Here is a 72,089-nt window from a genome sequence, read left to right as displayed (position 1 = left end):
TCATTTATTGCTATCGCATACATTGCTTCGCCGTTGCGGCGAAACTGTCACTTTTTTTTTTTTTTCCAAAACTCTCTACAATGCCTTCAGTGATGGCGGGCATGCATGCGGCTGTGCAGGGGGAAGAAGTGTGTTGTCATCAGGGTGTCGGAACGAAATGTTTTTCGTTTCGGTTTTAGTTTCGTTCCACCGCAAAAAGTTCCGTTCCGTTTCTGTTCCGGAACGAAAAAATAATGTTCCGTAACGGTTCGTAACGTTTTTTTTAATGGAAAAATTTGAAGCTGGAGTAATCATAAAAAAAAACATTTGATTTGTGATGTAGTTACTTGCCACCCTCAAAGAAAGCGGGACAAGGGTAAAACGCGTTCTTCAGAGGAGCGGAAGTAACTGTACATATGAATTCCTACCGACTAGCACAAACCAGTATACCCTTCAAAGTCATAGTATTTATTTTTTCCAAATTCAATCACAATTTTAGTGGGCTCAGTGCTTTGTGTCAAGGGAGTGAGCACGATGCAGCACGTTTAGCCACTTTGCTGAAGGCATAAATCCAGGATGTCCTAGCTGTGGGGCGGATAATTGCACACTCGCTCATATGCTCTGGCAGCGCCCGGCGTTACTTAGCGCAGAGTTCAGCACAGAAGAGGACTGGGAGAGGGCTCTTAATAGCCGCGAGCTCTCAGTCCAGCTGTCGGCAGTCCAGGAAGCCTGCGAACGGGCGGAGGGCCACGGTCTTCCAGTACCGGCGTGGGCGCGGCCAGCAACTGCGGCGGACCCCCCTTCGGGGGTTGTCTGATCGGGGTTCTCCAGGACCAAATAAAGTTCATTTCATCATCATCTCAGAAGCAGCACGTCGCTGAGTGCACTCTGTGATGTGCGAGACCGCTGTTTTGATAAAAAGATTGCCAGGCCTGCGCGGAATGTGCAGCAGAGTCACAGCGAAAGTTGGAAGAGCGGACTTTGTAGAGCCCGTTGTAGAGTCTCTTGGGGCAGCTGATACAAGTACACATGCAGGGTACCCACTACGCCATAAATCATCGTAATTTTTCTGAAGTACCGAAGTTCCCACTATGTCATTTTTCGTGATTCTTCGGAGAATCGTGGTAGCCGCTACACATCTGTAAGGGATTATGTGCGCTTTGTGCTGTGGCTGATGACGATGAACTATGGCTGAGCACTTTGCAGTGGGTGGGAAGCATTAAACCACACACTCTTTGCGGAATTAGCATTGTGTGATGGCTGGTTGTCGTTTTACTCTTCTGCCACGCTGTATTACCTATGTTAACACGATTCCTTGCCCGACATGACGCCTGTATAGAGTATTTTTGCGAAGGAGTTACAAGCACCAGCGTGGCACTGCGGTGGAAGACTCGAATGCCACGCAGGGGGCGCGGGTTAAAATCCCATCCGATCCTAGAAATTTGTTTCTCATTTTATTTTTTCTTACTTCACGCGATAGTGGTCACGGACACGGGCAGCGGCGGGCAACTATGGTGCCAAAATCAGCTGTTCTGATCTCATAAGAGCCTTCGCTGTAACACACTTCAGCGCCGACAATGCCCTCTCCACTTTGGCCTGTGTGACAGGCCCGCAAAAGTCCACTTGCGCTAATATCAACATCTCTGGTTGCCAGTGTTTTCGTTTTTCGCACAATTTCAACATATCTTTGCTTTGGAATTGCTGCCTGAGGTGCGCGTTAATACTGTACCCTGAGATATGCTCACATTGCATGAGCTCAGTTGTTCCGGACTGCGAAGTTTTCTCGTGAACCGAAAAACGATTGAAAAAATTTCGGTTTCACTCCGGAACGAAATAATAGATGAAGTTTCGGTTACGTTTTCGTTCCGGTCAAAAATATCGTTTTTTTTTCGTTTTTCGTTTTCGGTTTTCGTTCCGTTCCGACACCCTGGTTGTCATAATAAACCACACATTTCTCAAAATGCTTTATCACTTCATGAATGCGCAAATCAATGATTTCGTCTCGTCGACTGATATACATTGTCGTACGGAATGTTGTAAGGGGCACATTTTGGAGTATTAGGCTCTGGATCACGCAGCACGTCGACAACAGAATGACTTCGGACATGTCGTTTTTTCCTAAAATCAAAATTAAACTAAAAGGAAAAACCAGCAAGCATTCCATGTAGCGGATTGGCACGCTATGCATACTCAGTATTCTCTTTTAGGTAAAGAACTGCCCAGAGGTCGAATTCCTCAACGTACGCAATAAAACCCCGTGCGGATAAAGTCCGGCAAGGAAAAAAATGCGGGATTCGTTTTGAGCGGTCGCTGTGCACGGAAGGAAGCGAGAAAATATGCCCCTCGACCTCCGGGCGGCTGCGGCCTGCCTGCTCATCAACAAGAGCGAGGAAATCAGACAATCAGACGCGTCGAAATACACGCGAGATAGGAAAAAGCGTCGCAACGCATGCGCGCGTGAAGGAAGAAAAGCAAAAAGAAACGAAAAAGGAAACGCGAGAAGGGAGTCGTTTAAGTTCCAAATTGCCAGCGGAGACTACCATAGGCTGGCCTCAGCAGCGCGCGGGATGCAGAAGCGAAGCCATCATGGGATTACCATGGCCTTGTGGACACCGCTTCTGAACTTCCCAGCTGTGTCGGCCGTTTTGTGCCTGCTCTCGCCGCTGGACATGAGATGCGTGGTTTGACGACAGTGGAACATGCCGCACTGCGAACGCGATGCTGCGACAGTGATCCGGCGGCTGAAGCGAGCCTGCCGCTGCGTATATTACCAAGCTGATGATGGGCACTCTGCGTTCGCGGCACCATCAGGAACACGCATGGTAAGTAGTACTTATGCTTCCTCTGTTTGCGCGTGCTAATCTTCGCTCGGGGAGCTTTAGGTGTCGTTTTGAACACTACCCCGCGTGAAAAGTACAATGAAAACCGAAAGAAATCATTAAGCTCACATCGCGGCAATGCGCGATGCGTGTTTAGAAACACCTGTAAATATTGCACATGCTTCGCACGGCCAGCCACTCAATGCGCGAGTGCGCCTTGAAATGTATGTTTGTACGACATTATATCCTTGCGTGCGATAAAGCATGAATGAAGCAGAGTGATTTCAGGGAGTGTGTACTTAAGCAAAAAGAAAAAGCCGCTACTATCACGCTGTCATGTGATGATATGTCAATCGATGCCAAATTTGTTTTCTTCTTATTCTCGTTCCATGCTTGTTTTTCTTGTTTTGGTCCTCCGTCTGGATGCCTATTTGTGCGCTGTAACATATGAAATCATCGTCACATAATTATGACCATATGATGAAACATAACTATGGCCATATGATGTGGCAGACATCCGCTAAGTGACAGTGTGTTTTGTGAAGCACATGCATTTTATGGTATTGTCACTTCATTAGTAACAAATCAGCGCTAGAACTTGCCAAGGTTACATGTGCATATTTATAGCTTGTAGGAGATGTGTTAATTGTGCAAGGCTATTCGCTGTATTGACAAAAGTCAGCTGAATCTATTGAACCACGTTTTAGAATCACCTTGTTTCTTCTCTCTCATTATTTTCTTTCACATTATGTTGCGATAGTGTTTATAATCTGCACACAGTATATTTTTATTGTTCACACAATTTCTGACAACGTAACAGCGCTGGTATTGTGCCCAGGTGTTTCTTCTGTCCTCATTAGAAGTACTATGTTAATTTTTTTTTTCATGAAACGATAGCAACCAGTCCAATCTGCAGTCCTAAACAGAACAGCTGTGGTTGGTCAAGAAGCTATTGCCCAACGTGTTTAATGCCAAGTGCACCTCACTAACATTCGCGCCCGTTTACGTTATAATTATAGCTTGACTGACATCGAAAACTGCATGAATGGTGGTACAAGCGCAATACTTCTGGTGTTCTTTCGCATTTATGTACCTTCGTGTATCATACCCAGCAATTGCGGACATCGCTTTTAGTTCGCCGTTTTTCACACCACCTGGCCTACGGACCTTAGATTCAAAATTCGCGCGATAACGCCGACAGCGTAGCGGACACATAGAGAGACGACAATGTCGGCGTTCACCACCACGAGCGAGCCGGCAGTGATCGACTGATAACAGCAATGCTTTCTACCAGCGGGTGGCGGCTCAACTGTGACTCAGCAGCTTTGTTGCAAATTGGCACGGTCCTACTTCCAGGTGACGGATTCTGGAAAGGACGTCCTGCCCTTGCTCTCATCTCCGGCCCCTGCTATATTTTTCGTCCGATCGTACTGCTGTTGGCCTCCCCTGGTTCCTCTTAATGTTGGCGAGAACGCCTTTTGTCGCTGCAGGTTTTTGAACTCCAGAAGCTAATCTTCATAAACAATACCACCCTAATTTAGGATGATGGTCACATGTTTAGGAATATGCATACCCAGGCTTGAATTTTCTCATTTTTGTTCGCGTGAGTTTACAAACCCATGATAGTGCATAGTTGGGTGAACGCGCCAAGCCGTGTATTACAGTCCCTGACGGTTAATGTTCAGTTACCTTCGTTGAAGTATCTTAAATAGGGCAGCCTGTTTTCGGCCGTATTCATTTTGTTTCTCTAGCTCATAATAAAATATGTCCGAAATAACGTCTTCCTAAGCGCAGTACACATTTTACAGCACATGCTATCTTTTATTCTCAGTATGTCTGAAAACGAAACGAAATTTAATAAACTGACGCAATCCATGTTAATGGATTGCGTCAATTGGTTATCTGGTAGTCTGCTAGGATATCTGCTAGTCTATCTTCTACTCTTCTGGGATATCTGACAGTGGATACCTGCTAATCCGCAGATTTGTACGAAGCCGTGGATTATAACCAAGCTGTTGCGGCCTGCTTAAACAGGAAGAAAAAAAAACATGGATGATCCCTATGTTATAGGAATCGGTATAACACGAAAGTGAAACGTGTCTTTATAGACGTAGTTGAGCGTTTGCTGCGCATTCTTTCGCCGCAAGGGCGAAGGAATGAATGCTACAGCAACAAATTGTAATGTCACGCGAAGAACGGCAAGCAGCTCGAAACTTGCAACGCGCTGCTCAAGCAGAAAGGACGCACGGAACGAATATACACAGGATGAGAGCGAACTAACTGTCACATTTTTAACTTATTTCTGCGTGATCACCGCACTGCTTTCGCAAAAGCAGCCGCTGCAGTGGGCCAAGTGACCTTCGTGCTCTCAACGCGAGACGTACAAACCAGCGCAATCGCGAGATAAGCGCCCGCACAAGCGACCGCGCCCTGTAGACGCTGTCGCTCGTCGCAGCGGCGACGACCTTTCGAGAGCTCTCTTCTACGCTCTTCGAGACCGCCGCGCCATCTCGCCAGTGATAACGAAAACTCTGTAACACAGATCTCTGAGTACAGCCACCCGCAAATGGTGCATATAAATAGCTCGCCGTTAGCGCTGCGAAGAGCGTGCCGTTCGTGGCCGAATCGTTTCGCGCTGCGGAACGAGCGATCGTGAGTTCGATTCCCGGTGACGGAGCCTTTTCTTCTGGTTTTTTTTCTTTGCCCACAGTTAATCTTTATATTTTACAACGTCATATCCGTGACGGAAATACGTCAGCGGAGCCGTGGTGGACTCCGGCATAAAACACTTTCGTGTTAAAAAGCTCAAACAAAACGTGTTTCTTGACTAGATAAAGTGTTAAGTGTTCTCACCAAAACGGCTGAAAACTTTTATTACATTTTGAAATTTTTCTGTTGCCTATGTAAACAAGTGAACTGCAACGGTCTCAAAACGCATTTGATGTTTCTCTCTGTGAGGAATGTTCGTTTACCTTGACCAAAATGAGTGTCTAAAAGTGCCCAAAATGCCTTACAGGTGTTTAGTGGGTACCATGGTTCTCCGCAGATTGACAAGAACTTTCACAGTGGCTGCTTCCATAATTCACAAAAATTATGATGATTAATAGCGTAGTGGGTTCCTTGCAAGTACACTTCTATTGGTTGGCAAGGAAGCCCATAAGGCTCCCATTATCTATTTCCTCAGGGTCTCAATAATATAAATGCCCTCTCTCTTTCACATGTTAACGCATGTAATAAAGCGCGGCGGGATACTTAAACAACGACCGGTCCTCACACAATGCGCTATACTTAATTAGTGGGTCGTTCAATGCTTCCAACCCATTACAAAGGGATCAGCCATAATTCTTCATCGTCATCAACCATCGCATAAAGAAAGTGCATATAATGCCTTACGGATGGTACCTCGCTTCTCTGCATAATGATGAACAATGACATGGTGGGTTCTTCCCAACTTCATAAAAATTATGATTTGGGGCGTAGTGTGTACGTTTCAAGAGTAATTGTATTATTAACTCCAACAGAGTGTATAAGGGGCTTTAGAAATGCCGCTCTTCCAGCATTCGGTATGACTGTGCTGCGCTTTCCGCGAAGGCCTGGCCTTTTAGGGGCGAAGCTCCTTATAGCGGCACCCGTTCGTCCCCGTCGTAGTAGTGTGTAACCAGTCTTGAAAAAATCACAGCATATCCACGGAGTGAATTATGATGAGTGGGCGAAGCTGCGGAGGTTCATCGGTAAACCGTGAATCTTCCGTGAATTCTGCCCAGTACATCATCACCGACGTTAGATCGGGCGCGTTTATACTAAAGGTTCGATGAGAATTATGACGACTTGCAGCTCGCTTTAATTTTACATGTACGCTGTGAATTTTCATTGTTTAATCACGCACAGGGGAAATCGCACAAACGCACTACCTTGGAGGTCAAAATCCAGTGCCTATATATACGGGGTGGTCAGTGAACGGTTGTGCAGCGCGAGCGGTCGGTTTTTTCAATCAAGACGCTGCCGCGACGCTGCCTCGCGACGCTGCCTGCGTCGGCGCCGCTGCGCCGCGAGGCAAGATAGGGGGGGGGGGGGGACCGTAGGAGAACCATGAGGCGATGCGAAGCCGGAGCACTTGCACGATCGCGTTCTGTTGGCGTTCGTTGGGCATGCTACCGACCTCGCGTCGTGGAACGCGAAGAGGGACGCTACGCGCGTCGTATCTTTCATCTAGCCTGGCCGTTAATTCTCACAGGGCGAGCGGGGAACGCGTTCGACAGGCGGGCGAGAGGGTGGTAGCGTAGGAGAGGAGAGAGAAGGGGAGGGGACGCGCATGCGCTCGAGCTCATCGCGGCGTTGCGCAGGAGAATTTCGGCATGTCTAGCCCGCGTTTCAGAGGAAGAATGGAAAGGGGGAGTGGAGAGGAGGTGTGTGGAGAGGGTATGCGCATGCCCAGTAAGGGTGGTCACGCCGCACACCACCACCACCACCACCGGACAGATACTGCTGTTTACTGCCGGCTGCCGGGAGATACGCCGGACAACGGAGACGTGACAAGTTAAGAGGAGCTACGCCCCTAAAACGGAGGGGGCGTGCACACATGAAGACTCCCTAAAGACAATGCGCTGCGACAGTACGTGATATGTATCGCCCTCTCCTCTCCTACGCTTCCCCCTCTTTCTCCTCTCCTATGGCTCCCCCCCCCCTATCTTGCACGCGGCGCAGCGGCGCCGACGCAGGCAGCGTCGCGAGGCAGCGTCTTGATTAAAAAAACCGACCGCTCGCGCTGCTCAACCGTTCACTGACCACCCCGTATATATAAGCACTGGATTTTGACCTCCAAGGTAGTGCGTGTGTGCGATTTCTTCTGTGCGTGATTAAACAATGAAAATTCACAGCGTACATGTAAAATTAAAGTGAGCTGCAAGTCGTCATAACTCTAATCGAACCTTTAGTATAAACGCGCCCGATCTCACGTCGGTGATGATGTACTGGGCAGAATTTACAGAAGATTCACGATTTACCGTTCAACCTCCGCAGCTTCGCCCACTCATCATCATTCACTCCGTGGATATGCTGTGATTTTTTTGTACAGCGATTGCTGTTATGAGATCACAAGGGCCGTTTTTGGCCCCGTAGTTGTCCGGCGCCGCTGCCGCCGCTGACGCCGCCGGCGTCCGTAAGCGCTATCGGGCGAAATAAGCAAAAAACGAAACACGACGGAACGGGGATCGAAACTTGGCCCTCTGCGTTGGAGCCCAGTATTCTTCCTCAGGGTCATGCCGGTGCTTGGAACTGCGTTGCAAAAAGACCCTATACAGGCTTCATATCGGGAACGAACCATATTGACATATGTAATGTAGCGGGGTAGAAGAGTAAAATAACAACCAGGCGTCACACAGTTTGAGAACACCTGCTTTTAAGAAATGGCAGTGATAATCGCTTAGTGATCGCTGTCGTAATATACACATTACCCGTGGGATAGTTCCTCCCCTTTAAAACACCACTTACATTACATAGAAAAACAAAAAAAACATTGTAGCCATTCCTATTGTTTGTTGAAAGGGAACACCAGCGAAGCTGGGGAATCATTCGGACGGCGAGGCGTCGTGCGTCCGCTTGGCTCCACTTGCTCAGTCGTCGTCAGTGATATTGAGTGGACGACGATGTTCACTCTCGCGCCTCTGGACGCACCGCCATTCCTCGTACCGTCACTTGTCCTCTTTAAAAGGTATGACAGTTGTCCTGTCCATGGCGAGTTGAAAGAGCAACCGAACGCGTTGCTAGCCCAATCTCTTACGCCAGGACACAACGGAGAAACACGACTGGTTGACAAGACGAAGTGGAGAAAGACAATGACTACTGATTAAAGACGGCTGCGCCGATCGCAACCCACGTACTAGAACGGACGCGTTCACGTGGTTGCCAGTGTCAGCTAGGTCATGTAATAAAGAACTAAAACCTACGGTCCTGCGAAAAGCGCGTTGTAATGCACACTTTTTACAATCCTTAGTTTGAAAACGCCGCCAACACGGCGTTTCATACGATGTCATGAGATTGCGTAACAGATCTGTGTTAATTAGGGTGCCTGAATTAGGGTTCCTCGGAGTCAGTGCCGCCTTCCCCAGGAGCAGGTTGGCGACCCTTTTTGATGACACACACACACGCATGAAACTGCAGGAGTAATCGGCTTTATTTGAAGCAACCAAGTCATTGAAATATATTCAAGCTTTCTGCCATAGCGCGAACCTGCGGTGTCCGCCACAACATGGCAGTTCATTGGGGCCTGTTGCCACCCAGAACCTTGTATACATGAGTACAGTTCGATCCTCGTACCACACAACATTTCTGCGAAACAAAAATACACAAGCCGAACGTCGCTTTCACTGACGAACGAGTTAATTAACGAAGGATTTCACAGACGCTCTTGATTTTCGGTCCGTGATTCCCCAAACAAGCGGGACCAGAACTTCGTTTTTGTAGATGCTTCCTGAAACACTGCACGAAAGAAAATGCGGAAGCAGAAGACTGCAGTGTCATCAAACGTTGACATCAGGGGTCGCAAAGTTCTGCTAAGAGCCGAGGTGTTCTTTTCTTTACATTCACGATTTGAGTTAGAGAAGAAAAACAAAATATTTACTCAGAGATATATGTAGTAAAACCTCGTTAATGCGACCCCCATTTATTTGGAAAATCGAATAATTCAGACGTGTTCTCTGGTCCCGGCAAGGATATGTATTGTTTATACGCATCAAACTCTCGTTAATTACGTCATATTTGCCCGTAAACCAGTTTATTCGGAAGAACCCCGAAACGGCATTTGCGAATCGCGGTCCACCAGAAAGGCGTGGTCGCTATGCACAATCTCGCCACAATCACGTTGTATGCGATGAAGGCTTCAGTGGCTGCAGCAAACATCGAAAAGAAAATAATCACAGCATATCCACGGGGTGAATGATGATGAGTGGGGCGAAGCTCCGGAGGAAATCATCGGTAAACCGTGAAACTCTTCCGTGAAATTCGCCCCGTACATCATATAAAGAGTGTGAAACACCGTGTATATATTAAACAATAAACTTTTATTTCACTGATGGTTTACGTGGTCCCTTCATTATCACCGCTTTGTGATCGGTAAGATGCAGGGAAATTGTCCGCTCCCGAGCGAAAGAGAAAGCGCGCCATGAGCGAGCGCCTTTTACGATCGCAGGCATCCAATGATATGCGCCATTCGCATTATACAAGCGTCATCTGTCATCTTTAAACAGCAACTTTAAGAAATACGTGAAACGCCATCTAGTGAGCAATGCATTAAACTAGAGCTGGCTACATACATACATACTACTACTACTACTACTACTACTACTACTACTACTACTACTACTACTACTACTACTACTACTACTGCTACTACTACTACAGAGGAGGGAACGACCCACACCCTAAGGAGCTTCGCCCCTAAAAAAGTTTTCGATTTTTACTCCGCGCACGCGAAGTAGCGCTATCAATGATCGCGTCGATATTGACTGGGGTCAAAGCTGCGACAAGCCGCAGTTTTGTTATCGTCGCTTTCCTTCAGAACTGCGTAGACACCATCCATGATAGTGCATTAGGGAGGCAGGTTAGCTCAGCAGCCGATGTGGTACTCCGCAGTTTCTTCATTGAGAAAACAAAACAAGATATCAGGGGACACTTAGCGATAAGCGGATCGAGCTCTCCCCGCCACCTTCTCGCCCAATAGCCTTCGAGATTTTCCTGTCAAATCACAGGGACATTGATTACGAGAACGTAAGAGGAGTTCACGTGGAGCCATTAGCGCACAAAAAATCACAGCATATCCACGGAGTGAATGATGATGAGTGGGCGAAGCTGCGGAGGTTCATCGGTAAACCGTGAATCTTCCGTGAATTCTGCCCAGTACATCATCACCGACGTGAGATCGGGCGCGTTTATACTAAAGGTTCGATGAGTTATGACGACTTGCAGCTCACTTTAATTTTACATGTACGCTGTGAATTTTCATTGTTTAGAAAACCATTGCTTTAGAAAACACCTTGCGTCTTTCGTTAAGCAGCTGGCGTCTTTTTCGTTTTGCTTTAGAAACATCTGGCGTTCTTTCGTTTTGTTTTTACAAAACATCTGGCGTCTTTCGTTGGTTTATTTCATCAATCAACGGCGTTTTGAACGAAATTTTTATTGTTCAATCACGCACAGGAGAAATCTCACCAGGCACTACCTTGGAGGTAAACATTGGCTGCTAATGGGAATGAGAGACAGAAGAAGTCGGCTTTTAGCTAACACTTACACTTCTACAGAGACAGAAGAATTCGGCTTTTAGTTAACGCGCACGCTGCGAATTTTTTATTATTCAACAACGCACAGGAGAAATCTCCCACCGGCACCACCTTGGAGGTCAAAGGGTAAGACTTGTTACTCACTACTACGAGCACGACGAGGGACGAACGGGTGCCGCCTTAAGGAGCTTCGCCCCTAAAAACTAAAATAGGTGTGCAACATAAATGTATAGCTTATTCGTTTTTTTTAATTGCTTCCTCCACGTGTAAAGACATTTTCTTACGCGATAAGTTGAAAATTCGCGAAAAAATATTCCGCCAGCCCCGCCACGGTGGTCTAGTGGTTATGGCGCTCGACTGCTGACCGGAAGGTCGCGGGATCGAATTCCGGCAGCGACGGCTGCATTTTCGATGGAGGGGAAATTAGGCCCGTGTACTTAGATTTAGGCGCTCGTTAAAGAACCCCAGGTGGTCGAAATTTCCGAAGCCCTCCACTACGGCGTCTCCCATAATCATATCGTGGTTTTGGGACGTTAAACCCCAGATATTATTATTGTTAAAAATATTCCGCCACCAAGTGACACCGGCGATACGACGTCATCGCGAGACCATCTATGGCGCTTATCCAAGAGGACCGTTTTCGTGCGTGTTTCGGCGGCATCTTTTGCTTATTCACTCCGAGAAGTCGTAGTATTGACCAATATATTGTGTGACAGTGGCGCATTTCAGCACGGCAATACAGTGTCGTCTGCTCAAGATGACGACACCACGGTGAGAACCCCTACTTTTGTGTCCCTCGCTGTGCTGCATAGTAAGGTTGTTAACCGTGTTATTGCGTAGTTAGGCTTAGTGGGCGTTGGATATAACTGCGCCGTAGCTAGGAATCGAGCGCTTCGACGTAAGCTTATAAATGTTTCGTGGCGGATTTCACATTCCCTAGATGCGCATTTCGTTTGGTAATCGCGTTACTAGAGGACGATAGCTCGGCGTAAACAAATGAATTAGCGTGTTGAAAACTGAACGAGCGTTTGAAGCGTTGAAGTGATAACGCGCGTCGCTCGCGCTTTTAAAACGCCTGGCGCAAGATAACAAGATTTCGTTTGTTGTTTATAAGAGGCTCACATCATGTTGTGCTGCAAGTTTGTCATGAAGTGACTTGTTACAAAAACTACTATTTACGAGTTGTGCTTTATATGATAACGGAAAAAAATGCTTCCTTAACATGTCTGTTTGCATTTGTTGTTTTGTTGTGGGCCTTCATTATGTGTGCGTAAATCACTTGTTGTGTAGGTTTTGCGAACGTATATTGAAATTCCGTTTTCTCATCGTAATATCACATTCTGCTTTTCAGATGAAAATTTTCATGGCTGCTCACGCTCAACAGGAGCGACAACTCAGCAAGTCACAAGTCTGATGCCTACAGTCGTGAGCGCTTTTTGGTTTATTCATAATTTTAAAGAATAAATATGAAAACATGATTCTGATTTCTGCAGTTTATTTTGAGCCATACGACACTATGCACATTACAGTCACACATTTTAGTTGGCTATACTCATACAAGCATGTAAATAAGGAATACCTCAACTGCTTAATTCGAAATGACAGACCATTTTTTCACGCATTCTACAGTACTGCTAGAAAAAGTGTGTTGTTTTGACGAGTGCCATTAAAATAATACTAATATTGAGCTAATCTTCTTTTGTGCAACCCCTGGGCACAACTGTGAGTATTATTGGACTTGCTTAAAATGAATACTGCGCTATTTTCAACAGTAATGGCGCAAAAGCAGAGAATGGGTCAATTCAGTAACTAAAAATTGTTGTGGAGTCGCTTGACGCTTCGGTGTGTCATTTAACCCCCGTAGGCGTGTTACCGGCAAGAATCGTTGGACTCCATCATAAGTGGTAGTGTGATCCTTTGAATAAGAGTCCTTCCCCTTATCCTAGAGGGTCATGGTACTCTCCTAGAACGCGCTGACTCTGATGCGCCAAGAGGGTCACCGTTACTCTTTAAAGACAGTCGTACACGTGGCAAGTCTGAACTCTCTGAAAAGAATCACCTATACTCTTTTTTTAGAGTGTAGTGTGACTGCATCGCCCGTGGCGACGCGCCGCGTGCGCAGTTTTGATAGTGTGTTCAGGTCGTCATGGTGACTTGTCGCATACTTTAAGGACGAAGGAAGAGGTCTGATATTGCGTCTGATCTGACATGCGGCTTTCGTCGATTGAGCACACATCAAGTGAGCGAGCAGTCGCCACAGGCACCGCCCCAATGCGGCGCCTCAGCACGCACACTCGGAAGACTTCGTGTCCTCCCAATGAATCAGAAAGCAAACAACTTTGCGCAGTCGTGCTTTGCTCTATAAGTAAAATAATGAATAAAACTGTGCCTTCACGAGCGACATGCACACCGCAAGAGACCGCCGACAGTCACAACTCCGAGAGGTAGGCCTAGCAAGGCGGACGCTGGCCGTCGCCTACGCCGTTCGTGATCACATACCAGCTCGTCATAGAGCGCTTGTATTTGCCAATACGATTAAGCTTTGTACTCCCAAGCAGGGCTGGGCAGTATCGCGATACAAGAGTATCGCGATAGTACTTCAGAGATATTTTTGAGTATCTGTATTTCTGTATCGAGATACATTTGAAAAATGTATTTGTATCTCAGTAGTGAAATACATTTACGATGTATCGTTTGTATCGCGATACTATGCAGGACACAGGCATCTCGTTACATTTTTTTTGTCGGAAATGAGTTGAGGCGTGTTTCCAAGGAGGGAATGAGGTTTATTTTTGTTTGTTTTTGTGCCAAGACAAGCAAAGGCGCACCGCCGGTCGCCGACAGAAAGGGCGGCGATGGTTTCCCCTCAAGCGCAGAATGGCACATGTGGTAAAGCGCGCGATGCCACAGACGGCAGAATCGCGGAGGCAGTGTTGTCGGCCTCTGCCGACGAAAGTCGCTGTGTCTCAAGGCCAGTGCAGCACGCCGATTTTTTTTTCGGGTGGCAAGCCATTACTTCGTGACCCTCCGCGCGGATACGGCCTTGGAACAGAGGCTTTGCAATGCTTCGCGTGCGTTGAGCTCTCAAAGCGGCGGCACTTCCAAAAGCACTTCTCGTAGTTGCGGCGGAAGTGACTAGAAGATGGCTATCTTGTCGCGCTTTCAGCCACCTCGCCGCGTGTCAGGGTGCGTTCCTAATTGATTACAAGCGTGAAACGGTCTTTTGTACCAGGCTCCCCCACCGCCGGAGCCGACTTCGCCTCTTGCGGCTTGTTGAAATGGGTGCTGGTAGCATCGGTGGCGGTGACGCATTATTGAAGAGTGACCCTTTCGGCCCAGGCGACGCGTGGTCGCTGTAGTTTCTGATGGGGCGCTCTGAGCAGCTGTCGCTGTTTCCACGTCTGTTTATAGAGCTGGCAGGAGCGATTGGGAGGGCTTAAACCCTCTCACCCCCGAAGAAAGTGATTTTAGGAAGTCAATGTCTGAATTGCGCTGTATTTACATATTGGGCTCCATTGCGCATAGGTAATTATGGCCGGCCTACATGGGCAGCGGAATCCTCAGCCGCCTGGCCCGGTCGGCACCGGGTCAGACGGCTGAGGATTACGAAGATGCTGGCCAACTTCGGCTTCTGAACGGTCAGAACAACCCCACGTCAGGGCCCAAGTGTTTCGGTATCTAGATGACCCGAGAAGAGAAATCGCCACGCTGCAGGGCTATCCGGCTATGAAGGCGGTATTTATTTACTGTAACACGGATTTGTGATCGTCTGCAGCGGTAGATAGACTTTTTCTCTTTCGCGAGTCTTGTGCTGAGGGTGAACCGACGCTGTCTAGAAGACAGCCTATTTGAGATGCTCACACAGGAACCTTCTCAGCAAAGCAGATCTTATGTGCAAAATAAATATATACTTTTTCTCATTTCGCTGGTGTTCATTAGTGATTCGAGTGATTTGCTTAAACTATGCTATTTCTAGCATAGATCATTTGTTGTCACCAAGTATGTCGATTTCGGTGTCCAATGCTTGTTACTGTTGCTGTGAAATAGTGTACTTTTTATTGCAATTGATACGTGTGATTATGTCATTATTACTAATTATGTACATTGTAACCCCCCCGGTAATGTCTTAATGGCGCTGAAGGTACTGAAATAAATAAATGAACTCAAAGTTTCAATGCGCCGGAGCTTTATTTACAACATTATGCTGCACTTACAAATGTGTTTGCGGAGTATGAGCATCCTTGACATAAAAAAGTATTCCAGTATCTGTATTGCTGTATCTGTATTCCGGAATACTTTTTTCGTCTTATTGCGAAAGTATCTCTGAAATATCCCGTTACAGTAAAGGAAAATGTATCTCAGTATCTGTATTTTAGGCTTCCAGTCCATGTATTTCGATATCTGTATTCCGGAATACTTTTCCGAGTATCTCTGCCCAGCCCTGCTCCCAAGTCGCGCGTTTATATAAGGAATTGATTTCCTCGACGCCCTCGATGTAAATAGCAAAGCTGGAAGCGAAGCGAGCCGGCTCGCCGCGACCACCGCTTTCAATGCATTGCCTGCAAAACGGCCTTGCATCATTGCTCACGATCTCGCTAGCGGTTTGGTAACGAGCGCTGTCACGCTCTAATGACACACTTCAAACATCGCTTTATGGAATCAGGAGAATTGTTCTTCAAGGGCTTGATTTTCTTTGTCAGACAAAATATCAAAGATAACTAGTCGCAATATCAAAGAGAAGTGCCAGTTCTCTTTAATATTGCGTCAACGTCTGTTGCCTGCTAGTTCTAAATATCTTATTCAATCATGAATTATTTCGCGTCACAAGCAAGTTGTAATCAATGTTTGTCATGCCACCGCGAGCGGAGATGTCGCAAAATGCTTCAAGGCTCGACTCTCCTTGGTCAAGGATTGGAGCTGCGACAGGGCCGCACCAGCGGCGTGACGTCAAACGTCTTCCGTGCTCCATTGGCTGCGGCCTTGGGACGGTGCGATGCTGAGACGAATGTATCGGTCAGGTTTGATGCAGGCCGGACTTGAGATCCGGCGGACCAATACGACGAAATATCACTATTCCGGCTGCTGCACCGCCACGTTGGACGTCGATCGGATGCAAGATCCGACTGTCTGACTTGACAGTCACACCGGGAAACCCGCCGTACACAACGACCGGAATTCGCGCACCGCTGAAATTCCGCATTGTTCACACTATTCTCCAAAGAGCCGCCAAAACAAGGGCGGCTCAATGTCAGCGTTCGTCCGTGCGAACGAACGCTGTCACCGAAGCGCCCTGCGTTCTGTTCGCGTTTCGTTATGGCGAAGCACATAAAGAGAAGCAGAATAGTCAAACTGCTGGGCCTGCTGGAAAGCCGCTTTCTTACGATGTCTGAAGAGTAGAAACATGCATTCGCCGAAGAAGAAGTGGCGCAAGCAGTGGTGGTTGGTTCGTTCTGATTTGCAAAACCCGAGAAGCTTGGCCGCACCGAGCTAATGATACCCGTTTTGCGAGATGGTGACATGGTGTATTGCGAAGAGTAATAATGGTACTCGTGACATCACTCATTGTGTTTTACTTGGCACCACATGATGATAGCGAAATACTTATCTGTCGCTACGGGCTTCGACGACTACAATATCACATGCGTGCCGCCATTGTTTTAATGTTCGACTCGCGCTCCGATTGGTTCACGGTGAGGGAATCCGGAAGCAGCTGCCGCAAAAATCGGTCCGGGACTGATCGGCGCGGATAGGGCTTTTCCGGCGGATCTCGTTGCTGCTGAAGCAGATTCCGCGTGCTCTCGCTGCCGAATGTCTCAGTGCGAACGCGCCATAAGCGCGTTCGCACTGAGACACTCTTTACTCTCGTCCAAACGAGAGCTCTGTAAACTACACAAGGAGGGATGACAAATGAAGAAATACGTCAGCGTGCGTCCTGAAACGCGATCGCTCTTTCCCGCTGCGATTCCTGTAGGCGTATATGGCTCACTGTGTAGAGTGCGGCGCCTACACACGGTGGCGCCCCGTGGCAAGAAGCGTATCTGATCTGAACGCCTGTCTTCGGTTATTCCAGCTATTGTCCAATAGGAGCAACACGCTGTATGACGCAGTACAACAGCCGCAGGCGGCTCAGACGCGAGTAAAGAGGTGCCTCTGTATCTTTAAAAGGCGCTTGAGAAAATGACAATTCGCTCCTCTTGTAAAGTCTTCTCGCCAAGCACGACGGCAAGATTTGGCTGATGTGTTTGGCTGGTTGATGTGCTCCACGTGTTTTTTTTTGTTTTTTTTAACAAGCACGGATCTCTTTAAAGAGCGGTTGGTGGTTATCCCACTCCGAGTAGACGACATATGTGCAGCTCCGCGCTATAAGACCGGGGTGCAAATAAATATGCGCTGAGCGGTGGCGTCCCTACGGCTAATGGACGACAAAAAACTGCTGGATGTTGCGAATTCACTGGGGATGCAGGACATGAAAATGATAAGTGATCACTCCACTATGCATGGATGGTATACACGACTGGCATGTAATTGTCACAATAACAAGGGAACGCATCAAATATGGACAGGTGGTCCTTCTAACAAGAGGAAAGGGCATAAAAATAGCAGATGCTCATACCACTCCAAGTGGTGGTAATTGGAGGGTGGTACCTGATCAACCCGCTACAGAGCGGAGACCATCCGGATTGTCTACAGTCATCGAAGCATTTTGAAACGCCTCGAAAGCGGCTTTGCTCAAGACTTGTGCGGCCCAGCATTCCCGCTGGCTCCAGCTGCGGATAGGCTTTCACAATTTGTTCACCGAATCAATGCTCTTGCGAGTGTAAACAAAGCCGGTGGTTATAATAGACAAAGACCCGCAGCAGGTACAAAGCGAAGTGTTACAACCCTACGTCCAATCCACAGTTGCTTTAGTGGTGTCCATGCGATATCCTTGTTAACGAAATAATATTCACAATATGCGATAACCGCGTCATAACTGCCATCTCTGTATAAAGATTTGATTACGCCAGAAGCGTAGCGCAATATATTTCAACGACATTCCATGCGTGGTAAATTTCACAGCTAAGCTTACTTCATTATTAAGGAACAGTGATCTTTGTATTGTGAGTAAGTCGTATTCACCTTTTAACAAGAAAAGCTCGCGTATTGCCGATCACTATAATTTCGCGAAAAATGAATATTTCGATCCAAACGTATGTGATTCCCATCTGTTGGTCGTGCTCAATGTCGCATGTGTGCCGATGTCAATGAACAGTGCTTCTATCAAGACATATACCATCTGCCAATCACCAAGTCTGATTGGTGATTGTTTATTTAACAATTGCTTTCGTCACCTACAATTCGGTTCATAAGTAGGGCAGTAACAACGTCTTCCGGTAGGAGATCTTGCTCCACTCCAGTCCGTACATTTGCATGGTTCTGGGCATCCTGTACCGTCTGGGCATGGCTGAAAGAGACGTTAGACGATACATCACCAGCTATTATTTAAACAGAAATGCTAACAACTCTCTACAAATCTACAGCAAACTTTTTCAAAGCCGAAAACTACATGATGGCAGAACAGTTGCGCTCACTTGAGGTGGTTCCAGCTAGTTCATTTCAACAAGTTGCTGACGACACTTTTCAATAGTTGTAGCGGTTTCTGAAGCTGTTGGTGGCGAAGGCTACCAGTGGAAGGCGTGCCACTGCGGCCCGTTTAAAGGTACGCAAGCCGGATCACCAGACATTGTTTCGCTTTTTACAGTGCTCCTACGATCTTCACTGAACTGCCTTTGAATGAGACTTACAAGGCGTACATTTGTATCTTTCATGCAGGAATTTTGCGTCTAGTATTTGGCAAGCGCCGACATTCATAGTGGCAGCAGTAAGATCGTTAAGCGACCCTCGCATTACGGCGTTGCACGGGCTTCTAGCGGAAACAAGAAGCTCCTACATGCAGCGTATTCTCGGAGGTGCATTCATTTTCGCAATATTTGTGTACTAGTGGCAAAAAGCCAGTTTGTGTACTAGTCGCAGCGAAGCTGTTTACAAAATCGTTCCTTGTCCGGCTAAAGAAAAGAAACTATCGTCACCATAAAATGGTATGCGCCACAGAAATCGGGTAAATCTCACAAGAATGCAACCTTTAGCCCAACAAATGGCTGCAAAGCGACGACGGTGAGCCGAAGACCCCGAATACGTGGAACGAGACAAAGCAAGGAAACGAGAAAGAGAACGGCGGCTGCAAGAAGACCCCGAAGCAATGGAACGCCCACGCCGACGACGACGTGCCCATAGATCTGCGAGACGTGCGAACGCTTGGTTTCAGCGCGAGGTTCTGTCTCTGCCGTTTGCACATCCGTGTAGTGTCTGTGACTGTCTGTTGTTCAAATAGAAGCTATCTGCGCTGAGATTCAACTTAGAAACAACCTAGCATCACCAAGGTAAAGCCTAGCAACGACCTAGAAGCAACCTAGAAACACTCACATCCCCCAGCTAAGGCCTAGAAACAACCTGGAAGCAACCAGATTAGTCTGCAGAATCATGCAGTTTCGCTTTTTCATGCCTCGCACGGCGTAGTGCAAGCTTCGCCATTTTTTTCCGCGTGCAGACGGGCGCCACAAATAGAGAAACTAATCTTCTTATGGTCTAAAAAATATTTAAGCTGCGCTAAATATTCCTGGCTTAAGATTTCCCTTATTAACACAACGTGCAGACCTGGAATCGAGGCGACGTACCTTGGAAGCTGTCGTTTAAGGCCTGTAATAATTACGTCCAGGCTAACAAGTTCTTTACGACGTTTGTCGTTGCTAAAACGTAAAAGCGTTTGGCCTGTCTAATGTTTTTGCACCAAATGGATAAGGGATGTCTGCGACAGCGTGTTACGGGCATCGCGTGAAATTATCCTTTCGACAACATAATACAAAATACGATCTCCACATGGAAGCAATGTAGTTTTGTGAAACTTGATTCTATGCCTTGGTATGCGCTGCGCTAAAACCACAAAATTACCCTGAACTTTAACATTGTGCCATTATGTGCTAGGAAACGTCCACAATGTACGATACACCGCCACTTGCGTATGCAGGTCTGTATTACCGAATAAAATGCTCACGTTGAAATCTACTAGACCTTTATATTTGTTTACGTACACCTGATTACCATATCGATATATAATTAACGTAAATGTAATATGGCTCGCTACAGTATCATAGTTTGAATGAAGGTTCGGGTATAAGGGCTGAAGTCAGAAACACTAAACGCCTGCTTAACTGAATTTTGCATGATACAAACGAACAAATATTCACGCGCGCTTCATTTGTTATTTTTATGTAACTAGTCCGTTGCACGCGTAGTCGCTGCCTTGCACAAGCCGTGGCCTAATGTCTGGCAGTCTTACCGATTATGTTAGAATCTTCATATAAGGCTTGAGCGCGAAAACGCGAACAGCTGAGATACTGGAACTTACGCGGCCACTAGCGATAAGCCTCGAATGTTCAATGCCGCATGTATTGAAGCCGACGTGCCCTGCTGCAGATCAGATTATCGACGGCCGGCGCTCTGCTCGCCGCTAACAGCGTAAGCGTGTGTCGCTTTTAGTTTTCCTTCTCGTTTACCGGACACTGGTTCGCCCGGTTAAAAAGTCTAGTCTGGAACAAGCCGACTGCTGCCTTCGTCCATGTCACGTCCCATTTACATCTTGTGGAGGTGCTCCCCGTTTAATGTACCAAACACCCCCCTCTAGCCGTGAGCGAAGCCCACGCCGTCAAGGCAACACTGACGCCAATCCTAACCAGCGAGCCAGCCGCAGGCCGCAATGTCTTGCACCAGAATACGGACCCCTAACCGACAAGACCAGCATGACAAAAGCGACAGTGACAGCAGCTGTGGCCTACAACGGTCGCGATGCATCAACCGCGGCAGCCGCGGGTATTCCACGGATCACCATGGCAGGATCCGGAACGCTGGCTGGATGCATACGACCGGGTCTCCACGTTCAACAACTGGGACTGCGACGACAAGCTGCGCAACGTCCATTTCGCCCTTGAAGATAACGCAAGGACCAGGTTCGAGAACCGAGAGTCCACGCTAACAACATGGTCTCTCTTCCGCGCAGCATTTTTCAACACCTTTACGAGCGTCGTCAGGAAAGAAAGGACTGAACCCCATCTGGAGACCCGTGTACAGCTCTCCAATGAAAACACCGGAATATGCACCGAAAAAATGACTCGCTTATTTCGCCATGCCGAACCCGCCATGTCCGGAGAAGAAAAAAGGTTCGCATCCTGATGCGGGGAGTAAAGGAAGAACTTTTCGCCGGACGTGTGCGCAACCCGCCGAAGAAGGTCTGGGAATTCGTTTCGGAGACCAGAACAATCGAAAAGACACTAGAAATTCGCACTAGGCAATGCAACAGCCTCATGCCCATGTCGACCTACAGGGATGCTCAATCGCTGTGAACCAATATCTGCGGGAGACGATCAGATCGGTTATGCGTGAGGAGCTGCAGATGTTCCCCAGATAGCAACCTCAGGTGGATTTGATATCTGAAATCGTTCGTGAAGAACTTCACCAGTCACTTGGGGCCCCTGAACCACCACAGCCTCAACCGCAAGCCTTGAGCTATACTGCTGCAGCCCGACGCGAAGTCCGCGAAGTTGATGAAAAGTAAGTGAAAGCACCAGACATTAAAAGGCAAACGTCATTCGATAGAATGAAATCTTCAATGAGCTGCCCTCTTTGGTCGGTTTTCTCACTACCCCAAAGCGTGGAGTGAGCATTATAATCTCCTACTAAAATAAATGGGTTCGGCAACTTTTCTACTATATTGTCTAAGTTTGTACAGCACAAATTCCCATGGGAGATAATGTAAAACGAACATATGGTAATGGTTTTATAGGATAAAATGGTGACTGCTACTGCCTGAAAGGATGTGTTCAGTTCGACATCCCGGACAGGGGTGCCACCCTGGACAGTGATGGCTACTCCTCCCGACAGTCGGCTGCAGCATTCGCGATTGTTTCGCACTACTGTAAAGCCCTTAAGGACTTGGGTATGTTCGCACCTAGATTTGTCTCTTAAAGGCAGAAAGCTGTTGGTGAATACTTGTTTATGATGTCCTTCACGTCACATAACTTGTGTATGAGCCCTCTACAGTTCCAATGAACCATGAAAGTCATAATAAAGTGGCAGGAATTAAAGTAAGCAAATGTATATGTGTAGAGCTTTCAGCTATTTAAAAAAAAGCCAGGCCTGCGCTGAAACCGCAGCACAGTCACAGCGAAAGCTGGAAGAGCGGCGTTTCTAGAGCCCGTTGTATCCTCTCTTGGGGCTGCTAATACAAGTACACTAGAAAGGTACCCACTACACCATAAAGCACAAATTTTGTGAAGTTGGGAAGCACCTACTAAGCCATTATTCGTCATTCTGCAGAGAAGCGAGACACCAGCTACACGTCTGTAAGGCATTATGTGCACTTTGTTGACGCGACGACTGATGACGATGAAGAATTATGGCTCAGCCCTTTGTAATGGGTTGGAATCTTTAAACGGCCCACCAGTTATGTAATTTGCATTGGGTGACGCCCGGTCGCTATTTCCCTCTCCCGTCATGCTGTATAACATACGTTGACGTGGGAGAGAGATGGGGGGGCGAAGAACTTTACTGAGACCCCGAGGAAATGGATGATGCGCTTATGGGCTTCCTTGGCCACCAATACAAGTGCACTTGCGAGGAACCCACTACGCTATAAATCAGTGTAATTTTACTGAGACCCCGAGGAAGTGGATCATGCGCTTATGGGCTTCTTTGGCAACCAATGCAAGTGCACTTGCGAGGAACCCACTACGCTATAAATCATTGTAATTTTTGAGAAGTAGGGCAGCAGGCACTGTGCCATTTTTCGTCATTCTACGGATAGCCGTGGTACCTGCTAAACGCATGTAAGGCATTATGCGCACTTTGTTGATGCTGTGTCTGATGACGATGAATAATTATGGCAGAGCCCTTTGTAATGGGTTGGAAGCATTCAACAACCTACTCGTTGCCTAATTCGCATTGTGTGACGCCTGGTTACAGAATTCGCGTTGTGCGACGCTTGGTGCTTATTTTACTCTTCTACCACGCTATATTACATATGCTAATGTGGTTCCTTCCCGACATGAAGCCTGTATAGGACCTTTTTGCAAAACAGTTTCAAGCACCGACAGTTTCAAGCACCGGCATGGCTGGAGAAAGACGAAGACGCCGTTCTGAACGGTTTTGTTTTTGATGTTCTCCGCTACAAAGGATCAATCGGCTTCAAGCCGAGGTACTGCCCAGGTTTCTACCAGCAGTAATGACTACCGTATCGTCCTGCCATGTCTTCCTACTGGTAAGCTCGTCGCAGACTCCGTTTTCCTGCATGCAGACCTTCCTGGCCGTCCATACCGAGCGCAGGACTTTCGAGATGCCCTCCGGAATATCATAGACCTTGCTGATATAACCTTGATCAGACAGTTTCAAATGTCACATGTCTGGATGGTGACTTGCAGGACTGCGCTATCTAAAGTGAAGATAGTAACCTGTGGTGAATTCTTTGTTCGAGGACGAAGATGCGTTGTTATAGACCCTGAACCCACGGAAGTTAAAATGAAGCTGTTATGGCTCCCTGAACGCCTGGAAGATATTTATGTGCACGAAGCCTTTCAGCCTTTCGGAAAGATCAATTCGATTTCAGCGGAAACTTGGAGGGTGTCAGAAATGGAACAGATGAGGACCCTTAACCGAGACGTTGTACTGGCACTTGGTGACGGAGTGCGTGTCTCCGACATTCCGCATCTGCTCTCAGTTTGTGGTCTACAAAGCCTAGTGCTGATTCCTGGCAGGCCGCCTTTATGCCTTCGTTGCAACAAAGTAGGACATATTCGTCGACACTGTAGGACACCACGCTGCGAAGATTGTCGGCGGTTTGGACATACGGCTGAAGAATGTGTGGCGACGTATGCCAATAAATTACGACATCGCATGCGACCACCTGAAGATGCGTTTCCAGAACATATCATGGACGCTACGGAAGTCCTCGATGCAACGGGAGACCTTCCACGTGCTGCCGTCGCTGAGCCCTGTGCTGTTGACAAGGACGCAGCTAGTGACTGTGCTGGAGCGGCGAAATCTAAACAAGCGTCAAACACCGTAGATGTGACAGACAGCGGAGAGAAGGCAGCAGTACCTGCACATGAGTCAGTCTGGACACAAAAGGAAAGCCGCAGCAGTAATGCTGATGTAGAAAAGCCACATGAGAAGCTAACTAGTGCCGATGTGTGAGAATCCGTCGATGTTTCTATAAGTAAGCGCCCTGCATCGTCAAACCCTGAGACGAGTGAGGAAAGTGACTCGGCGGTTGGCCCAAGACAATCACGACGTCGGAGGTCATCAAAGCATGCAGGAAAGTGCAGACGTTCAAGATCAAGGAGGCCTGGCGGCGGTAACGGGGAGCATTCGCGCGCCCCTTCCCCACCAGACCGGCGTATGCAGCTCTGATAAAAGTGTAGACACCATGGCGCTGCCGCAGAAAGTCACTTTTGCAACGATCAACGTATGTGGACTTCGATCCATGCAGAAGCAGGTGCAGCTCCGCCGGTTGCTGTTCAGCCACCACCTTGACTTCGTCGCCGTTCAAGAAACGAAGATCGAGAGTGAAGTGGACACGGAGAGGGCCTTGCGGCCATATCTCTCCGTATTTGATGCAATTGTTTCGCACGCTGTAGGCCTATCGGCGGGCTGCCTTTTGTTTCTTAGGAAGAGTTTACCTTATTCTTCTGTTGCTTATAATGTTGATGCAGAGGGGCGGCTTATACAATGCGACTTTATGTTGTATGGTTTGCCGTGGCGCCTAATCAATCTATATGCCTTCAATGATGCACCTCGGCGCACTAATTTCTTTGAAAGCTTGGCCACTTTGCTAGATCCTGACCGTAACATTCTGCTCATGGGTGATTTCAACTGTGTTTGCAGTCCGTGTGATCGTACTGGGTTTAGCCGCAGCGATAAGAGTGCTGAAGTGCTATCTCTGATAGTTCAAAATGCGGGACTTGTTGACATAGGAGCACTGAATAGATTACCCTCATATACACATGCACAGGGTAGTACTCACACTAGAATAGATCGCATTTATGTTTCAGCGCCTCTTATTTCTCGCGACCTGTCATGCAAAACGGAGCCTATTTCGTTCTCAGATCACTGCATTGTTGTGGGGCAGATTGGTCATAACACTCGATCATATTTCAGACCGCAGTGGGCACTCTGGAAACTCAACTCTTCAATTGTGAACGACCAGAAATTTACTGCTCGCGTGCGCGTAGCCCTGAGGAGTTGCTTGTCGGCTGACATGCCTTTGTTTGCCTCTTGGGAATTTTTCAAACAAGAAGTTCGGACAGTAGCTATCGAAATCGGATCAGTGCGGGGCTTTTACAGAAGGTTAGAACAAAACATGTTACTAAAGAATCTTCAAAACTTATATGAATTTAAATGTGAGGCGCCTGGTTGTTATACAGACGAAATCGCTAATGCCAAATGCGCACTCCAGAGGTACGACACCTTACGCTACAGAGGTGCCCGTGTTCGATCAGGCAATACTCGTACCTTGCATTCAGAGGAACCCACACGCCAAGCCTTACTCGATGAATACCGCAACGCAAAAAGCAAATTTATACCAGATTTATATTCGCAAGGGTCATTGGTAACTAATACAAGTGCAATCATGACAGAATTTGAAGCGTATTACACAGCATTGTTCAGTGATTCCTATGAAAAACAGAATGAAGATCTAGTAACGCAGTTTCTGTCATTTGTGACTCCTTTATCGGACGAAGAGTGTGAGTCTATTAGTGGGCCTATCACTTTAAAAGAAATAGAACTCGCCGTTGACCAGTTACCGATGTCGAAAGCGCCAGGACCCGACGGAATGTCGGCCGAGTTTTACAAAACCTTTAAATCCTTACTGTGCCCAGTACTGCTGGACATTTTCACGCAGAGTTTGAATCTGGGGACCCTTCCTCAATCTTTTACAAGAAGCCACACCGTCCTAATTCCGAAATACTCAGATAGAGAAAAGCTTCGTATGTTGACGGCTACAGACCGATTACACTGTGTAACGTTGACTATAAAATTTTTGCAAAAATACTATCAAACAGACTACAATTTGCAATGTCAATTCTTATTGGCGCCCACCAGACTTGCGGCCTGAAAGGTCGTTCAATACAAACCAACATTCTGCGTTACGAAATGCGCCTTTTAATAAACAAGAGGACTGGGAGGAAGCCCTCAAAAGCGGCGATCCCCAGGAACAACTAAGGGCTGTCCAAAGGGCCCGCGAACGGGCGGAGGACCATGGTCTTCCGGTCCCAACGTGGGCGCGGCCCGCAACTACGAGTTTGTAGTTCCTTTGGACCTTAATAAAGTTTGTTGACTGACTGACTACACATTGCCCGCACAGTATTGGAACATTCATCCCACTCGTATGACCAAGTGGCAATATTACAAGTAGATTTAGCGAAGGCGTTTGATCGGGTTCGTCATTCCTTTCTATTTTCTCTTCTAGACCATGCTAACATTGGTTCCACTATATTCAAATGTATAAAACTATGCTACAGTGATTGTTCAACACGTTTGATTGTTAATGGCCACCTGTCAAAACCTGTGTCGATTCACTCTTCTGTGAAGCAAGGCTGTCCGTTGTCGCCACTGCTTTTTGCCCTCTATTTGGAACCACTGTGCTTAAGCGTGATTCGATCTTGCAATGTTCATGGTTTCAGTGTTTACGGAATTGAGGTGAAAGTATTAGCGCATGCGGATGACCTGGCGTTCTTTTGTACAGACATTTCCAGTATAAAAACAGTGGTGTCCACTATTCGGGAATTCGGAACCATTTCTGGTGCACGAATGAACTTTGCTAAAAGTTTAGGACTGTGGTTTGGCCCGTGGGCTTATAAACCAACGAATTTCGAGGGCATTGCATGGTCTTGTGTGCCACCGAAATACCTTGGCGTTCCATTGGATGCATATAAGTCAAGCGCACATTATTTGAAAGAGCGTGTACCCAGCCTAAAGCGTTACGCCCAGAAGTTTATTCCCCATAACCTCTCAATTTTTGGCAGAGCTAAAGCATGCAATCTATTCCTGGCAACAAAATTATTTTACGTACTGCAAATACTACATTGTTCCAGGGTTTACATTCAGAAGTTTCACCGAATCTTTGCTACCTTTATTTGGTCATCAAGTTACGAGCCGATGAGGCGTGACAATGTTTTTAGACCAGTTTGTGCAGGTGGTCTTGGGTTGGTGCATCTCTTTATTAGACTATTGGTATCCCGTTTTTTCTACTTTCGGGACTGCGATCATCCGCTGCTTCGAACATTTTTACAAGTGAATCTCGTCGATGTTTTACCAAGTTTAGTGGTATCTGCTAATTGTGCCTCGCCTCCCTATTTGCAAGGATTCATGCGTAAAGTGTATGAATCAGTGCGGTTTTTGACAGTAAGATTCTCTAACGACTATTTATTCTCTAGTTCACGAAAAGATCTATATAATGCCATATTAGATATGTTGTTTCCTGCACCTTTGTTACCGCTCACTATATGTTGGATTGCCTGGACACGACGTGCTTGTGCGTGTGAAGAAAATGCCTATTTCACCAACATCCAAGACGTTCTTCCACAAAGTGCATACACAGACGCTGCCTGTGAAGACCTGGTTAAGCAGCAAAGGCATCTTTGTATCCTCAGTTAACTGTCGCCTCTGTGAAGTTCCGGAAACTATAGAACATTGCTTCATCAGATGTAAAGACGCCATACTCTTCTGGGACGTTCTACAAAGGCTTTTAAAAAACAACTCGATTTAAATTCGTATAGCATACGTTATCTCATGCCACCGAAAAGCCATTCTGTGCCTGTTGACATGCTATTACTAATGGGTATGCACAGTTTATGGAAAACTCGCATGCTAGACAAGCATGCGGAACCCATGGTATCATCGCGGTTACATTTGATTCAAATGGCTCTTCAGCTAAAAGACTTTTACGAACAATTAGTTTCAACCGGACTGGTATCCACTCTTCATGAAATGTATAGCTTTAATACCCTTTTAGGACTTCTGTGTAACGCTTGTACGCTGGTAGAGGCCGCCTCGAGTATTTTGTTCGCTATGTATGCAAATTACACACATTTGTTGGTTTATTTCATCAATCAACGGCGTTTTGAACAAAATTTTTATTGTTTAATCACGCACAGGAGAAATCTCACCAGGCACTACCTTGGAGGTAAAGAATGGCTGCTAATGGGAATGAGAGACAGAAGAAGTCGGCTTTTAGCTAACGCTGCGAATTTTTTATTGTTCAACAACGCACAAGAAAAATCTCCCACCGGCACCACCTTGCAGGTCAAAGCGTAAGACTGGTTACATACTAGGCTACGAGGGACGAACGGGTGCCGCTATAAGGTGCTTCGCCCCTAAAAAAAAAGCACCGGCATGGCTCAGAGGTTGAATACTGGGCTCCCACGCAGAGGGCCCAGGTTCGAACCTCGTTCCATCCTCGAATTTTTTTCTTATTTATTTTTTTTTCTTATTTCGAGCGATACTGGTTACGGACACCGGCGGCGGCGGCGGCGGACAATTACGGCGCCAAAAACGGCCGGTGAAATGATCTCATAACAGCTTTCGCTGTAAAACGGTAGGTGACATTAAAGGAAACTGGTCTATCTTACAGAGCCTTTACCGGGCCGTGTAATTAGGGATTTGTCTTTTTTGAAGCGGTCGAGGAGTTCTCGCCGCTCCTTTGGTGCTGTCTGCGCCTTTCCACTAGGAGTTGTGTCTATTGCCTCTGGCAAGGCACCGGGCACACGCTCCAGTGGATTATGTTTTCGTTGTGTTGGTTTCGCCTCAACAGACGAAGCCTTTGGCCCCACCAGGCCGGAGGTCAAGGGGACCTCTACTGCTGCCTGCCGGCCCTGGCTGCAGCCAAGGCTTGCAGCGGCCGCTGGTGTGGCCGTGTCGTTCGTAGGCGGAACAGCCTTGGCTGCTGCCGCCATGGGGGCGGATGGCGTTCGCCTCTGCACACTTCGTGTGGCATGGGCGACCGCTTGTGGCCGCTGCAGTGCTGCCCCCTGTTGCACTGCAGAAGCAAAGATGTTTTCTGGGGAAAAGTTAGTGTTGCACGCTGTCGGGCTTCTCGAAAACTGATGTTTTGTTGGAATTTGATTGTAAGGAGTTCTTTCTCTCTTTTCCATGCTATGCTTGAGCGAGAGTATGCGGGATGGGCGCCGTCGCAGTTCGCGCAACGACGGATCTCATCTTCAGCCCTGCAGTCATCGGTGCAGTGCGCAGTTGTGGCACACTTTGCAGAGGTGAGTTGCCCACGGCAACTCTGCGATGCGTGGCCAAACCTCTGGCACTTGAAACAGCGCCGCGGATTGGGTATGTACGGTCGGACGCGTAGCATAAGATAGCCTGTTGTGATTGTTTCAGGAGTGTGCTGGAGCCAAAGTGACAATAATGTGTTTTTGTGGCACTTTCCGTGTCATCCCGCCTTATTTTGATTCGTTGTACATGTATAACATTTTCATCATTGCACCCGTCCAAGAGTTCTTCATCTGTGAGGTCCACAAGGTCATCATCTGAAACAACGCCTTTAACTGTGTTCATTGTTCTGTGCGCGGTAACTGTAATGGGTATATCTCCAAATGCTACGAGGTTGTTCAATTTCTGATATTGGGTGTTGTCCTTTAGTTGAATTAGAAAGTACCCACTGGGCATTTTGGTGGCTTTGTAGCCAGCGCGAATGGTTTCAGTGAGGCATCTAGAAACCAGATATGGTGAAATATTTGTTGCATTTTTGTTACTGTCACAGTGGATGACATGATATTTTGGGAAGGTGCCTTGTCTTTTGGAATAGAATGCCGAGGTCGCTTCGGTGCGTGTCCTTTTTGGGGGCACGATCGTTGGGTGAGGAGTTCGAGGGTCCCATGAAAAATCATTTGTTCGGCAACGGCGCCTACCGCCCACCACGGAGCCCAACGAGGGGCTGTGGCAGGACATGTTAAAAAGTCTGCACCACGCCAGTAGTGCGCCGTCACTATAACCTAATATGGTGTACCCAAGGTTGGGGAGCCACACACGGTTAGTCCTTGCCGCCAGGAAAAACGGAAGTAACTAGAAGAGAGGAGAAGACAGGAGAGACGTAAAATAAGAGAAAAAGACGAAGATCGGGGAAGAGGGAGGCAGGAAAAGGCGACTGCCGATTTCAACTGGGTGGGCCAGCCTAGGGGTGCCGTCTACGTGAAGCCGGGGCCAAAGGGGAGTGTTGCCTCTGCAGGGGAGCCTTGAAGGTCCAATCACCCGGCGTCGGCTTAACCTCCAGGATCCCCTTTTCCCCGGACACGGCAAAGCCACGCACGGCTAGGCGTGGGAGGGGTCGAAACCCGTCGTTAGCACGGGTCCGTGGTGTCTCTACACACCAAACGCCTGCTTCCGCAGACGCCCCTGCGGGGCAGTCGCTGACTGTCGTAACGGCAGCAACAAGAGCGTTTGGAGACCGTCGATTCACGGCGTACCACGGTCTCGTATGTAGGAGAAGGAGCGTATTCTGGAATGCGCGTTTACTTTGGCCGGGTTTTGTGTACTTGGAGAAAAAGCACGGTGCCATTCACCTCTGTAAAGGTGTATGATCATCGGCACTGGCGGGCGCACTCCCACTTCAGCTCTCGTCGGCGTTCTGCTTAAGCTCGCTGCACCGCGGGCGTGCTCGCAATGTGCGGTCGACCCACACTTGACACGCACAACCGCACCAACGCTGCGCCTAGAGTCGACTGATACGGCGAGACAAGTGCCATATGCGCACAGCTTCACTTGAGTTTTCGGCACAGCCACGCGGATCAGCCCACATTTTTTAGATGGACGACGTCACCTGATGACCCTATCGAGATCATATGTTTTACCTTGCAACATTTCTTACTTAGACCTGTTCGTTTTTCAAGCAACTTCCTATTAATTATTCACAACTGTTTTTAAGGGCGAAGCTCCTTAACGCGGCACCCGTTCGTCCCTCGTAGTCGTAGTAGTCGTAGTGCGTAACCAGTCGTAACGCTAGTACCAGATCTTGACCTCCAAGGTGGTGCCGGTGGGGGATTTTTCCTGTATGTTGTTGAACAATAAAAAATTCGCAGCGTGCGCGTTAACTAAAAGCCGAATTCTTCTGTCTCTCATTCCCCATTAGCAGCCATTGGCATGTTCCAGTAGGAAACGTTAGTAGAAGTAGAAGTGTAAGTGTTAGCTAAAAGCCGACTTCTTCTGTCTCTCATTCCCATTAGCAGCCATTGTTTACCTCCAAGTTAGTGCCCGGTGAGATTTCTCCTGTGCGTGATTAAACAATAAAAATTTTGTTCAAAATGCCGTTGACTGATGAAATAAACCAACGAAAGACGCCAGATGTTTCTAAAGCAAATCGAAAAGATGCCAGCTGCTTAACGAAGGACGCCAGAACTTTTCTAAAGCAATGGTTTTCTAAACAATGAAAATTCACAGCGTACATGTAACATTAAAGTGAGCTGCAAGTCGTCATAACTCTCATCGAACCTTTAGTATAAAGGCGCCCGATCTCACGTCGGTGATAATGTACTGGGCAGAATTCACGGAAGATGCACGGTTTACCGATGAACCTCCGCAGCTTCGCCCACTCATCGTCATTCACTCCGTGGATATGCTGTGATTTTTTTATTTTTTGGGGGGTTGACAAAAGAACTTTAAATGCAAGGGTTGACAGGAGTGCGGCAAGCAATCTTGGTGACAAAATAATCAAGGTGCTACGTTATGTTGACGATTTTTTTATCTTTGTCAGTATTCAGACTTCCAACAGACTTTTAAAAACACACTCGATCTTTTTCACACGTGCGGCCATGGCTTGAAATTCACTTACGAATTGCCCCAGAATAACCAGTTACAATTTTTAGGCGTCAATCTTCAGCCAAATGTAATACATGTGTGCTGGCTGTACAGCCCAAGATCCAGCAAACCAATACTGAATTTCAACTCTGCAGATTCAAAGGTTGTAAAAAATGGAATCGCTTTTTTCAGCTTGTTCTCGGCTTTCTTTAAAACATGTGTTTATTTTCTCCTGGAAAGTATTGCACGACAAATGGAGCGTCTCAGATCGGCGGGGATTCAGAAAATGTCATTAGGATGAACGTGCAGAAGCTCAATAAAAGAATAAAAGCAACATGCACCATATACACTAATTCAGTGCCAACGGAAAAAGGTAAATTTGGCGTCATACCTTATGCACATAAACTTTCACATGGGCTAAAAGGTGTTACAGGAAGATACAACGTTAAAATTTATTTGTCAACCCCAAATAAAATGAAAAACATTTGTGGAATAATTGACAGGAGGTTGCTTGAAAAACAACAGGTGTAAATAAGAAATATTGCAAGGTAAAACATATGTCGTCGATAGTTCCATGCAAAGTGGCCGTTGTTTAGCAGGTGCCTTTCTCGTGTGGCCACGTCTATATAGGCCAAACGGGCCTTTGTTTGAATGTTATATTACAGGAGCATAAAGGACCAACTGTAGAAACAGCGCTAAAAGACGGGACGAACGAGGAAAGGACACAAACAACGGCGCCGTTGTTTGTGTCCTTTCCTCGTTCGTCCCGTCTTTTAGCGCTGTTTCTACAGTTAATCATGAACCAACCAGCCCAAATGCGTACCTTATTGCAATAAAGGACCACTAGTAGGCAATCCTTATTCACATCTGGCTAGACATTGGAATGAACAGGGGCGTACTGTGATAGTTGCAGACACAATGTGTATTTTTGCGCATGCGGATCGGGCTACCAGGAAAATTATGAAAGCTTTATACTTTCACAAAAAGGGTCCTAGTTGTGTAAGAATGCCTTCCTTAGCCCTGCATGACAGAGAAATTTCCATCTTGAATAGTTTTGTCACATGATACAGGTTGTTCATGGTTAGTCCTAATCTTTTGCAATTGTCCTCTGCTTGACGTCATCGGCGTGTGGTCACGTGGTTGTAGGTTTTGCTTTAGAGTATGTGTTTCTGTGCAAATAAAGTTAGTTGTGAGAACAGCTCTGGTGTTCGCGTTCCTTCTTCATCTCTGTCCTCTTTGTATCGCGCTGAGTCCTCCCAATATGTTCCTTTTTCCCATCGCGAAAGGAAAGTTGATGTTTACGAGGAAGGTATTAAAGCATTATCGGGAAAATACTTACATATTGCCGACAAATTATAGAATTTGGTTGTTTTGTAACATGTTCGTATTCATAGCCGCAGTGGCAACTGAAAATGTAAAAAGATATTTTCAAACGAGTGCTGACAAAAATGAGAGTTTATGAATTTCCAGCCAGCTTCGTTATTCATATGACCTTCCGTAATGTATATACTGAGCCTTTACCAATGAATCAGCTTCGCAGAGACAAGAAATGTTATTGTCTATTTTACCTAATGTCGCCCAATAGAATAGCAGTGCTAGCCAATAATTTCCACTTCACTAACTAGCATTTCAACTTAGAAGGCAGCCGTATAAAAGAAAAGTAGGTATCACGTAAGATAATGATATGACTGCCTTCGCGTTACCTAGCATGGAGTTTTACTGTCATTACGGCGTCGGTCTTTGCATGTTTCTGCAGAAAACTGCCGCTGAAAAGACGGGCTCGGCGCTTTAGACAAGTCTTCTTGCGTCTCTGCAAGGTCTCATATATCACTACAAAATAAGCGCTACTTGTGCGAAGACACGTTTCACTTTCGTCTAATACCAATTACTATGACGGAGGGAACAGCCATTTTATTTCCTGGCCCCTTTGTTGGACGAAAGTTGTGCGCAAATGGTTATAGGGTGCATTCGGTTCTTTCAGAGTTTCGTCCTCTACCAATTACTATTTTTCTTTAAAAATTTGTCAGCCAAGCACACGACGTCCATATCTGTGACGCCACGGCGCACTTGAGGGCACAAATTACCGTTCAACCTTAGTCTCTTTGTATTCATTTCTGCTCACTCATATGACAATTTTGAAACAAGAATGCGGTAGCGTACATCCTGCGAAAACAGTTTTGCTTACTCCAATAACTATTATATGGATATTCGGCGGGTTTTTTGTCGTCGCGTCATGTTCCGTAGAAACTCCCAATCAACAGCATCTGCTCTACCATCGTATGTTCTACGAGCAAGTAAAAGAACGTGAGCGCTTGGAACGAACTCAGCTAAAGTAGAAGTGAAACGAACAGTCTTTCTCCGTCGCACGAGGGGTCTATACTAAAAGATGGAATTTTTGAATCGGTGCCCCTACTTTTTATGACCCCAAAGCGCTTTTCGTGTGTTGGCTTTAAGTGAAGAAGGAGGTAAGAAATTTCGAACAAGGCGTTGCACTGAATGAAGGCGCCTGGCGCTTGGAGCACCACGAGAGCTCCAAAGAGAAACTACGAAGAAGGATAATGAAGAGCTGGTACAGAAAGTGACCTTCGCTGCCGGTTTTCTTTAAAATTTAAATTTGCAAGGTGTAGTTTTACTCAATGCGCTAGTGATCTCCATAGATTCTGTCAATCCGCATTCTTGCTGCCAGCAGCCAAGACGAGTCAATTTCTACTCACCCTAGCAGCGATAAGTTTATGAGCTAAATAACCGACAACTGATGTTTAAAACACAGGTTATTCGTCGGGCAATCTTTGTTGTATACGTGAAATATACGGGAGCGATAGAATACGTCAGCGCTTTTAATGACTAATGTCATCCATTTGTCAGAAATCAGGGAAGTTTCGCCTTGCCCCAAGGACGTCGATTCATTGGGTGCACACATGTTTGTTCACACAAAGCTTGTGACGTAGACTTTGGTGCTACTGCTCAATTGAAATAACGCTGGCAACGCAATAACCGAGTGCTGTTTGGTCTCGCGCACGCGCAGTGGCCTCGACTCCATTTCAGTGGCGCCCCAAACGTTCAAAAACTCCATAACAGGGGCCCGCTTGAGAGGCCTGCCATTGATACTTACTCAAGCACAGAGGAAACGCTCCGCCATCTTTCGTTACAGTAAGGAGCATGAAGGGGTGCCGATGAGGAAGAACGCGGAGGGGGGGGGGGGGGGGGGAAGAGGTTGCTTCGCTGGAGCAGGAACTGCGAACTTTGATCATAACGACCCCGTCGCAGGAGCTGACGTGCTCGCTATTTCTACAGACATACGCAGACGGTTCGTATCCTTTCGGTCCTTTCGGTCTCGCGGCTTCTCCCCGAGAGACGGAGAGGGGTGGTGCGGGTAAGGAAAAGAATGTCCAGTTCCTATGACGACTTCGCGTAAGGAGAAAGAGCGGAAAGAGCAGGAGCTGATTGGTCGTTTGCTTGCACGGAAGCCAAAGGCGGCGGCGAAAGTAGCTCAGGGAGTGATTCGGTCGTCGATAAGAAAACGTTGACGCTCCGAGGGAGAACGACAGAAAAGCGGCTTCTCGCGAACGGTGGCTGGCGCACTGAAAAGTGCCCTGCCGCTAGTGTGTTCGTAGCTTAAAGCTCCAATTCGCTGCTATCGCCTTCATTGCTTCGCTCTTGCGGCGAAACTGGCATTTTTTCAATTAAATTTACTTATTGGGATTTTTAGAGCCATCTCTGGGCGCACTCAAAAAATGCGGGACCCATCAAGGAAGACAGTAACGTTTCCTTATGCGTCTTCGGTAGGCCAGAATCATCTGATCGAGATTGCCTCGCGGCCTCCACTACGGCGTCTCTCATAGCCTCAGTATATTTTAGACGTTAAACCCCACAAACAAGCAAACCATATTAGAACCACTAAATGTTCCTAATTCACTACTGCTATAGGAAACTATACTATGTACTAAGCTCTAGAATAAGCCAAGTCTGGTAGAGAAAAAAAAACATATATCACTTACCCATAAAAGCAGAGCAAGCCAATCAGCAACATTAATGTGTATCTCCTCATGACAGCGGTCTTGAAGAAGTCAGCCTGTGATTCTGCGAATTACCCGACAGATGGTTCCTCTCATTTATAGGGTTATATACATTACCTGACAAAAAATAGAAAAATAGAGAAGCCATATGACTCATTGTCGAGATGCTAGCTGAGTGGCAAATTTCACTGACGCACGATTTTTATAATGCCCTTTAATTGTCTGGTCGTTAATCTACAAACAAGTATACGCCAGTAATTTCTTTTCCTCACGCTACTCCCTAAGATAATACAGAACCCGACCGCGTTAGCCGCATTTCAACGGAAGCAAAATGCTAGTGGCTCGTGTACGCATAGTAAGGTGCACAAATTTCCGTAGCCTCTCAGTATGGCGTCCCTCATAATTATATGACCGTTTGCCACGTTCAACTCCAACAATCAATAGAATACACGAAAACGAAAGCTGAAGCAACGGAATGAAGTTTCCTCGAACTTCCACATCAGTGGTCCCATGGTTGAGGTAAGAACCGGCATATTGTTCTTTTACATTCATGGTATCTTTTAAACAAAAAAAGTCACAGTTTCGCCGCAAGGGCGAAGCAATGAATGCGATAGCAAGGAACTAATGCTTTACGAAGTGATGCTCGCCAATGGATACTCTCAGTTTGAACATCGCTTCTGTTGCAAAGGCGGCCGAAGCAGCGAAGGAAACTAGCGTGCTTCAAGTGTCGAGCTGTGACACTTGATTGTTCGCGCTCATTTTCTGTTTGTTCGTTTAGCGGCGTCCCTTGAGATCGAGTGACTTTCGTACGCTCCGTAACATGAGCGCGGACATCACGGTGAAAGCGTGAAACATCCCTCTTCCCCTCACCACGAGAAAACCACGCGAGGAGACAGCGGAAGCGCAAGCTTCTCCCATGCGCAAATGTCACTAATCCCGTTAATCGGGTTGGCAATCGCCGGGCAGATTCTAAGGGCTGGCGTCACGGCCCTCCGAAAACGCACCACGAAAGCACGAACAATTTAGAGTTGGTCCTTTGGTGCGCCAGCGAACGCCGGTTGTGGTCCAAAGACCGAGTCAGAGCCGAGAGTCGATAACACAAACGAAAACGAAATATATTCTCAGTTAAGGCAATACAAATAACACAAACACGTGCACACTCGGCTGGTACCAGTTACAACTTCACAATACAATTCAGATGGTGTTTACACAACGGGAGCTAAACAAACAGATCACACGCTACGAATGCAATCGCATGCATTACAACTATTCAACGACCGTTAAAGTCCTGAATAGATAATGGCGTATCCAGTCCGCAATACTTGGACGGTAATCGAATGCTTCTCTTCAAGGAAACACTCACGCCAGCTCCAGCGTTGATCGTCGTAGCTCAACCGTCGTCGTGACTTGTCACGGCTCACACGGTGTCGTCATCGGATTCTTCCAAATCGACGAGCGACCGACCACACACCATCATAAACACGTCTTCTTTGGCTGACGGAGCCACACTTAGCGTAACTTCACCATCACCGGGCCGACTGACTCACTCCCTGACTTGCCGACTCCCTTCACTGACTTCACTACCGTCGATTGCACGCTTTTATCCCTTCTCCCCTGGGTTCTAGAAGCGTCGGGATGTTTCTTCTGCGTGCAGTACAGCTAAGCCTGGGGAAAGGGCGAGAGCTTTCTCGTATGTTCGAATCGCGGCGGCATCGCGCGCGGATGCGTCCCCCCTTCCAGAAACATCCAGGATTTGCCGGGCGTTTGATCGCGTCGTCCGCGCCTGGCTCGATTGGGTGAGGAGGATGCGGCGCGCCGGCGTCTTTTGATGCTTGTTTTTTCGTCTTTTCGCGCTTCTTGGCGAGCGGTTCGCGCCGTTCTGTGTTCTGTCTCGTAGCAGTTTGAAAGCGGCTGCGCGCGCGCTTTATAACACGCTAATTTGTGACAGCAAATATAAGAAGAAGCGAGCGAGCTCGCCGACGGCTTTTAAATGCGCCCGTCGGGCTTCTAGCGCCATCTCGCTGGTAATGAAGAAAAGCTTATTATCGCCTGCTGTCTTCGAGTCCGTCCAGCGCTAAAGGGTGTGTATATAACGCTCGCCGTTAGCTACGTGGAGGATCTGCGTTTCGTGGCGTAGTGGATAGCGCCGCTCGCTGCGGAACAAGAGGTCCCTGGTTCGATTCCGCGCTTCGGAAGCACTTTTCTGAAATATTTTTCTTTGGGGCTTTTATATATATATATACATACTTATACATATACGGTGCATGACGGCGGCGAGGGCGACGGCAAAATCCAGCCGAGACTGTCCATATAATTGCTATCGCAATAAAACATGATGCAGACAATTACATTTTTATTCTGAGTGAATTCGCTTGAGGTCTCAGATTATTTGGGTCCTCATGTCTCGAAAATTTCGACGGCCAATTTTCGGGTTTGATGTGTAATCTAAGGCTTTCCTCTTAATAAACCCTTCCTAGACGTAAGGGGTGGCCCAGGTACTGGGTACTCGACGTCGACGTACCACGCAGCCGAAACCGTTTGAACTTCCCCACAGCCATCGTCTGCCCGGTCTCTCGCCGACAACACGTTCCATATCTCGCCGGAAGAGCAGAAAAAGATGCGGAGGAGATGATAATGTGTTACAATGGGGAGATCCGGTAAAGTAACTGCCACTCTATCGGGAAGCTCGAAAACGTAGCGTTACTTCTGACGGCCACCGCCCCGATGTGGTAAGAGAGCCATGATCAGTTCTTAACACCGTGAGAGCGCTTTTGTTGAGGATAGGATCAAATCCTTTGGTGACCTTCAAGCCCCCCCCCCCAAAAAAAAGTCACAGTTTCGCCGCAAGGGCGAAGCCATGAACGCGATAGCAAGAAATTAATGCTATACGAAGTGAGGCTCGCCAATGGATAATCTCAGTTTGAACAGCGCTCCTGTTGCAAAGGCGGCCGAAGCAGCGAAGGAAACAAGCGTGCTTCAAGTGTCGAGATGTGACACTTGATAGTTGGCGCTCATCTTCTGTTTGTTTGTTTAGCGGCGTGCCTTCAGCTCGAGTGACTTTCGTACGCTCCGTAACACGAACGTGGACATCACGGTGAAAGCTTGAAACATTCCTCTTGCCCTCACCACGAGAAAACCGCGCGAGCAGACAGCGGAAGGGCAAGGTTCTCGCTGCGCAAATATAAGAAGAAGCGAGCGAGCTCGCCGACGACTTTTAAATGAGCCCGTCGCGCTCCTAGCGCCATCTTGCTGGTAATGAAGAAACGCTTATTATCGCCTGCTGTGTCTGAGTCCGTCCAGCGGTAAAGGGTGTGTATATAACGCTCGCCGTTAGCTACGTGGAGGATCTGCGCTTCGTGGCGTAGTGGATAGCGCCATTCGCGGCGGAGCAAGAGGTCCCTGGTTCGATTCCGCGCTTCGGAAGCATTTTTCTGAATTATTTTTCTTTTGGGGTTTTATATATATATACATACTTCTACATATACGGTGCATGACGGCAGCGACGGCGACGGCAAAATCCAGCCGAGACTGTCCATATAATTGCTATCGCAATAATAAAACCCCGCGTTGGGGACACATACCCAAAGCGCTCAAACTCAAAAAGAGCAGCGCATTCCCTATATAGAGGAACTTCTGAAGCTCTGTGAGCTAAACCGGTGGATGTCTGAAAAAGACAGGGTCGGGTATCTTCTCAAAGTTATTGCAAAATTCTTTTACAATCAATTTTCTAAGAGGTAGAGAAGATTTCTCGTGCTTCTGCGGCGCCTTGTGGCTCTGCCGAATACCTTTGAGACGTTCGAGACTCAGCGCATCGCACCAAAATATGGACATCCGGCAAATACGCCAACTGTCGCCAGCGTCGATGTGACTCAGCCCACCGACCTTGCTGCAACTATCCGGGAAATCGTGCGCAACTACGGCGACACTACGTATTAGTTTGCGGCACCATCCAACACCCGGCTGCCTATACGCCACACAATTCAGCGATTGTAGTGTCTTTGCCGCCACCGTCGGTATGTGTCACAGACACCAGCCAAACAGGCACAGGGGGGCCAGAATGGAACCCGTTAAACCTCGGAATGGGCAGTGCGGAGTGGAACGCTTCCCGCTGGCGTGTCTCTCGCTTCACCAAAGCACTCACTACGCGACATACACGCGTCGACGTCATTGCCTTTTTGTGGCGCTCATTGAAGCTGTGGTATTTGTCGGTTCCGTGGTACTCATCTGGAAGCTGCACATGAAAAAACCTTGTGCATGTGGAAGCTCCGCTACTCTGGCAAGAAGTCACACGCTAACACGACGCGAAAGCATGTAACTGCGTCGTCACCGAAACGAATCAGCAAGTACGTCAAATTGTGACACGCGAAAGCATCAGTTGCTGTGAAACCACCGACGTGCCCCCTGCCGGCGCTCCTCAGTGTCGTGATGCAATACTTCATTTCCCCGTAAAATGCAACACATGTGTATACGGTGTCGATACCAGCGTGTATCTCAATCCTCACTAAAACAAGCTCTCAGAAAAACGTGCTGTACCCGTGACTACCTTTCTTTTTATTTTAAGCTATTACAGCAAAAGCTCCTATAGGATCGTTGTCTGCCACCTCTTCGCGCAAATTGAGACAAATACAACACAAAAAAAAATCTGGCAGATCCCAAGCCTTGTGGGCATCGGTTTCATGCGAAGCAGGCAGCAATCAGTTCTACGCTGTACTTAATAGCTTTGAGCCAAACCTTACGAGGTTGATCAACGTGCTTTTGTAAATAGATGAGTTGTGTGGACATGGTTTGCTTATCAGATACGCCGACTACGGTGACGTTTAAATGGTAACTTATGGTGTGACGTTGTATCAGCATTCACGTTAGAGCACAGACGTCTGTATTATCACAACGAGATGCACGCTTCGGTGCGATGCTGTGAAGACCATATATAACTTTCGTTAGCCTATTCCTCCGGGGTCGATTCACGTTTGAATATAGCTTGCTCAGCTATAGAGTAAAGATATAATGTTTATTACGCTGCGATAAAAGCGGAGTCCACAATGGAACGACAATTGACGTTAAAGGGTCCCTCACCAGGCCACATTACAAATTTTAGTTAGACGCTGGAAGTTGTGTGCCGAATGAACAGCATTATGCCGATTTTTTTGTTCAAATCGGTTCATCACGGGCTGAGAAAACCAGTACTTGGTACTTCCGCGATACCGTGATGCGAGGAGGCGAGCTGCAAAACGTGGTACTCGCCCCGTGTAGCCTTCGCAAGCCAAATTCCTTCCCTGCCCTGTTCAGCAGCGGAGCCGAAGAATCACATGACGCATGCGCATCAACAGGTCATGTGCATGCATGGGCTCATGTGCATGCATGGTCTAGTGAGCATGATGGACCAGCCTGATCATTCGAGTGGCGTTTTACGGCCGCTACCTTTCCTGTGCGAAAGCATCTTATGCTCGGGGCACTGTCCGTTCTGCGGCGTCCGCAACGATACTAAACATGCGCCAACTCTCCCCTCTCTCCTCGTGCGAGGAGTTGGGAGTAGGTGGCGTGAGCGTTCCCTCCGCTTCGTTCACGTCTCCCATTTCTCTCTCTCCACCACAGCTGTGCGCGACGTTGCACTCTCCTTCGCAACGGTGCTATGCACGCTTGTAAACGGCAACGCCGGCAAGCGCTGCGCTCTCCTTCGCAACGGCGCTATTGACGCTCGAGATGGTGAACGTAAACGGCAACCCCGGAAAGCGAATCTCGAAGCTGCGAGGCTGCGAAAGCGCGCATTCGCTGTGCTTCCGTGATTCTCTCTCTGTGCAACGGTGTGCGAAACGCCATGAACAACGTCAACGTGAGCGAAAATTGCACCGGCAGCGCCACAGCCGCGGAGCAGAGGAAGGCTCGGGAAGCCGAACGTAAATGCCAGCGTCGGCAAAATGTAATTTAAACGCCTCGACAACCACCGTCTCATAAGTCACATAAGAGAAATGAAAACTCGATGCGCACTCCCCACGATGCTTTCTTATCCCACCATGGTTGCCCATAGGGGGAGATGATCTGTAATTTTTTAGGGGCGTTGCTCCTTTTAGTCTAACCTTGTCCCATGTCAGACGTGACCGGCAGTATCTCCCGAACAGTATAATAGATGGTGCTGTCTCATAGAAGTGCATACAAACTGCAGTTGACTGATGATATTCTAGATGGCGCTGTACACTATCTCTGTTGGTCCCAAAAAAGTGTGTGCAATAGTGCGTTTGTGTAAATCGCCACTAGATGGCGGTGGAAGTGCCGCTACTCTCCGATCGGCTGCTGAGCGGGCTGTGCCTGGGTTGCGGGGAACGAGTGCCTCTCTCAGTCTCCTGGATCGTCGCCGTACGTGTCGGATCGTTGGTGGGGCATGGACGAAGCGGAGCGGCGGGCGCGGAGGGCCGCGGTGGCTCGTGCTCGTCGCCAGGATCCCGCGGCGCGAGTCCGAAAAGCGGCGGCGAAGCGAGCGCGGCGCCTGGCAGACCTTGATGGTGCTCGTGCGCAGGAAGAGGCGTCAGCGGTTTCACATTCAAGGAGCCGACGCGCGGGTCGAGCGGGAATTACTGGCTCATTCGTTTGGCCACAGTTGCGACGTGTGTGATCGACTTTGGTTCGATAATAACCTCACCGCGGTGTTTCACACTCCTTATATCATGTACTGGGCGAATTTCACGGAAGATTTTCACGGTTTACCGATGATTTCCTCCGGTGCTTCACCCGACTCATCATCATTAACCCCGTGGATATGCTGTGATTTTTCTTTTTATGTAGCGGCCGCGGGCGTTTTGTCGGCGTTCTCAGTGGTGTACTGCCTGTTTCTTCTGGACGGGCATGAAAGCTGCGATATTTTTACAGGCACGAGACTAACGGTATCAAGAGCCAGTGCCGCATGAAAATTTAGGTAGACGCGGGGGAATAAACGAGCTTAATGAGTGCTCGAAAGCGCCAGAACATTGCTTTCGTTTCCAGGCCTGGGGCCTACTCGATGCGCTAACCGCGGGGAAACGAACGCATGTGAAACCGAGGCACGGTAGCCGCGCATCTCGCTGCAATTTACGGGAAACAACTTAAAGACCCACATATTCCCTTTGTGTGTCTCAATATTTCTCGGAAGTTTTATTATCTATTCAAGCAACCAATTACACAAACTACACATGTCGTGTCAAATAATGATCGCAGTGTCACGTGCTGCTGTTGGCGACGTCAGAGCATGGTCGTCTCTGTAGAGGACCAACGTCTCAGCACGACCGTTTATGTAGGGCCATTCCATTACACGCGTACGTCATCCCCTCAATCTCTGGGAGCGTGGCCGCGAGAAGGGCAAGCAGCGCTAAGCTTGAAATTTCACCTATTTCCGCAGCGCCTAGCGTTGCTAATTTTGGCGGACGTGATCGTGAACGCCCAGTGTATGCATTGCGCTCGTCAACTCAAAATCATCTCAAACCTGGCTCGTCATCTCAAACCTGGTGAGGGGCCCTTTACATGGTACATTCGAGTACATATGTAGTGTTCATTGTAGGGGCGTGCGAATATTAGCGTTTCGAATTCGAATCGAATATTACCTAACCAATTATTTTCATTCGATTTTCGATAGCTAGTATTCGAAGCTTCGAATATTTTGACAAGACGAATACCTACAATGCGACAAAAACCAATGGTGCAACTTCCATGAATGGGGTGGCTAAAACTGACGCTAACATAGTTTACAGTAGGTATTTCGTTAAAATTTTCCCTCGATATCTTGGTACAAAAGCGAGCCTATGTTCATTTAAATGCGATTACGCAATTTTCGCACGCCATGGATCCAACAAAGAAGGCCAGGGAGCAGACTGGTGTGTATTAAACTGCTATCGTCAAAAAATTAACAGCACACTGAGTTCAGACCTTATAGTCAAGAGGTTGAAAAATACTTCAATGAGCCCCTGATCCAAAGGAAGGGTGGCCGTTTGAAATACTGGAAAGAGCATGGAGCTCCAATTTATTCAGGTATCGTCAAAATCGCCAAGCGATACTTTCCCATCCCTACCACTGAGGTGCCCAGAGAGCGCAGGTTTTGAATTCCAGGAAACACCATAACATCATGCGAGAGAGCCTGAAGCCAGGACATGTGGAACAGCTTTTGTTTCTGCATGACAAATTTTATTCTTTCGGAAGCCGTCACTCACCGCGCAATGTGCTTGACGAATTGAGCAGATTTGATTTCTTTGTTTTTTCTTTCAATTTTCAATGGCATCGTTTGTTTTAGATGTTCTATTCGATATTCCATATATTTGCGATTATTCAGCACTATCCGAAGTCGATTCGAGATGAAATTTCACGATTCGCGCACCCCTAGTTTATTGCTTTGTTGTAAAATTACATACTACAATTACATACTACAGTACTACAACCACAACTGATGTCACACCGATATTAAACCTGCATCGGCTCTTATTCCAAAGCAGTTTCTAGACCTGGCGCGGCTCTGTGGTAGAATACCTCACTGCCACGCTGAATGCTTGGGTGCGATTCCTGCTGGGTTCGTAACTCTTTTTTTTTGCATTCATAGGGTCAACGCTTCCAGTAACGATTTTTATCAACGATGTCGTATTTAAATTACCGATGTCTATTCTCGCCGCACCTGGACTGATATATATTGCCTATCACCTGTGGTGCATACCCGTATACCACGGCCCGCGGTATACCGGTATGTGCCAGACATGTCAACAGGAAAACATTTAGGACGTGCGCGACAAGATTTTAACGTTGTTCATGTCATGACCAGACAGTCATATTCGTTTCTTCTTACCCTCCCAATTTTGGTCTACACTAACTTAAGGAGGCAATAGCGACAGCACCCAGACGTAGCCATCTAGATAGATAGATAGATAGATAGATAGATAGATAGATAGATAGATAGATAGATAGATAGATAGATAGATAGATAGATAGATAGATAGATAGATAGATAGATAGATAGATAGATAGATAGATAGATAGATAGATAGATAGATAGATAGATAGATAGATAGATAGATAGATAGATAGATAGATAGATAGATAGATAGATAGATAGATAGATAGATAGAAATGCTGAGAGCACCTTAATTTCACTAAGAAATCTGCCGCCTTTAAAAATATCCAAATCTTGAGATTTGAACCCGGGCCCCCTGCGTTGCAATCGACTACTGAAGCACAGAGCCATGCCGGTACATGAAATTCATTTGCAAAAAGACCCTATACAGGCGTCATGTCGGGCAAGGAATCGCATTAAGATATGTAATATATCGTGGCAGAAGAGTCAAAATAACCACCAGTGTCACACAATGCGAATTGCGCAAAAAGTGTGGTTTAGAGGTTCCGACCGACTAGAAAGTGGTCAGCCATTATCATTCATCGTCATCGGCCACAGCCATCAACAAGTGCACATAATCCGTCGCTGTGATCTGTGATGTGAGATCTGTGAGCCATTGCCTCACTTCTCCAGTAAATGACGAATATTAGCATAGTGGGTGCTTGCCTATTTTACAAAAATTATGATTCAATCCGTAGTGGATACCCTGCAAGCGAACTACAATTAATTCCCCTAAGAGAGTTTACAACGGACTACAGAAAAGCCGCGCTTTCAGCTTTCTCTGTGGCTGTGCTGCAAAGTGCTGGCGTTTTAAGTGCGGAGCACACTGACGGCCCAGGCTGTCGTACGCTTTAATCGTATGCAGTTGCCGGCGTCTGTTGGCGCTAGGCGTAACGCAGGCAAAACCATGTATAGCATAGCTATGCATATCAAAGGGGCAGAAAAGGAAATGGGGCTGAGCAGAAGCGATGTGAGGGTGAGATGACGAAAAAGAGAAAGGAAGAGGGTAAGGCATGGCATAGCCATATGGCTCCACGCCGACAAGACCATGTCTACCATAATAACCATGTATAGTATGGTATAGTAAATGTGCGGGAAAGGGAAGTGAGGTTGAGAAGGAGAGAAAGAAGGGGGAGAAGAGGGTAAAGCATGGCATAGCCATGTATGACTTCACGCGGGCCAAGCCATGTATTGATCTATAGCAAAGCTATGTGTAGCAATGGGGCGAGAAAGGGAAATGAGAGTGAGCAGTGATGTGAGGGTGAGGATAGGAGGAGTTAAAGCATTGCATACCCTGCATAATATAGCCATGTGTAGTACAGTTAACAAGGCTTGGGAAAAGGAAGTGAGAGTGAGAAGTGATGTGAGGGTGAGGAGTATAAAAAGGGAAGGGTGAAGGTTAAGCATATCGTAACCGTGTATAGTCGAGGACAGCTCGCAGGATGAAAAGAGAATTGAGGGTGCGCAGGAGACATGTGAGGGTGTAGAAAAAAAAGAGAGAAGGGGAGGGTAAGAGATTCATAGCCATGCGTACTACGGATAGCAAGGGGGCTAAAGTATGTTATGGTGAGGAGGAGTGGTGGGAGGGTGAGGGTGAGGGAAAGGAGGTGCGGAGAGGGCGCCACTGCACAACGCCACATAGACTAGTTTCAAGGCCTGCGAGCTCTCTCAGTGAGGTCACAGACCTTCTCCAACGCATACAGACGCTATTGTCCATGGCGCAGTTTGCGCATTCGTGAGTGGCATCATTGTGCTCATTCGGTCAGTCGACGCTGTACAATATCGTAAAATAACAGCGCAAAAATGACCGACGAACACACGCCGACAAACCAGCGCTGACTTCGAACAATGCATTTATTTGTTCAGAAACATAGAATATGTAGCAATAGCATATCACAAGAAAAGATACTCACATATTCCAAAAAAAAACATCTTCTCTTCATAATAAAGAACAACCATTAAAGGAATGCTATCACACTGATTGACGAAGTCTATGAATCAAGTCACATTCTATATATTTCACGTGTCATCTGTTCCCAATTTTTTCAGACGACACTCGAGTTGACACACAACAGAACGCACCAGCTGCGAGAGCTATGATAAGCTAGGTCGTCTTGCTTATATTTTTCAACATTGTCCTTGCGCTCGGATAATCTTTAAATAAGGAACTTGTCCGTGTGGCGTAGGTACAGTTTGCCGCACTATAACAGCACGCGATATACAACGTTCACAGTGCAGTGGGCAAACTTATTCTTGTGCTTAATCGTACACGATGTAATTGTCTTTCGGTTTGGGTCAGTGATCTCACAGATCTTAGACAACTTATCAGGTGCATAAAATGCAACACGAACATTATTAGCTTGCTGAGCAATTTCTTTTTCACATTCTGCGAAAGAACACACAAATATAGAACCGCACATTTTCACTTTTTTGCGTACCCCTTGCAAGATCATTGCTCAGACCTGTGGTCATTTCTGAGCAAACCCTCAAGTATTGAGGTTAAAAAACTTGGTAAACTGCGCGTTTGTTAAACGAAGAGCTTGTCGGTTAAGGCTCTCGGTCATAACCTGAGAAAAAGCTTTCTTAAGCGCATTAGTGAAGTATAGTTTAGCTATGCTTCGTTTGACGAGATTTTATTGTGCAGAGTCTGAATGAGCAGAGGTTTGTTAGCGCGCGATTCATGTATCCAACAAGTGTGTTCTTCTGTATATGTTAGTCTAAAGTCCTAAAATCAGATAGAGTTGTCTGCTACCGTTTCATGTGGGATTACAATTGGATTCAGAACATCCTGGAAGATTGTCAACACGTCTGCTACTTCGGCTTTCAGCGAAGCACTGATGTGAAATGATACCAAAGAATCACCTGCAAATATCAAATCCTTAAATACGTCAGCGCTCTTTGAGTTCTAAACTGACGGTACAATTTTCCATTCGATGCGGCGTCCGCCGCAGCGGTGCGGCAGCCACAATAGTGGCGGTCCGATGCGATGAATGTTCACCACTCCGGCTGCCGCACCATCGCGTCTGCAGTCGCATCGCATGGCAAATCGTGCTGCCTGTCTCGCGCTTTACGCGCATAGAAATGCGTTTGTCCAGTGAAGCTTAAACGATATAGCAAAGTATGGGTGCTACGTAGGAACCAATGCACACGCCGTGCTTCTGAATATAAGGGCAGTCCTCCCAACATACGTAAGTGGCGTGCAGATAAAAATCGAGTAATTCCAAAAATTGCTATTAAATTGCCCGGTGGTGTTCTGAAAATTAAGGGCTCCAACCTGGTTATAATAATACCTGGGGTTTAACGTCCCAAAACCGCGACCTGGTCATCCAACCTGCTCAATGCTATCTTCAACAGACTTCAAGATTAGATCTTGTGGCAAGTCATAGTACAAGTCTTTCACGTCTACTGAAATAGCAGTGATCACTTGGAGCGAAAAAAAGAGACTTATATCACTTACCCATTAAAAGCAGAGCAAGCCAATCAGCAGCATTATAGTATATCTACTCATGACAGCGGGCTTGAAGAAGTCAGAAGATTCTGCAAATTACTCGACAGATGGTTCCTCCCATTTAGAGTGTTATATACATTGCCTGACCAAAAAAAAACAGAAAAAAAAGAGAAGTCGTATGTGTCATTGTCAAGCTGCCAGCTGAGTCGTCAATTTTATTGACGCACGATTTTTTTTATGCTGCCCTTTAATTGTCTGTTTGCGAATGCACAAATAATACACGCCAAGAATTTCTATTCCTCACGCTACTCCCCGATACAATAGAGCACCCGACCGCTTTAGCCGCATTTCGACGCATTCGAAATACTAGTGGCTCGTGTACCTATAGTAAGGTGCATAAATTTCCGTAGCCCCTCACTACGGCGTCCCTAATAGTTATATCGTAATTTTGCCGCGATCAACACCAACACTCTAGATAACGCACGAAAAAGAAAGCGGAAGCAGCAAACTAAAGTTTCCACGAACTTCGACATCAGGGGTCACATAGTTGAGATATCAACCGAAATGTATTTCTTTTTACATTCATGATATTTTTTAACTCTTCACGGCACGGTGGTCACCCACGGTAAGCACCTTTTCTTCAATTTTTTCTCTTGAAGCACACGAGCCGCTCGCGTCAGATTTTATACGGCACGTTTCTAAAGCTTTCAGCATAATGACAGAAATGTTGCCACTTCCTTTGAGCTACAATGTTACGGGTTACGTCTGTTTTCGGCCGGCTGCCGTCGTCTTCAAGGCGCGCTACACGATGGACCCCAGGTACAGAAATGAAAGTATGCCCGGTTCTTATTAAGTTGATAGCTTAGGACAGCACGTTGTATAAGTAGCTAATACCAAGGGATCGAAAAATAAGAGCTGTACTCACTCAGCACAGAGCAATGTGCCGCTGAAGTTGGTGATCACCTAGAGTGACCACCGTGCATGAAGGGTCTTAGAAGGCTCGTATTATATTTTTTATTGGTGCTTGGAGGAGAAGTTTTGCGAAATACTTTAAGGAGCCTTCAAGAGTGAGATGGATGTGTGGTATATACAACGTCCCCGTACTCCTGCTGGGAAAAAAGTACTGTTTCGCAGCCTTCCACCGAAACTGCATGGTGGTCACCTCATGCCTTTTGAATTAGAGGTGCCAATTTTTTTTCCTTGGGAGAAAATCATTTCCTCAAAAAGAATTCACAGTTTTTTGCATGAAACTCTGTTTCCTCACAAAAATGCAGTTCTGTGCATGAAAGAGTGAAAGAGAAAAATGTTCATCATAAGAGTCTCATCGCGCAATACCAGTTTTGGTGTATACCAAGCTATCGAAACGGCCGCGAATGCACCATGAGCGTGGCATGTAAGTCATGACATACATGGCATGCATGTCATAGTTTTCATGTTATCACCTGTTATTCATGTTCTTCATACAGTCACATCGCGCAATACCAATTTTGGCGCATATCAATCTAGCGAAACGGCCACGAGAGCACCATGAGCATGGCATGTAAATCATGTCGTACATTTCATGCATGTCATGATTATCATGTTACCACCTTTCATTTACGTTCGCCATACAGTGGTGTCGCGCAATACGAATTTTGGTGTATACCAAGCTAGCGAAACGGCCGGGAATGCACAATGAGCGCGGCATGTAAATCATGACATGCATAACCTGCATGTCATGATTTCCATGTTACCACCTCTCATTTACGTTTGTCATGCAGTCGCGTCGCGCAATACCAATTTTGGTGTATATCAAGCAAGCGTAAACGGCACGAGTGCGCCATGAGCATGACATGTAAATCATGTCGTGCATGTCATGCATGTCATAATTTTCATGTTACCACGTCTCATTTACCTTCGTCATACTCGCTTCGCGCAATACCAATTTTGGTGCACATGGAGCTAGCGAAGCGGCCGCGAATGCATCATGAGCATGGCAATTAAGTCATGACATACACGACATGCATGTCATGGTTTTCATCTTACCAACTGTCATTCATGTTCTTCATACAGTCACAGCGCGCAATACCAATTTTGGTGTATATCAATCTACTGAAACTGCCGCTACCGCATCATGAGCGTGGCATGTAAATCAGGTCGTACATGACTTGCATGTCATGATTTTCATGCTACCACGTCTCACTTACGTTCGTCATGCTGTCGTGTCGCGTAACAGCAATTTTGGTGTATATCACGCAAGCGAAACGGACGCGAATGCACCATGAGCGTGGCATGTAAATCATGACATACATGTCATGGATGTCATGGTTTTCATGCTACCACCTGTTATTCATGTTCTTCATAAAGTCACATCGCACAGTGCCAATTTTGGTGTGTATCAATCTAGCGAAACTGCCGCGAGTACGCCATGAGCGTGGCATGTAAATCATGTCATACATGACATGCATGTCATGATTTTCATGTTACCACGTGTCAGTTATGTTCGTCATACAGAAATGTCTCGTCATACCAGTTTTCGTATGTATCCCTTCATTTAAACGGCCGCGAGCGCCCCGAGACCATGTCATGTAAATTATGCTGCACATGACATGCGCGTCATGATTTGCATGTTAGGACCTGTCATTATGTTCGTCATGAACTCTTGTCACGCCGTACCAATTTTGGTATATATGAAATTAACGGAACGGCCGCAAGAGCCCAAAGGCCGTGGAATGTAAATCATGCCGTTGATGACATGCGTGTCATGATTTTCATGATATGACCTGTCATTTATGTTCGTGATAAGGCCACGTTATGACACACCAATTTTGGTACACATCCGATTAACGGAACGGCCAGGGAGCCCAAAGGCCGTGGAATGTAAATCACGCTGTTCATGACATGCGTGTCATGATTTTCATGATATGACCTATCATTTATGTTCGTAATAAGGCCATGTTACGACACACCAATTTTGGTATACATCCGATTAACGAAACGGCCAGGAGAGCACAAAGCCGTAGGCGGCTAGATAGATAGATAGATAGATAGATAGATAGATAGATAGATAGATAGATAGATAGATAGATAGATAGATAGATAGATAGATAGATAGATAGATAGATAGATAGATAGATAGATAGATAGATAGATAGATAGATAGATAGATAGATAGATAGATAGATAGATAGATAGATACGCTCAAAGTCGCAGAAGTTCGCTAAGAAATGCTTCGCATTTAAAACATGATGTAGACAATTACATTTTCATTCTGAGTTATTTCGCCTGAGGTCTCAGATTAATTGGGTCCTCATGTCTCAAAAATACCGACGGGCGATTTTCGCGCTCGATGAGGAATCTAGGGCCTTCGCCTTAATAAACCCTTCCTAGACGTAAGGAGTGGCAGATGTGCTGGGTACTCGACGTCGACGTACCTTGCAGCCGAAACCGTTTGAACTTCGCCACAGCCATCGTCTGGCCGGTCTCTCGCCGACAACGTGCTCGACGTCTCGCTGGAAGAGCAGAAAAATATGCCGACGAGTGGCTAAAGTGTTACAATAGGGAGATCCGGTAAAGCCACTTACATTATATCGTAAATCTCGAAAACGTAGCGTTATTTCTGACGGCAATCTCCCCGATGGCGTAAGAGAGCTGGGATCAGTTCTTAACACCCTGTGGGCGCTTTTGTTATGGCAAGGACCAAATCCTTTGGTGACCTTCACACCAAATTTGAACACGCGTAGGGGACACGTACTCAATGCGCTCAAACTCAAGAAAGCAGTGCATCCCCTATTTGCCTCGAGATCTTGGAGTGACGCCCTCTCGCGTGTGACGTCAGAGCGGGGACTCCGCTTTCAACCGCGCTGCAGCAGCCGCTCATCCTGTATGCGGATCGTCTGCTTCAAGCGGGAACTTTGTCGAACGAACAGCCTCGCGACGGTCAACTAACGCCTGCAACGAATGTTTTCGAGTGTAATCTTGCACTTGTTTCAGTTTAGACCCCTTGTCACCTAAGAGGGAGGGGGGGGGGCTCAAAATCTGCCTCGCACATTCACTTAGTAAGGGGGGGTGCGCTGGGATGAACCTTCGCATCCCCCCCCCCTCCCTGATGGGGAACTCCGCGCACGCCCATGCTTATATACGATTGTGTTCGTCACAAGTGCAACTGATCTCCTTTGTTAAAGCAACTAATCTGTTCCTTTTGCCGCTTTTAAACCTTTGCGCAGGCAACGGGTTGTTGCACGCATCGGTGTCACTTCCCGCTGTTGCGTAAGATCACTATGCCGACCTTCAATGGACAGCTGCATGTGGTTAAATTCACTCTAGCGGAGTTCGTATTTCTCTTTTACTCAGGCCAATACTCACTATTAAAGCATTCAAATAAGCACGGGCAGAGATTATTATGTTGTCTAGCTGTTCCGTGGCGAACCTCGCGCCCATGTAGGTTGTACTAACCACTGGACGCGTTTCTTCGAAGAGAAAACACGAACAAGAATAGACATCGGCAGACCACAACTTCAAACATTTTTTTCTTCCTTAAAACAAAAAGTAATTTGATAAAAATTTCTCAGTCAGTAGACAACTAATGTTGCTAGTAAATGCGCTATTTAGCATAATTTTACTAGGAGCACCTCAATGTTAAATTTACGACTAAACATGTGCAAAAATCAACTTTTTTGCAAATTTGTCGTCAGCTCTACAGAACATGTCACGCCATATACGTCTCAAACTATTTTTGGGCTACAGTAAAACTTCCTGGCAGTCAGTTAAATCAAAATACTACATTTCACTGAATGTCGCGTTTCTTTGAAAAAATCCCCAATATGGGTCATATTGTCAATATTTAAGGCCGCATGAAAATTTCACGAAAGCCTAAACGTTCGTGAAACTTATTTTAAGTGAGAAGCCTACGATCGTTTTCTAGGGAAAAATTTGTCCTAGCCTAATATATGAAGAAGAGATTTTTTGAAAACGCATTTTCCGAGCCATAGTTTCGAGCTTTCCGAAAAACTTCACATAGGGTTTGCGGCACTGAAAATTTTTTTTCGCCAAAAATATTTTGGCGGAAGGCTTCTGGCTTCAGATGCATAGTCCTCGATTTTTTTCATTCAAATCGCAGATGGTCGAGCGCCAAGGCTGGGACAGTTGGCGTGGAATGACCATATATATATATATATATATATATATATATATGGTCACAGGACTTTCACTTTTCTTTCTTTTTCTCGTCACCTATCTCCCCCACTCTCTCAAATGTCCTTGAAGGCGAGAGAGCGACGCGGCAAGAAGCAAGACCGAACTTCGACATCAGTTTTAACTCATCCCCCGAAGAAGGGAGGACCCCTCCCGAAACTGTTGGGAATTAAATATTTATATCACTGTTGACAACGCCTCCGTTGTATTATACCTATATATATATATAAATATATATATATATATGTATATATGTATATATATATATATATATATATATAAGGGCCTTCCTCAAATGAAGAGAGACATTAACCTGATCGCACTAAATATGGACAGCTGGCAAATCTGCCATGTGCCGCCAGCGTCGATGCGAGTCAGCCCACCGACCTTGCTGCTACTATCCGGAAGCGCAACGCTTCCCGCTGCCGTGTCTCTCGCTTCACCAAAGCACTCACTACGCTACATACACGCGTCCACGTCGTTGCCTTTTTGTGGCGCTCAATGCAGCAGCCTTATTTGTCGGTGCTATGACACTCATGTGGAAGCTGCACATGAAGAAACCTCATGCCTGTGGAAGCTCCGATAGTCTAGCCAAGAGAAGTCACACGCTAACACGACGGGAAAGCACGTAACTACGTCGTCACCAAACCAAATCAGCACGTACGCCGCATTGTTCCCCCGAAAGCCTCCGTTGCGGTGAACCCACCGAAGTGCTCTCTGTCGGCACTCGTTAGTGTCACCATGCAATACATTACTTCCCCGTAGAATACAACACATGCCTATACGGTGTCGATGCGACCGTGTATCTCAAACCTCACTGAAACAAGCTACCTGAGGAACGTGCTGTACAGGTGACCCTCTTTCCTTTTCATTTATATTTATTACCCCAGGCAGCACAGCACATTGGCCCAATATTGTGTATTCGTTGGAGAACGATGGCTCGATGATGGCCCATTCAAGCTACTATAAAACCAATGTTGGCAAGCCAGCCTTTAAGGATTTCAACAATTTTCCATCGTAGGCAGCCAAAACACCATATTGGCACTGTCATCGTACAAGGACGGCAACAAAGGCGCATCGTAGCCACCCAACATACAATATTGGCAGCGCCATCGTATAGCGATGGCAAAAAAGGCCCCTAAATTCCAGCCAACATAGAATATTGGCAGCGCCATTGTATAGGGCCGGCAAGGAAGGCCCGTCGTTCCCAGCTTACATAGAATATTGGCACAGCCATCCTGTAAGGACGGCAACAATGAAATACTATTGCCAGCCAACGTATAATATTGGCAGCATCGTTGTACAGTAAAAGCTCGTTATTTCGGATTTCACGGCATTGGAAAAACCCTCCGAATCAACCGAACGCCGAATTTCGGAAGTCGAATTATCGAATGCCCAATTATCAAAAATAATAAATAAATGTCCATTACATCATTTCACTTTAATTTTTTGAGGAACACGCAATTCATTAATTATTTTGCATAAAAGCAGTGCAAAAGCCGCATTTTTTGTTATTTGCAAATTCGTTCAAAATGTGAACGTGGCTCAAGAACCTCGTGTCGTAATCCGAAACGTGCTCTCAACCCAATTCTTATTACGTATAACAACGCGAATGTAGAAGATGGCCTCACCTTTCTGAAAGGCAGCGGCCATTTCGGCCGTTCGCGAGCGCCGTTTTCGTTTCCTTGCATCGCATATTTGCGGCGCTTCGTGCTCGGCGCTCCAAGGCTTGTCCGAATTAACCGGGTTGCGGCCAAATGTGACCGAATTAACGACAGTTCGATGCCATTAAACAATACACAACCTTGCCGCGACCAGAGAGCAAGTCCCAATTAAGAAATTTCCCGAATTGATCAATGTGGAATTAGCGAGCTTTTACTGTACAAAGATGGCAAAAACAGTCCATCTTTGTCAGTCAACAAACAAAAGTGGAAATTCCATGCTGTAAGAAAAGGAACAATGGCACACACATGGTTTTGATTTTTAAGTTGGCATTTAGTGTGGCACAAAATATATGCTAAATAGTGGGACAAAATTTGTTTTACAGATGTTGAGCAATGAAAATAAATACCAAGTTCTCAATTGAGTTTTCACGCTGCTGGAAATACATCTATGAGAAAGGAAACACAAAACAAAATCTCAGTTTGCAATGTTTGTTAAAAGCTAACGTTAATTGTGTGATACAGCCAGCGTATACATGGCATCTGTAAAAAGCACAAAAACTCTGTCTTTACATTGGCTAAGTTGTATATAGCATTGATGAGATAATGGAGTAGAATAGATTTCGAGTCTGCTTCGCAATGGGCCTCTGCGCTGGTGCGCCTATCGCGCACACGCACCGAAATTATTCTGACTGCTTTTTTAGCGGCGAACAATCAAAACAGTTCATGTGACTTCATCCACACCACGCATGTTTGGTTTTCTCCACGACTGGTTAGATTACAAGATTGTAACTTCTTTGTGTGCGCGCTACAGCGACGTGCTGTCCAAGACTACGGTATTGCCCGCGGAATCTCTAAATGAGCGATGAATTATGTTTGCACTCTCAGCGCTTCACGTAACCAGACGTGTTCACTTCGAATCAATGTTCTTGGTGATCAGGAGGCCGGAGAAGCAGCGCCACGCCATGTTTCGCTCAGGAATTTTACGTCCTCTCCTCCCACCAGTGGGGTGGCGTGGTGGTGGCTGGTCATAAAACACTTGTCACCTGACGGCTGCTCCATCCACGACGGTTCAACCTTGGCTCCTTGCTTTCAGTGCCTTTGCAAACGTGGGGAGGGGTTGAGGGAGTGACGGGACACGACGGCACCTCGGAAGATGCGTATGCGTTTCGGCCCCGTCTGGCCGGTGGCTATTCTTTGTCATTCAGTGGCGGTTACTTTCCCTCCTTCGGGCTCCCGGAATCGGCGGGCACGCGCCCCTGAGTATTCAGTCGAGAGTCACCGAGAAGAAACGAAGTCGGATACCCAGTCAGGATGCCGCGATTCTGCGGATACCGAGACTCGACTGCGATGCCACAATGAGAAGACAGCTGTCCTGTTCTTCATCGGACCTGATTGTCTTGAGTTTTGAAGAGTGATCCGCAGACTAGCGCCGATGTGTCCTGACAACGCGCAAACTTGCCGCCGGATATTTGTGCTAGTATCGCGTTCAGTAAGTCAGTTCTTACCTTCGTCGCATGTTACTTTCCGTGTTTTTTTGTACGTGAAATATGTGCTGTGTTTATTAATGTCTACATTACCACGTATTTTCTTTAGAATTGTTAGTTCGTGAATACCTATATGGTGTGCTTTGTTGTGCGCGTTGAAGTAGGTAAGTTAAGTCCTCGCTCTGAGTAATGCTGTCAGCGTTTGCGTGTATTATTTTGTTCTTTTCTCGCGTTGTCGTGCGCCAGCTAAACATCCGTCTTTCGTTTGCCCTCCTCCGCTCGTTTCGCTCAAAGAAATGATGGATTTGTAGCACACAAATTTTTATTAGTTGTGAAGTTGTCACAGTCTTTCAAGCTCTTGCCGCAGTCACATTTTAATTAATAAATATGCGATGAACTTTCTGATAGTCAAGGTGGTTATGGATTTCGGCTATATCGAATGTCCGTTCATGTGTAGACGTTCATTTATTTCATTTTGTATCACGCTTCGCTTCTCAATCACTTCCTTTGGAACCTTCCGTGAACTGACAACTCAGATAAGCGCTAACATGGGGGCTGTGTGTGTGAGTGGTCCCGTTTCCGCTATTGTTAATATAGAAGTATTATTCAAGGTAATTAGTGTAGGTTCTGTGCAGCTGTTATCTGCCAGCAAGCGGTCAACAGAACAAAGCGCGAAATGCGAAATTATTTTCAATAGTTGCAGTATCTTCGCTATATGTATGTATACAGAATAAACTTGTGTGTACTCTCAGCTTTTCTATGCAGATTATCTCTGCTGTTTGCCTGGGACAGCAAAAGCTGTTATAAGATCATTGTCCGGCGCCGTCGGTGTCCGCAACCGCTATCGCACAAAATGAGACAAATATAAACTCGAAAAAAAATTGACAGATCCCACGCCTTGTGGGCATCGGTTTCATGCGAAGCAGGCAGCAAGCAGTTCTACACGGAAATTTTTAGCTTTGAGCCAACCTTTACGAGGTCGATCGATGTGTTTTGGTAAATAGAGGAGTTTTCTGCACGCCGCTTTCTTACCACATACGCCGACTATGCTGACGTTTAAATTGTAACTTATGGACTAACGTAGTATCAGCATTGACGTCAGAGCACAGACGCCTGTGTTATCCAAACGAGGTGTACGCTGCGGTGCGATAGTGCGAATATCATACAAAACCTACGTTATCGTATTCCTCCGCGGTCGAGTCACGCTTGAATATAGTTTGCTGAATCATAGGACACAAATATAATGTTTATTAGGCTGTGATAAAAACGGAGTCAGCAATGGAACCACAATTGACCTTAAGCCGACAGGACGCCTGTGTTTGGAGTACATATGTAGTGTTTATTGTAGGGGTGGGCGATTATTTGAGTTTCGAATTCGAATCGAATATTATCTAACCAATTATTAAATGCGAATCATTTCTTAGCGAACCTTTGGCACTTTGAGCGTTTCTATCTATCTATCTATCTATCTATCTATCTATCTATCTATCTATCTATCTATCTATCTATCTATCTATCTATCTATCTATCTATCTATCTATCTATCTATCTATCTATCTATCTATCTATCTATCTATCTATCTATCTATCTATCTATCTATCTCTCCGCCTACGTCTGGGTGCTCTCATGATCGCCTACTTAACTCGCTGTAGACCAGTGATTCCAGATTAATCGTCGAGGCCGCTGAGATGAAGAGGGATGATTTAATTGCTGTTAGCGCTCCGTCGATTACCTTGACAAGCAAGGAGATACACTTTTTGGACTGTGTGCATGGTGCAGGCACGTAGTGCCCGGCTTGGCACTTCTTTTGCTGTTGATATCGCTGCGATGTCTGTTAAGTTATTTTAACTAAGGCATTGCTTGCGCGTATGCTCTTGACACGTGTTAGCACGATTGGACCCTGCCCTGCGATAGCATGTATCTCTTTTTGTACGATTGTTATGTTTTTGTTGTCTATGTTTTCTACCTCTCCCTTCTGGTGGCGACACCTATATATTTGGTGTGCCGCCCACTAAAACCTTAGGTGAAAGTAGCCCTTGTCCTGTGTGCTTCGATTGTTTTACGTGTCCTTCGCGCTTATAGAAAATATGGACCAAAATAGGCACGGGAGAACAAGATGATTTGATGAATATGACTGTCGGGTGATGACATGAATAACGTGAAAATCCTATCGCGTACGTCGTCAAACCCTTTCCTCCAGACATGTGTAGCACATACCCGTTTACCACGGGCCGTGGTGTACGGGTATGCGCCACAGGTGATTGACAGTTTATATGTACCCAAGAATGGTGAGAACAGACATTGGTAATTTAAATGCGAGAGTGTTAAGAAAAACCGACATCGGCAACATTGACCCGACGAATGGAAATAATAAGAATTAGGATGCCAGCAGGAATCGAACCCAAGCATTCTAAGTGGCAATCAAGTATTCAACCACAGAGCCACGCCAGATCTATAAAATGGTTTGGAAAAACAGCTTGTGCAGGCGTAATGCCCGTGCAACATCAATCGTGGTTGTTGTGCTGGCTATCTAATTTTACAAGACAACAATAAATACTACATATGTAATCCTACGACGTGTTGGATCCGCTGTTGGATCCGCTTTTATAGCAGTCTAATATGCATTACATTTGTATTACTATGTTTCAGCAAGTTATATTGAAGCATTGCTCGACGCCGGAGGAATACATTAACGAAAGCTACGTATAATATTCACATCACTACACCGTAAAGAGCACTTACTTTCGGTAATACTGACGTATGTACTCTAATGTGGGAGCTGACGTTACGTCGCACCATAAGTTACCCTTCAAACGCCAGTGTTGTCGACGTGCCTGGTAAGCCCACGATGACCACACAGCACTTGCAAAGACACGTCGATCCACCTCGTAACGTTTGGCGGAAAGCCATAAAATAGAGCATAGAAGCACTCGCTGACTGCGCTGCATGAAACCGATTCCCACACCATGTGAGATCTGCCGAATTTTTTCTATTTGACTTTCGAATAGGTAGCATTCGAAGTTTCGATTATTTCGAAAAGAAGAATATCTAAAGTGCGACAAAAACCAATAGTGCAACTTGGTTGGGGTGGGGTGGCTAAAAATCACGGTAACGTCGTTTGCAGTAGGCGTTTCATCAAAACTTCCCCCGGTATCTTGGTTCAAAAGCGACCGTAGTTCCTTTTAAAGGAGATTACGCAAATTCCGCACGTCATGGATTCAGCAACGAAGGCCAGTGAACAGACTGGACGCTATTGAACTCCTATCGTCAAAAATATACTTGAGGCTATTGAACTGCTATCGTCAAACCTTATCGTCAAGAGGTTGAAAAATAGTTCAATAAGCCCCTGAACCTAACGAAGGGTGATCATTTGAAATACAGGAAAGAGCATGGAGCTGCAACTATTCAGGTATTGCAAAAATTGCCTTGCAATTCTTTTCCACCCCTGCTACTGAGGTGCCCAGTGAGCACATGTTTTGCACTGCAGGAAACACCGCAACATCATGCGAGAGAGCCTGAAGCCAGGCCGTGTTGCGCAGCTTCTGTTTCTGCATGGGAACTTGTAGCCATTCTGTAGCTGTCACTAACCGGACTATGTTCTCGAAAACATGAGCAAATTTCATTTCTTTGTGCTTTCTTTCAATTTTCCTCACATCGTGTGTATTCGATGTTTTCTTCGATATTCCTTTTTTACCACTATTCGACACAAGTCGAAGTCAATTCGAGATGAAATTTCACTATCCGCGCACCTCTACTGCATTGCTTTGTTGTAAAATTAGATAGCCAGTACTACAACTAGAAATGACGTCGCAACGACACTAAACCTGCATCAGCTCTATTTCTAAAGCAGTTTCAAGACCTGGCGCGGCTCTGTGGTAGAATACCTGACTGCAACATTGAATGCTTGGGCCCGATTTCTGCTGGGATCGTAATTCTTTTCTTTGCATTCGTCGGGTCAACGCTTCCTGTGACGGTTTTTGTTCACGCGCTCGCATTTAAACTACCAATGTCTGTTCTGGCCGTTCCTGAGTAGATATAAATTGTTAAAAACCTGTGGTGGTGGTACCTATTTTTCTCCCAGAACAGAGCCAAAAAGATAGAGGGGAGCAGTATGACCATCAGCCGCACCATGCTGAATACGCTTGGTTCTCGTTCGATCACCTGTGGTGCATACCCGTACACCACGGCCCACAGTACCAGGGTATGTGACAGATGTGTCTCCAGGAATACGTTTACGAAGTACGCGACAGGATTTTAACGTTGTTGATGTCATGACCAGACGGTCATATTCGTAATTAGTCTTACCCTCCCATGCCAATTTTGGTATGCACTAACTTGATTAGGTGATCGCGAGAGCACCCAGACGTAGGTGCCTAGATAGATAGATAGATAGATAGATAGATAGATAGATAGATAGATAGATAGATAGATAGATAGATAGATAGATAGATAGATAGATAGATAGATAGATAGATAGATAGATAGATAGATAGATAGATAGATAGATAGATAGATAGATAGATAGATAGATAGATAGATAGATAGATAGATAGATAGATAGATCCCCCAGGGGAGTTTACATACGAAAGCCGCCCTTCCAGCTTTCTCAGTGGCTGTGCTGTGGAGTCATGGCGTTTTAAGTGCGGAGCATATTAGAGGCCCGGGCTGTCGTACGCTGTCATCGTATGCAGTGGTCGTCGTCTAATGTCGCTTGGCGTGACGCAGGCAAAACCATGTATATCATAGCCATGTACCCGCCATGTATCCGCTCTGGATACATGTTGCCATGTATCTGGAGCGCCCTCTCCGGGTACATGTAGCCATGTATCCGGAGAGGGCGCCACTGCAATTGGGCAGGAAACAGAAGTGAGGCGGAGGACAAGCGATGTGAGGGTGATAGGATGGAAAAGAGAAAGGAAGAGGGGGAAGCATGGCATAGCCAATATGGCGCCACGCATGCAAGACCATCTATATCATAATAACCATGTGTTTTATGTTAGAGCAAATGTGGGGGAATGGCAAGTGAGGATGACGAGGACAGAAAGGAGAAAGAAAAGAGGGTAAAGCATAGCATAGCCATGTATGACTTCACTCGGGCAAAACCATGTATCCATGAATAGCAAAGCTATGTGTAGCAATGGAACGGTAAAGGGAAGTGAGTGAGGAGTGGTGTGAGGCTGAGGATGGGAAGAGTTAAAAAATTGCATACCCTGCATAGCATAGCCATGTTAACAAGTAGTCGGAAAAGGAAGTGAGAGTGAGAAGTGATGTCAGGGTGATGAGTATAAACGTTGAAGGGCGAGGATAAAGCATATCATAACTGTGTTGTCTAGGACAGCACGCGGGACGAAAAGTGAGGTGCGGGTGAGGAGGAGACATGTGAGGGTGTAGAAGGAAAGAGGGAAGGGAAGGGCAAAAAATGCATAGCCATGTGTATTACGGTATGGCAAAGGGCCTAAAGGCGGAGACATTCGGTGGAGACATCAGCAGTCATGCAGGCACTGCGGAATCGTGCAGTCATGCAGTCACGCAGGGCATGCAGGGCATCGACGAAGCCTATATAAACATAATGGAAGAAATACAGCGCATCCACAGCCACTATAGTCCTTCATAAAGATAGCGACAGAATCCCAATAAAGAAGGGCGTACGACAGGGAGACACGATCTCTCTAATGCTATTCACCGCGTGTTTACAGCAGGTTTTCAGGGCCCTAGATTGGGAAGAATTAGGGATAAGAGTTAATGGAGAGTATCTCAGTAACCTGCGATTCGCTTATGACATTGCATTGATGAGTAACGCGGTAGACGAATTACAGCTCATGATTACTGAACTGGATACGGAAAGTAGAAGAGTAGGTCTGAAAATTAATATGCATAAAACTAAAGTAATGTGGAACAATCTTGGCAGAGAACAGCGCTTTGCGATAGGTGGCGAGACGCTGGAAGTTGTAAAGGAGTACGTCTACTTAGGACAGGTAGTAACCGCGGAGCCGAACCATGAAAGTGAAAGAACCAGAAGAATAAGGATGGGATGGGGCTCATTCGGCAAGCATTATCAAATCATGAATGGTAGTCTACCACTATCTCTCAAGAGGAAGGTATATAACAGCTGCATCTTACCGGTACTTACCTACGGAGCAGAAACCGGGAGACTTACAAAGAGGGATCAACTTAAATTGAGGACGACCCAGCGAGCGATGGAAAGGAAAATGATAGGTGTAACCTTAACAGACAGGAAGAGAGCAGAGTGGGTCAGGGAACAAACGGGGGTTAAGGATATCATAGTTGAAATTAAGAAGAAATGGATATGGGCCGGGCACGTAGCACGTCGGCAGGATAACCGGTGGTCATTAAGGGTAACTGACTGGATTACAAGAGAGGGCACTCGCGTGAGGGGAAGAGAGAAAATTAGGTGGGTAGATGAGATTAAGAAGTTTGTAGGTATAACGTGGCAACAGAAAGCACGGGACCGGGTTGATTGGCGGAACATGGGAGAGGCCTTTGCCCTGCAGTGGGCGTAGACAGGCTGATGATGATGATGAGGAAGGGGCCTAAAGGAAGTTAGGGTCAGGAAGAGTGATGTGAAGGTGATGATGAGGGAAAGGAGGAGCGGAGAGGGCGCCACTGCACAACGTCACATGGACGCGTTTCAAGGCGTGCGTGCTCCCTCAGTAATGTAGCAGACCTTGTCCAACGGAGAGAAACGCTATCGTCCATGACGCAGTTTGCGCGTTCATGCAGTGACAATCTTATTCGCATTCGGTCAGTCGACGCTGTATAGAATCGTAAAATACCAGCGCAAAAAACGACGGACGAACGCACGCCCACAAACGAGCGCTGACTTCCAACAGGTTTATTTGTGCAGAAAAACAGAATATGTAGCATTGGCATATCACAAGAAACAGATAATCACATAATGCGCAGTAACATATTCTCTTCATAATGAACCGCTATTGAAGGAATGCTAACGCACCGATGACCAAGTCTATCAATCAAGTCACCTTCTACAATTTCACGTGTCATCTGTTCCTCATTTTTTCAGACGACACTCGAGTTGACACTCACAGGGACGTACCAGCCGCGAGAGCAATGATAAGCTAGGTTGCCTTGCTTATATTTTTCACCATTGTCCTTGTGCTCAGATAACCTTTAATTAAGGCACTTGTCCGTGTGGCGTCTGTACAGTTTGGCGCACTATAACCGCACGCGATATATAACGTTCACTGTGCACTGGGCAAACTTATTCTTGTGCTTAATTGTACATGATGCAACTTTTCTGTGGTTCGGGTCAGTGATCCTACAAATCTTAGACAACTTATCAGGTGCAGAAAATGCAACACGAGCATTATAAGCTTGCTAAGCTATCTGTTTTTTTTTTCAGATTCTGCAAATGAACATGCAAATATGGAACTGTGGCCTTTAACATTTTTGCACACACCCTGCAAGACGATTGCTCAGACCTGTGCTAATTTCTGAGCAAACCCTCAAGTATTGAGGTTAAAAAACTTCTTAAACGCCGCGTTTGTAAAACAAAGAACTTGACGGTTTAGGCTCTCGGTTATAGCATGAGAACATGGTTTCTGAAGCGCATTAGTGGCACATAGCTAAGCTATGCTTCGTTTGACTAGTTTTGAATGCGCAGAGTAATACTGAGCAAAGGTTCGTTAGCACGCGATTGATATATCCCACAAGTGGGTCCGTCAGTGAATTTTAGTATAAGGTCTAGAAATCTGATAGAGGTGCCTGCTACCGTTTCATGCGTGATTGCCAATGGATTCAGAACTTCCGGGAAGAGTGTCAACACATCTGCTACTTCGGCTTTCCGCGAAGCGCTAATGTCAAATAATAACAAGTAATCACCTACAAATATAAAAACTTTAAATAAATCAGTGCACTTTACGCACATTGAAGTATGTTTGTTCAGTGACGCTAAAATCATATGGCTAAACATGGGTGCAAGGCAGGAACCAGTGCATACGCCTTGCTTCTGAATGTAAAGGCGACTTATATGAAACTTACATGAAAGGCGTGCAGAAAAAAAGCAAGTGAATCTAAAAAATTGCAATTAAATGACTCAGTGGAGTTCTGAAAATTGGGAGCTCCAATCTGGTCAATTCTATCTTCAACAGACTTTAAAATTAGATCTTGTCGCACGGCATAGTGCAAATCTTTCACGTCTACTGAAATAGCAGTGAACAGGGTTTTATCTTCTCTGCTGAGCCACTGAACAACAGTTTCTGAATTTCTAACAAAGAAGGGATCTTCGATCACAAGGCATCTCAGTTTATCCAGTAGGAACCGAGCGATATGTTCGTGCCCGGTTTGTTTCTCCGAAGCAATGATCCTAATAGCGTAGTCAGGTTTCTGCTTTTTCGCCATGAAAAACACACATAAATGACCCGATTTGCTACCCTCAATTGAAATCGCTATTTTCCCAAGTGAAAAAGTAGTGCAAATATATATTTTCTGCAAGTTTATGTTGGCAAGCGACATGTCGTTCAGAGCGAGAAACACGTTTGAAATGGCAGTAGCTGATTTAGATTAGATTTCAAAATTCCAATTGCAAATACCGAAAACCCACCCTTCTTGCCAGCAAGCAGCACACACCAGGATTGATGCTTTATGATAGCAGAGGTTTAACGTCCGAAAACAACGATATCGTTATGAGGGACGCCGTGGTGGAAGGCTTCGGAAAATTCGACCACCTGGGGTTCTTCAACGTGCACCTAAATCTAATGATTGATCCATTAGCAAAGTGACTGCACGGTGTAGAGGTGGCGTCGACACGGTATTCCTGGTCTTGAAGAGCTCCCCGACACCTTCGCCCGCTCAGTGGTCGGTGTCGCCTTGAGGCACCCACTTGTCTGACGACGTACAGAAGCTGCGGTCTTGTTTTCCTTCATCAAAGGCGTGCTTGGGACCCACCTCCAAAACAGAGCAGACCGGGTCCGGTAGAACAAGTCCATCTTCCATGTGCACGCTGCGTCTTGGTGGCTATTGTGCATAGCTCTTTCTCAGCTCAGTTAAGCAACGTTGCCACAGGAATTCGGCAGTCTGATCCGCAAGGGTGTAGTGATACCGAATTTGGCATTCACCTTCAGGAATACCTAGAATACCATGAAGCTGCATGAAAAGGTAGTTCCGATGTAGTCGTGCTTGCCGTTGCCATTATGAGCGCACGATTATGAGCACCCTGGTAGCATGACCCCGCGAAGGCACAAGATCTGCAAACAGCGTGGCCTGGACGTCATTTCGGAAACTTTTCGTTTTTATCTGACATGAGATCATGCGGGAACGACACACAGCCACCGCAATGACCGATACTTTCGACAAGGGACAGAAGGAACACAGTTGAAAGAGCCCGCAAAACTAGACATTAACTTCACATTGGTGGTAAATTGGGATAGTTGGTGGTTGAATATCGCAACTTAGCAGCACAAAGAAACGGTGGAAGAACACAAAGAGAGAAACAAGTGCCGACTTCCAAGTAGTTCATTTATGCAGGCACACCGTATTAGTAGCACTGGCATATTACAAAAAGGAGATATCGCATTACGCGGAGAAAATTATTTTCCTAAGGAGAAGAGCTATTGAAGGAGTGCTAACGCACTGGTCACAAAGCTTATCAACCAAGTCAGCTTCTATAATTTCACGTATCATCTGTTGCCGGTTTTTTGAGACGACACTCGAATTGACATAAAATGAAGTGTGCCCACGGCGAGGTTTCCTTGCTTATATTTTTTCTTGCTTATATTTTTCGACGTTCCACTTCTGCTCAGATGATCTGGCGTGGAAGCACCTCACCGTCTCGCCTATGTGAAGTCTGTCATACGATAACGGTACGCGATATACTACGTTGACTGTGCACTCGACAAACTTATATTTTCTGCTCAGTAGTAAATACTGCAACATTTTTTGCTTGTTCGCCTCAGTGATCCTGCATATCTTAGGCAACTTATCACGTGCAGAAAATGCAACACGAACTTTATTAGATTGCTGAGCTCTTTTTGTTCAGATTGTGCTAAGCAGTACGCAAATATGGAAAAACTGGGGTCTTTTTGGCTTTTCTGCGGACACCCTGCAAGACGATCGCTCAGACCTGTGCTCATTTCTGAGCTTACCTTCAAGTATTGAGGCTAACAAAAAATTGGAAAACCGCGCTTCTGCTAAAGGAAGAGCTTGTCAGTTAAAGCTCTCGGTCATGACATTAGAACATGACTTTTTAAGCGCATTAGTGAGACATCGCTTAGATATGCTTCGCCTGACGAGTTTTGAATGCGCTGAGTCATACTGAAGCAAAGGTTTCTTAGCGTGCGGTTCAATATCCAATAAATGTGTTCGTGAGAAAATGTTAGTTTAAGGTCTCGAAATTTGATAGAGTTATTTGCTACCGTTTCGTGCGTGATAAGCAAGGAATGCAGAACTTCCTGAAAGATTTCATTACATCTGCTAGGTCAGTTATACGCGAAGCGCTGATGTCAAATAATACCAATCAATCATCTACAAACCTAAAAACTTTCAATACCTTACTGCTGCTTTCGCGGATGGAAATCCATTTGCCCAATAAAGCTAAATCTATATCGCTAACTACGGGTGTGAGGCAGGAACCAATGCACACACAATGCTTCTGAATACAAACTCTCTGCGCATTCTCCGTGACTCCGAGCATTCAGAAGTCGACAAGCGAAGAGTAGCTAAGCTCTTTTTCACTAATGCGCTTAAAAAATCATGTGATATGTCAGTGCTATAACGTTTGTGTTACTGCATAACAGAATAATTTGTAAGGTCGTGCTCGTTTGTCTCTATGTGTTCTTGGGTCGATTTTTGCGCGGGTATTTTACGATCATAAAACCCAACTAGCCCGATTAACCGCCGTTGTGCTGTACAAGAGACGAGAAAGACACCGCTGACATTCGCACAATCCAGGCGGAGCCCCCGTCCGACGCAGCAATGTCCGATAGCGCCCCTCTTCGTAAGCCAATGTCTGTGACATCATGGAAGGAGCGTGTAGGCCATGAAACTAGTCTAGGTGGCGTTTCACTGCATCGCAAGTTAAGGTTTCCTTTCCAATCATGGATACCGAGTAGGCTACAAGTTTGGAACACCAGCGCTTGCTTGCCTGTGAACGGGAGCGTCGCTGAAGGACAGGCGGGTCACTGCACCAAACTTTGTACAGATTTCCCGTTGAATGCAACTGCCTACATTTTTACTACTGCTACTGATGGAAAGCCTACACTAGCTGTGCTATTTGCCCCACGCAGAGACCATTGCAGCTAGCACTCGAGCCTGCTCGCCATCTCTTATACCGACAAAGAAAAAACGCCCAGAAGGATAAAATTGTGAGGTGTTGACATTGCATCAGCAATCATGAAGACTTCAAAATTCGTTAACCAGCAAGGTTTACGTATTTTATTCAAAGCGACAACCGTCTAACTTCCTACGAACTTCGTAGCGCTGTTGCTGCATGCAGCTGCGCGGGCGTTGGAGTTGAGCACGCGGAATGCGGATGTGCTGGTCTTGCTTGCCCCGCTCGTCTCCTCTAGTTTTATTTCGGCCCCTGTCAGCGCCGTGATTCAGGAAAAATGAGAACGCTGTTCCGAAGAAGTTACTTCGCGACATGTTCGGCAGTCGGGGATCTGCATGCAAGTAGGTTCCTCGGGATTGAGTGTCCATGGCTGTTACGCAGACTTGGAGTTAGGCGTTGCGCCGTAACATTTCCTGTGGTCAAAATGGACGCTTCAGCCTGCGTGCGACCATCCACCGCCCCCCCCCCTCCCCCCCAAAAAAAGAAAAAGAATGTTTCAACGCTTGTAGCCTAAGCTGCAGAAAGCCGCTACATTAATCGGTGTAATAGCACAAATTAGAAAGTGCATGCATCGTATTTTGCTAATGCCGCATGTACGATTCAAGGTGCGAAATATCGCCGATTGAATAGCCGGCATTCTCTTGTTAGTTTCTCCTATGTCAATGACTAACGGTTATCACTAGCCCAGTCTCTTCGCTACCCAAAAGAGCGGCCTTTAGAAGAATAACTGACTCATATTAGATGGCCACATTGTTGGCCTGTTGTGCAACGATATCAAAATGTTGGAACTTTTATAACACATACCATTACATTCATGGACCAAATTCCAAGCGATTCTCTTTCGTAAATGTTTTTTGCTATTGGTCGGCCGACTGAACCAATGTATCCGGCATCAGAATTCACCCAAACATTCCCGTACCACTGCTTTTAGGGGAAGATGTTTTATGTGAATTCTAATTCTGTGCATAAACCGAATCTGGCGTCATATTTACAGAGCTATAGCCTTTACATCCTTTCAACTGCTGACTGTGTCGCGCGAGTACTCAAACTACGCAGACCGATTTCCTATTTGTGTGTGTACACGTATTTACACATGCGCGTGTTGTGGACAAGCGTAGCAAGCGCATTTGTTTAAGTGATGTCATATAATTTTACTTTGTCAAAGCATTAAAAGGGTCAACAAGGCGTGTTGCTGAGCTAGTTGGTTCATTACTTAAAAAAAAAGTAGGTATGGCGCGAAAAAGACTGGGCGAAGTGAAGACGCGTTTTTTTTTTCGTTTGAATGCTTCCAAATCAACTAGCCCACTGACAATATATAACGAACTGACAAACACGTGTTCATCAGTTCGTGTTTTCACTTCGTCGACGTTCTTTTTGTGTCATACCTACCTCTCTGAAGTAAAGATATCGTTCAACGATTTCATCCCGCGTGCTTTCGGAAACAGTCGCATTAAAATGATTATTATTGCACGTGAAACGCGATAAAAAATGCGGCTCCAACGTGGTGTACGCAAGTTTTCATGTAGCGATACGTTGCAACAAGCAGGCATCGAAAATTCGAAGAACGTATTTCTGAGACGGCATGCCCATAGACGACATGCTGGGGGCAACGCACACCATAGTCGGAGGGTGAGCCGCGCTTTCAAGAAGGGAGAATTTGCTTTTTTTCGTCTCCTTCAACCTGTACCCCGCCTTCCTTTCACTCGTTCAGCGTCATTGTCGCGAAACTCACTCGACCAGGTAGAGTACCATCCCGACGCAAGGATAATCGTTGTTGCTGGAGCAGGTTTTTATAGTCGCGCCAGCAGAATTCTTCCAGTATTGTCGTTGTGGACATGTGTGGCGAAAGGTCAAAATCTTGCGCGAGGCGAATACGCGACAGGATCCCCGCAGTGTTTTCGGCAGCGATGACCGCAGTGGCCCCATTCTTCCATATTGGACTCGCACGCCACGTGTTGACTGCTATTACGTTTCATCAGATTTTTCGTTTCCTATTGACCATCATTTTTTGTGTATTCTGTTACTATGGTGCGCTTGCTTTTTTTTGTTCGCTCGTGTTTTTTGCGGTCCAACGGGCACATGTGAGTAGTTTTCATGCACGCTTCCCTTCCGTTACATTCATGCCTTGAGATTGTGCGTGCGTGCGCGTCTACATTGTTTAGATGTAGAATTAATGGGATCTTCTGGTACCTCTCGCAGTGTTTTTCGTGTCGCGTGCAGCAGTTTATTCGTCTTTTTGGCCTGTAAGTTATCAGTGAAAAAATTGTAAAGTCCGCCCTAAGGGCAACGCTAATTTAATTGCCAGTCATGTGTTGCGAATTCCTAAGTTTTGTGAACCAACCCAACCTTATTCTCTGGTGAATTTGATAATAAGGTTGGGGGGGGGGGGGCTAGTAATTGCTAGTATTTCATTTTAACATATGGTGTAGTAGCGCAAATTTCACTTATATGATAAGCTCATAATTTTGTTATTATCCTTGACAGTGTCGTGTTTCTTCTTGTCCCCTTTGTCCCCGTCAAATTTGCGCTACTACACCATATGTTAAAATGATATCTCACCAACTAGCCCAGCTCTCAATCCTATTTAATTGCTAGTAATCTGCTAGTAATTAGCTCACGCGTACACATATTCTTCTAGTCTGGTCTTTTTATCTCCAGAATGTATTTCGTCATTCATCCCCGTCATTGCTGAAAAGCGCGACATCGTCCGCAAAAACCAGTAGCTTAGATATTCTACCTTAATCCTTCTTCCTATTTTTCCTGTTCTAGTTCTTTATATAATTATAGTGAATGTGCCGTGAACAACATTGAAGAGATTGTAACTCTTCGCCTTACCCCATTCTCGATCAGGATTTTCCTGCTTTTCTTGAGAAGTGCGGTGGCTGTGCTAATATTTTAGATGTTGGCTGTGGTATCCACAAATGTTTAGGTATTCCATTATATCATAATTATTCCGGAACTCCTGGCGTCTGTTCATTTCTGTCAATAAGTGTATATTTATCAGCTCCCAAATGTGTTGCTCCTTCATTACCCAGACGCATGCGTAGTTGGTGTAACAGGCCTTTCATCATTTTAATTGTGTTGGATACAATATTGACTTTCCTTCTCATCCTTGCACGGTTCCACAGAATTCTGGGTCTCGATGGCACACTAAGACCAGATGTTGGAGCAGTCGTTGTAATTAAGAAGTATTTTTGAATACGGTGCCAATGATAGTGCATGGATGCCGTTGGGCCACGAATAAGCTATTTCAGCACTGCTGACATACAGTACAGTAACTACAGCAATACTGAATTATTATGGTTGGCACGCAGCCGTTTTACGTTAAACACGTGCATCAGCTTTTCTAATGAAGTTACTGTAGGCATCGAGCAACTGCCGCCGGCGTCCCCATATAAACTAGCTACGTGCAGACCACGACGGTAAAATACTACTCTGCTTAACGCACGGTAAACCACCACTGTTAAAAAAACATAACAGGTGTAAACGGTCACGGCGGCGGTTACCCGACGTCGGCGGGGCCGAAACCACGCCAGCATCGGCTAGCTTACATAGGTCCAATGACGGTTTGCCACCATCGGCTGCATAACGTTAGGCCCGTCTCGGACCGACGCTGGCTAACCCACATCGGCCCAAAGCCGGCAAGCCTGCATCGGCTCAACACTGGGTAGCCGACATCGGGCCGATGTGGGTGAAAGTAGCGCGAGCGTGATTTGCCGACGTGGGGCCAATATAGCTGCTGTCATTTGCCGACCTTGGACTGAGATCGGTCCAATGCCGGTACGACCACCGCCCAATACAGCAGCTCGCCTCAACCACGACGTAGAGTTTCCCAGTCCCCTCCGCGACGTCGTTGCTCGACCCCGTCCTACAACCGACGCTTTCCTTCGGGAAACTAACCGGTGGAGCTCCTGGAGGTGACGCTGCCGGGACGACCTGCCCTCATGTTCCTGTGTTGACGCTCCCTGCCAATCAGAACCTGATCGATGTTGAAGTGGACGGTATACGTGTTACAGCTTTGGTTGACACTGGCGCCCATAATTTTGTTATGAGCTCTCATTATCGTGACCGTTTATAGAAAGTCCTAACTGCAGCTCCTTCACGCAGCGTTCCTGTTGCTGCCGGCGGCGCAGCTACCGTCATTGGCATCTGTACAGCGCGTGTTACTATTGCCTGACATCAAACTTCCGTTCTCTTCACCGT

The sequence above is a fragment of the Rhipicephalus sanguineus genome, chromosome 9 (assembly GCF_013339695.2).
Source record: "Rhipicephalus sanguineus isolate Rsan-2018 chromosome 9, BIME_Rsan_1.4, whole genome shotgun sequence".
Lineage (NCBI taxonomy): Eukaryota > Metazoa > Arthropoda > Arachnida > Ixodida > Ixodidae > Rhipicephalus > Rhipicephalus sanguineus.
Note: the sequence above shows the minus strand (reverse complement) of the source record.